This window comes from Oncorhynchus clarkii, chromosome 6, assembly GCF_045791955.1.
Source record: "Oncorhynchus clarkii lewisi isolate Uvic-CL-2024 chromosome 6, UVic_Ocla_1.0, whole genome shotgun sequence".
Taxonomy (NCBI): domain Eukaryota; kingdom Metazoa; phylum Chordata; class Actinopteri; order Salmoniformes; family Salmonidae; genus Oncorhynchus; species Oncorhynchus clarkii.
Window position 1 is genome coordinate 29187209 of NC_092152.1, and position 65056 is coordinate 29252264.

The following is a 65056-nucleotide window of genomic DNA, read 5'->3' on the forward strand; positions in this document are numbered from 1 at the left end:
TTATATTTTGTACCATTTGCCAACCAATAGGCTCATTAGGGAACGCATATCATAGCCTTTTCATGGTTTTAATATAGAGAGTGGAAAACATACCACATATGTATGCCTAATAGATCCATCCTTGTGACTTTCTCGAGGGTACTGTGATTCTTGAGATTTTTGTCTCCATAGGACTAGTTCCTCAAGGGGTGAATAATAGCAAGTATTTAACTTTTATCAAAAAGGCACAGTGCCACCTAGCGCTAGATATCAGAACATGGTAGGGAGACAGCGTCAAGAGCGTATGAGGTGAAGGCAGGAAATAATAGCCCTAGCCGAGAAATTAGGTATAGCCTAAGATAATGTTGTTAGTGCTTGGCCTATATCAAATAATCTTTTAAATAATTTTGATATCAGGCTTCGCGTGGTATCTACACAAAATCTATTTTACATCAGTATTAGGATATTAAGGGGTAAATTATAGGCTATAAACTTGTATAGATCTCATAAAGACTAACACACTTCATCTTATCAAACTTGGCTCTGTTTTCAGCATGTGTGTGTGAGAGAGAGAGAGAGAGAGAGAGAGAGAGAGAGAGAGAGAGAGAGAGAGAGAGAGAGAGAGAGAGAGGAGAGAGTGAAGACAGGAGCGAGAGCGAGAGAAGACAGGAGAGAGAGAGAGAGAGAGAGAGAGAGAGAGAGAGAGAGAGAGAGAGAGAGAGAGAGGGAGAAGCAAGCCGGGGAGTCAGTGCTATCAGATTTCCTGCTCATTTTGAACATGCCACTCCCCCCAAACAAAGAGAGCATTTGTCAGGGGGTGAACGCACAGATAAATTTCATACAAAGACTTGTAATTTACCTTGCTAAATGATTCAGATATTATATCATTAACTCATTTTGAAGTGTTTTCACAAAAGCAGACTTTTTTTCTAGGGAAAGCTCCCACGTCATTTTATTCACAAGAGGATTTGCATCATCATGAGAAAGTCTTAATCCTCTCCCACAAACTTGACCCCCAACCCAAAACTTAAGTCAAAGCAAATGTTTGCTTGTGTCTGAAATGAAAGTGATTTACAAAAGGTATATCAACACACTGAAAGCTAGGATGTTGACTTACTTCCTGCACCGTCATCACCATTTTCTCTCCCCTCTGAACCCCCTAGTTCAGAGATCATCAACTAGATTCAGGCACAGGCCAATTTCTCTTGAGCGGATGGTCAGTGGTCCGGAACATAATTACAAATAATTTGTAGACTACAGAAGAAGCCCAAACAAATATAATATTTGACTAAAACAAAATGTCAAACCTTGCTTACATTTGTACACAATCACATCTCTTTATTATGCATGGGAATACTTTGGCTTTCTCAAATAAAAATCACATGGAGCTGATTTGCTCATGTTTTTACAATATTTTAAGTCCAACAATAAAACAAAATAATATCTATCTATATATATATACATAGTACCAGTCAAAAGTTTGGACACACCTTCTCATTCAAAGGTTTTTCTTTTTTTTTGTTGCTATTTTCTACATTGTAGAATAATAAGTGAAGACATCAAAACTAGGAAATAACACATATGGAATCATGTAATAACCAAAAAAGTGTTAAACAAATATAAATATATAAAAAATCTGAGATTCTTTAAAGTACCCACCCTTTGCCTTGATGACAGCTTTGCACACTCTTGACATTCTCTCAACCAGCTTCATGAGAAAGTCACCTGGAATGCATTTCAATTAACATGTGTGCCTTGTTAAAAGTTCATTTCCTTCTTAATACATTTGAGCCAATCAGTTGTGTTTTGACAAGGTTGGGGTGGTATACAGAAGATAACCCTATTTGGTAAAATACCAAGTCCATGTTATGGCAAGATCAGCTCAAATAAGAAAAGAGAAACGACAGTCCATCATTACTTTAAGACATGAAGGTCAGCCAATCTGGAACATTTCAAGAACTTTGAAAGTCTCTTCAAGTACAGTCTCAAAAACCATCAAGCACTATGATGAAACTGGTTCTCATGAGGACCGCCACATGAATGGAAGACCCAGAGTTACCTCTGCTGCAGAGCATAAGTTCATTAGAGTTACCAGCCTCAGAAATTGCAGGCCAAATAAATGCTTCACAAAGTTGAAAGAAACAGACACATCTCAACATCAACTGTTCTGAGGCGACTGCGTGAATCAGGAATTCATGGTCAAATTGCTGCAAAGAAACCACTACTTAAGGAGAACCAATAAGAAGAAGAGACTTGCAAGCAATGGACATTACACCGGTGGAAATCTTTCCTCTGGTCTGATGAGTCCACAGTTGAGATTTTGGGCAAACCTGGTTGAGAGAATGCCAAGAGTATGCAAAGCTGTCATCAAGGCAAAGGGTGGCTACTTTGAAGAATCTAAAAGATCAAAAATATTTTGATTTGTTTAACACTTTTTTTGGTTACTACATGATTCCATATGTGTTCTTTCATAGTTACGGTGTATTCATTACTATTCTACAATATAGAAAATAGTAAAAATAAAGAAAACTCCTTGAATGAGTAGGTAGGTGTGTCCAAACTTTTGACTGGTACTGTAAATTGTCAGCGCCAAATAAAATCACCTGCGGGCATAGGCAGGCCCTCCATCAGACCCTGCCTTCCGCCCAGGGCAGAGGGCTGGGTGCCAGGGCAGGGGTTACAGGCAGAGTGGTGGACAGGCCAGGGGGGCGTCGGGTAGGGGATGGGGCAGGCAGGCTCTGGGGTGCTTGGGGAAAATGCCAATGCAGCTGACAGGATGTTATGTGAAGGAGAGGAGCACAGCGCTCGGAGAGAGAAATAGACAGGGAGCAAGAGAACTAGAAAGAGAGAGGTGTGAGTGTAAGAGGGAAAGTGCAGCTGTATACTAGAGGCAGATCTGAAGGACTGCTTGTCAGGGAGTTTGGAGTATGGTTAATGATGAATACACTACAGAGTGAAGATGTGTTTCCTGAGATGTTGTTCTCTCTTATAGTATCACCTTTCTGCAGGATCCTCTCACTCATTACCATATCTGAGGGTTGGCGGGATGCATTCTTATTACTGGATTTTATCACAGAAAACACTATACATGGCTCACTGCACGCATTGTAATTAAAGTGAGCTTAGAGAACCTTGGAAATATTGTTCTATAAAAATGGTTGATTCACAATTAGTTATTCTCAAATTCCATAAACTTGGATTTATTAACATTTTCATTTGTATTTATTTCTAACATGCTTTACAACTGCTCAAAATAATTGTAACTGTGACCAAACCAAACAAAAACAAAAAGTGCCATGAGTAGTCAAACAAACTAAACTCCCCTTTCCCCTCAGAGGTCACTGTGATGATGAATACTGCTCAGAGCCCCTGCTGAGGTCAGATCATGAAAATGGACAGTCCTGAGGCTGGTCACCACTGTCACACTATTCAACTCCTTTTTTATTGTGATTTAATAGTCAATTTGTCTCAATATTTTCCTCAATAAGACAAGATAGTTGAAGTAAATGTCTCCCCCCCCTCCCCCTAATCCATGGTGTTAACACAGCTCTTCCTTAGATAGGCATATATCACCAAGGGGCGACACCTAAAAGACAGTTCCTTCCTTTTTAGGGCCAGCGTCCTGTGCAGTGGGGATCTGTGTAGTAGAGTCTCTCTATGTCCTCGGCTGTTCTGTCAGTCAGCGCGGCCATCTCAGAACACAGGGTCATGAGGGTTAAGCAGCATCTGTCATCCAGAGGAACGCCATTGTGTTGGTGGGAGGAGGTCAGAGAGATCTTCGTCTGTCTGAAGGTCCCCACCTCTTCCACCACTCTCTGCACAACAGGAGGGACTCAGAAAAATCTCTGGGGCTAGGCTCAGTTCAGCTCGGAAGATGAGAAAACAGTGACATCATTGCCATCTAATACAGGCCAAAAATAACTTCTCAAGACCTGTGGCCCCTGCACAAATCCGGTCCCAGAGGGGTCACACGAACAGTGCATGATGCAGGGACTGAGCCAGCAGTTAAAAGGCTCACCCACCCTGCTTCTTTCTCCTAAACACACCCACTCACCCTTCATGGAGAGCATTGGAGGCTGCTGAGAGGAAGACGGCTCATAATAATGGCTGGAACAGAGCAAATGGAATGGTATCAAACGCATAGAAACCATGCGTTTGATACCATTCCACCTATTGATACTTATCATCCTTGCCATAATTCCGCACCAGCCATTACCATGAGCCCATCCTCCCCAAATAAGGTGACACCAACCTCCTGTGATGGAGAGTCTTGTGGAGGCATTAACCATGTGATGCAACTCACAGCAAGCTTCTTAATCTCGCTTTAGAATGTATTAATAATATCTAAACGACCTGTGTAAGCATACATACAAACCTACATATATTGTATACATACATACCTACACGTACTGTACACACACACACACACACACACACACACACACACACACACACACACACATACATTTGGGGTAAAAAAAAAGCACATGTTTTGTCCATTAAAATAACATAAATTTATCAGAAATACAGTATAGACATTGTTAATGTTGTAAATGACTATTATAGCTGGAAACGGCAGATAATGGAATATCTACATAGTCGTACAGAGGCCCATTATCAGCAACCATCACTCCTGTGTTCCAATGGCACGTTGTGTTAGCTAATCCAATTGATCATTAGAAAACCCTTTTGCAATTATGTTAGCACAGCTGAAAACTGTTGTCCCGATTAAAGAAGCAATAAAACTGGCCTTCTTTAGACCAGCTGGGTATCTGGAGCATCAGCCTTTGTGGGTTCGATTACAGGCTCAAAATGTCCAGAAACAAAGACCTTTCTTCTGAAACTCGTCAATTTATTCTTGTTCTGCGAAATTAAGGCGTTCCATGCGAGAAATTGCCAATAAACTGAACATCTCGTACAACACTGTACTACTCCCTTCACAAAACAGAGCAAACTGTCTCTAACCAGAATAGAAAAAGGAGTGGGAGGCCCCGGTGCACAACTGAGCAAGAGGACATTAGTCTCTAGTTTGAGAAACAGACGCCGCACAAGTCCTCAACTGGCAGCTTCATTAAATAGTACCCGCAAAACACCAGTCTCAACGTCAACAGTGAAGAGGCGACTCCGGGATGCTGGCCTTCTAGGCAGAGTTGCAAAGAAAAAGCAATTTCTCAGACTGGCCAATAAAAATAAGAGATTAAGATAGGCAAAAGAACAGATACTGGACAGAGGAACTCTACCTTGAAGGCCAGCATCCCGGAGTCGCCTCTTTACTGTTGACGTTGAGACTGGTGTTTTGCGGGCACTATTTATTGGGTACTGTTGATTGTGTATGTGTGTAAATATAAATATATATATATATATATTTATATATACACACACACACAGAAGTTTGGACACACCTACTCATTCAAGTGTTTTCTTTATTTTTACTATTTTCTACATTGTAGAATAATAGTGAAGACATCAAAACTATGAAATAACAGATATGGAATCATGTAGTAACCAAAAAACGGTTAAAACAAATATTTTATATTCTTCAAAGTAGCCACCCTTTGCCTTGATGAAAGATTTGCACACTCTGCAGTCCAACTCATCCCAAACCATCTCAATTGGGTTGGGGTCAGGTGATTGGGGAGGGGAGGCCAAGTCATCTGATGCAGCACTCCATCACTCTCCTTCTTGGTCAAATAGCCCTTTAAAAATATATATATACAGTGCCTTGCGAAAGTATTCGGCCCCCTTGAACTTTGCAACCTTTTGCCACATTTCAGGCTTCAAACATAAAGATATAAAACTGTATTTTTTTGTGAAGAATCAACATCAAGTGGGACACAATCATGAAGTGGAACAACATTTATTGTATATTTCAAACTTTTTTAACACATCAAAAACTGAACAATTGGGCGTGCAAAATTATTCAGCCCCCTTAAGTTAATACTTTGTAGCGCCACCTTTTGCTGCGATTACAGCTGTAAGTCGCTTGGGGTATGTCTCTATCAGTTTTGCACATCGAGAGACTGAATTTTTTTCCCATTCCTCCTTGTAAAACAGCTCGAGCTCAGTGAGGTTGGACAGAGAGCATTTGTGAACAGCAGTTTTCAGTTCTTTCCACAGATTCTCGATTGGATTCAGGTCTGGACTTTGACTTGGCCATTCTAACACCTGGATATGTTTATTTTTGAACCATTCCATTGTAGATTTTGCTTTATGTTTTGGATCATTGTCTTGTTGGAAGGCAAATCTCCGTCCCAGTCTCAGGTCTTTTGCAGACTCCATCAGGTTTTCTTCCAGAATGGTCCTGTATTTGGCTCCATCCATCTTCCCATCAATTTTAACCATCTTCCCTGTCCCTGCTGAAGAAAAGCAGGCCCAAACCATGATGCTGCCACCACCATGTTTGACAGTGGGGATGGTGTGTTCAGCTGTGTTGCTTTTACGCCAAACATAACGTTTTGCATTGTTGCCAAAAAGTTCAATTTTGGTTTCATCTGACCAGAGCACCTTCTTCCACATGTTTGGTGTGTCTCCCAGGTGGCTTGTGGCAAACTTTAAACAACACTTTTCATGGATATCTTTAAGAAATGGCTTTCTTCTTGCCACTCTTCCATAAAGGCCAGATTTGTGCAATATACGACTGATTGTTGTCCTATGGACAGAGTCTCCCACCTCAGCTGTAGATCTCTGCAGTTCATCCAGAGTGATCATGGGCCTCTTGGCTGCATCTCTGATCAGTCTTCTCCTTGTATGAGCTGAAAGTTTAGAGGGACGGCCAGGTCTTGGTAGATTTGCAGTGGTCTGATACTCCTTCCATTTCAATATTATCGCTTGCACAGTGCTCCTTGGGATGTTTAAAGCTTGGGAAATCTTTTTGTATCCAAATCCGGCTTTAAACTTCTTCACAACAGTATCTCGGACCTGCCTGGTGTGTTCCTTGTTCTTCATGATGCTCTCTGCACTTTTGACGGACCTCTGAGACTATCACAGTGCAGGTGCATTTATACGGAGACTTGATTACACACAGGTGGATTGTATTTATCATCATTAGTCATTTAGGTCAACATTGGATCATTCAGAGATCCTCACTGAACTTCTGGAGAGAGTTTGCTGCACTGAAAGTAAAGGGGCTGAATAATTTTGCACGCCCAATTTTTCAGTTTTTGATTTGTTAAAAAAGTTTGAAATATCCAATAAATGTCGTTCCACTTCATGATTGTGTCCCACTTGTTGTTGATTCTTCACAAAAAAATACAGTTTTATATCTTTATGTTTGAAGCCTGAAATGTGGCAAAAGGTCGCAAAGTTCAAGAGGGCCAAATACTTTCGCAAGGCACTGTATATATTTCACCTTTATTTAACCAGGTAGGCAAGTTGAGAACAAGTTCTCATTTACAATTGCGACCTGGCCAAGATAAAGCAAAGCAGTTCGACACATACAACAACACAGAGTTACACATGGAGTAAAACAAACACACAGTCAATAATACAGTTGAAAAATAAGTCTATATACAATGTGAGCAAGTGAGGTGAGATAAGGGAGGTAAAGGCAAAAAAAGGCAATGGTGGTGAAGTAAATACAATATAGCAACCCTTACTCAGCCTGGAGGTATGTAGGGTCATTGTCCTTTTGAGAAACAAATTATACTCCCACTAAGCCCAAACCAGATGGGATGGCGTATCGCTGCAGGATGCTGTGGTAGCCATGCTGGTTAAGTGTGCCTTGAATTCTAAATAAATCACTGAGTGTCACCAGAAAAGCACCCCCACCCATCACAACTCCTCCTCCATGCTTCACGGTGGGAACCACACATGGAGATCATCCGTTAACCTACTCTGCTTCTCACAAAGACACAGCAGTTGGAACCAAAAATCTCAAATTTGGACTCATCAGACCAAAGGACAGATTTCCACTGGTCTAATATCCATTGCTCGTGTTTCTTGGCCCAAGCAAGTCTCTTCTTCTTATTGGTGTCCTTTAGTAGTGGTTTCTTTGCAGCAATTAAACCATAAAGACCTGATTCACACAGTCTCCTCTGAACAGTTGATGTTGAGATGTGTCTGTTACTTGAACTCTGTGAAGCATTTATTTGCGCTGCAATTTCTGAGGCTGGTAACTCTAATGAACTTATCCTCTGCAGCAGAGGTAACTCTGGGTCTTCCTTTCCTGTTGCGGTCCTCATGAGAGCCAGTTTCATCATAGCACTTGATGGTTTTTGTGACTGCACTTGAAGAAACTTTAAACGTTTTTGACATTTTTGAATGGACTGACTTTCATGTCTTAAAGTAATGATGGACTGTAGTTTCTCATTGCTTATTTGAGCTGATCTTGCCATAATATGGACTTGGTCTTTTACCAAATAGGGCTATCTTCTGTATACCAACCCAACCTTGTCACAACACAACTAATTGGCTCAAACGCATTAACGAAAGAAATTCAGCAAATTAACTTTTAACAAGGCACACATGTTAATTGAAATGGATTCCAGGTGACCTCATGAGGCTGGTTGAGAGAATGCTAAGAGTATGCAAAGCTCTCAAGGCAAAGGATGGTTACTTTGAAGAATCTCAAGTATAAAATATATTTAGTTAGGTTATTACATGATTCCATGTGTTATTTCATAGTTTTGATGTCTTCACTATTATTCTACAATGTAGAAAATAGTCAAACTAAAGAAAAACAGAGGAATGAATAGGTGTGTCAAAACTTTTGATTGTTTAAATATATATGAGATTAGAGGCGAGGGTTCAGCCCATTACATTTGTGCCAGACACATATATTCTGGACTGGGCAATCTAAATGACGGGTAGGCCATCACTGTAAATAAGAATTGGTTCTTAACGGACTTCCCTAGTTAAATAAAGGTTATATAAAAACAAAAATAGGGGCTATGGCCTGGCCACCAACAGGCATCAATCTCTGGTCCATTCTTGTTCGCCCGTGCATTTGGGTGTGAGCTGTCTTACAGAGTGTGGTTGACTCTGCCCATGTCCCCTTTTAGAAACAGTATTATTTGCCTGTTCTGGTGCAGATATGACTTGTTTCCGTGCACCGTGCACATGTGACCATTCTTCACAAACAAGAATTAAAGAGCGGATATCTCAGCCCGCAGACTTACTGCTTTTCCTGCACCGACTCGGTTGTTGTTGTGTGACTCTACTGACCTCTAGGAGACGGATGGGGAGTCCTTCTGGAGTCACAAATACACTTTCTAACACTCAAGGTCTGAGTGAAGATGTGACTGCCAAGGTGTTTGAGCTAACTTTTTGTTTGTGAGTTGAGAGAAGGAATAATTTAGGTGTACTGCTGTAAATGAGAGGGCATGACTAGATTAGACTCAGAAGAGTGACCATTTCCATTGCAATCTTTGAACACAATCAGAACTTTCTTTTCTCCAGTTGAAACTAGATTACACCGGAAAGTGATTGTCAATTTACTCCATCTACAATATTGGAAAATATGAAAAAAGGTTGTAGAACTACTCTTTTTCTAACCTGAACCATCTCATTCATGGGACCAACAGAACCTTCACATGTACCACAGGCAGCTCTTATTCTCCGCTGGTCTTGTGAGATGGAGTGACTTAAAAGAGGAGAAAGACGGAATGAAAAAATAAAAAGACCCAAATAAAAGAAAAACAGACTTCAAACAATAAACACTGTAGTCCCACTATTTGGATAGTGCCATATAGATGATATACAGATGGTCATAATATTAACAAACGATGTTGCTTGCCAAGGTTACGGTTAGAATAAGGGTTAGGTTTAAGTTTAGGATGGTTAGGGTTAGTAGATATTTTAAATGTTGAGTTATTGAACATCTACTTGGGACTATCCAAATAAAGTATGACCAACACTGCTACAGATGGCAATATCCTCTATAATTTCTTACCATGTACAGTGTGCATTAGGTTGCAGCAGCTGATTGGATTTGCATCTTGTTGTGGTCCTCTGTAGCTCAGTTGGTAGCGCACAACACTTGCAATCCCACAATTTCTGTGACCACCCATACGTAAAATATATGCATGCATGACTATGTCACTATGGTTAAAAGGCTGCGCTAAATGGCATGTTATATCCATGCAATCTGAACACACTAAGGAAAATTATTCAATACTGCACACCGTAGCAAAATGCTGTGCAATGAAAGCAAGTGTTTCTTGTTGGACAAGTTCAGGTAGTCCATCCCGGTTTGTCCGTTTGGCTTCTATCTAGTGTATATGACCCAGTTCTCTCATGTCAAAATTAATTTAATTTACATAGGCTTCAGATTCAGAAGAACGCTTCCAAGACAAAGAGACCAACAGAAACAAAACCTAGCCAATATCAGATCAGAATAAAGAAAGCAGAAGCAGTACATTGTTGACATTTAATTCGGTAATTAGATGCATTATGTAGACTTCCCGTGGCACAAAACTCTACAAATGGAAAAGGCACAATTAAATACATTCACTACCATGTCCCCTGAATTTCAGATGATCAGAAACATTTAAAAGCATTTTCTTCTAGAAACTTAACAGTACATTTCATAAATCATGACCACACTGTAGTTTCTTGTAAAGACTACTTCCCCGCTGTCCTTTGTCCACAGTGCAGATATCATAGAACAATGGTTCGCTACAAGAGTGGTGTTGCATTATGGAGTTTTAACAAGTTTTCTATTCAATATAAGGCAGAGGTTGTAGACATTGGTCATATTTAACACTCCTCTCATAAACTGTCATTGATGGGAAATGTGGACTTCATCAGTCCCATTATGGCCATGACTTTTCATGTCCTGTCAGTCCCTCACAACTGAAACGGACATGAGTACTAATGATATCTCTACTCAGTTATGGGGTTCAGGAGAGTTCAGTTGGCCAGCTATCTGCTGGTGAGTCAGTATTGCTGTATTGCCCCTGGGGAAGTGTGTGGATAGTAAACAACACATGTAAACAAATGATATCACCCAGAGCCATGCACACTCTTTGGGTGAGCACTAAACCAATCACTAAAGTTCTCACATCCCCCTGTAAGGCTTTCACAATAAAAATAGACCATCAAGGCTAAGCTCTTCATAAAAAAATATTCCTTCCATCTTAGCTGCAAGCATGTCTATATATAAAAATAGGCAGAATGGCTGAGGTTGAATGACAAGGTAAGATACACATGCATTCTTTACTGTCCCACAAGCACGCAGACATGCACACAATAACATGAAGGCACTTTGGTGCTTAAACAGGAAGTAGCATTCGGGCTCCAGCACGGAACTGTCCGACCGGCTTGCTGCTGGGGAGTGCTGTTGTCTACATCAGTACAGTATCACGGCAGGGAATAATCACCCCACCACAGTTCAATAGAACAAACATGCATTAGGACCTTGAGCACATTGTGTGGTTCAACTAAAACAGATATTATAGTCATTGCAAACCAATCAAGCCCTTCATCTGCCCCAGGGATGGGCAACTCCAGTCCTCAGGGGCCAGAGTAGTGTCACCCCCCATCCCTAGCAAGCACAGCGGATTAAACAAATTGCATTCTAATTCTTGCATGATTAGCTGTTTAGTGGAGTCAGGTGTGTTAGCTGGTGCAAGTGAGAGACCAACTCAGGCCCCCGAGGACCATCCCTGTTCTACCCTCTGTTGATAAGTGTCATCTGTAGTAAATCCTAAAAGACTACGGAGTGGTTCCTAACTGGTGCCCGTGTGGAGCCAGAAGGCATGGTGGTGCTCGTTAGCACCCAGAAGCAGACCCCCAGTCTGGCAAAGAGGTAAAGGGGTAGATGACAGAGTGGAGGTACAGTATGTCATGTGGGGGTACTGTATAGGTACAGTAAGGCAGTGTAGTGCTGAGTGAGTAGGTAGGGAGGCAGCTGCGACGGTAAACAGGCCCAGTCAGGTGTGGCCTGGTCTGGGCTAGGGTGGTGCTGGGTGTCTGTTGACCTGATGCCCCTGTTCAGCAGGATATGACCTGCAGCAGAACACGGTCCCAGAGATCCACAGGAATAAGGCAGACAGACAGGCAGGCTACTGGGGTGGTGGACTGCAGGGTGGGGTGAGCAGTGCGTGACAGAGACTGGAAGGGTGTAGCGCCATCTGTGACTGTTTTTCAGTGCGGTTTCGCTCTGGGGACATCCGCTGGGGAGGAGCGGATTGACTGAGTGTGAGCGTATGGAGAATGGGGAGTGTGGGAAAAACAGTGACAGCTCCAAACACTCCAACAGCCACTTCCCTTCAGTTGAAGGATCCTGCAGGGATCTGCCCAGCTTGAGCTTGGAAGAAATCAGCCACCACAAAGGCATTCACACCTGTGTGTGTGCGCGGGTCTACATGTGCATATGAGTGTGTGTTTGTGTTAATTTGCATGGGAGTGAGTGTGAAATACCTGTGTGGACAAGATCAGAGTGTTAATAAGATGCAGAGGGAGGGGGAAATATTAGGATGGGCACAGGTGCCAAGGGTGTCAGTAATCTCTTAATGAACGCCATGGCAGGAAGGGACACGTTTTTGGAGAACACACTGACAGGATCTCTTTCGCCAGCTAATGGAAATCCATAGAGTTATGAACAGCTAGGAGAGGACATGAAATGAATGATCTGGGGAAAATATCAACGAATACAAAGGAAAACAAAAAAAATGGGCAAGGCAACAGACCACAGAGGAACGATCCTACTCGACTGGAATAACAAAATACAGGTCCAACACCTGCCATAAGGGAATCATGCCAATTAAATGCTTTGAAAATATTAATCTCTCAACAACCAAGCAGCCCTCTAAGCGTCTATCAAGAGAAGATAGAGGGACTAGTCTATCAACAACATGGTGGTGGTAGCTGGCTTTACTGAGGTCATTGCTTCTTGATAATGTCTTTAGGAGATCAAAATTATAAGCTATGATCGTGTCACTTTCTACAAATCAATTATTCTGTGGATAGAATGTCTATAATTGGATGCAGGTAGGTCAGGGTGCTGGTCTATTGAGCGATTGGAGCAGAGCCCTCGTCCTCCTCATCCTGAATCAGTAAGGTAAAAAGGTGGCACGCAGGGAGCACACGTCGAAATTCTTCATCATCTTCACTCTTCATCTCTGTTTAAAACCCTCCATCTCATTCGGCATCGGCAGCACTGGTTCCCCGTACTTGACCTTGTTTGCGAAGCTGAGGTAGAGAAAAGGGGATAGGCAGCGAGAGAAAGAAATAAACAGACATTTACTACGTCTCTACAGAGACCAAACAAGTGGAGGCAGGTTCTGTGAGAGCATGCGTCAACAAGTGGAATTCTGCGAGAAGAAAGGCTGCTTGTTACTGTGAAAGAAACTGGGATGGATGTGGCTCAGAAATTCCAGCATTCTGTTCACCGAGAAGCAATCAACATTTAGAATCTTCAAACATTATTTTTTTAAGAATGTCTAAAAATGGTTCTTATTGAGCCCTTGTTTATCTTGTAGGTAGATAAAGGCATTGGTTTCAGGTCCTCACACCCTAAGGCTGATGACTTTAGAAAGTCAATTAATTTGGCTGAATTTGATAGCAGAATACCTTAACGGAAGAGTTCAACGGCACCATGCTGGCCCTAAACAGAGGACTAGTCCTCTGATATAATGACATGAGGATTCTACCTTCCACTTCTCCCTCCCTCCTCAATCTCAGCACAGGCTCCTTTTCAACTGCAGAATTCCATTTGTATGTTAATGAGGCAGAGGAAGCCATCTTGAAGGGTTTTTCTCCCCCACCACCACCCCACCCGTGTTAGCACACAAGCAGACAGGCCTATTGGTGCATCATCTCCAAAACATGGTATTTCTCACTCACACAGTGTAGTCCAACCACAACACTTTTGGTTTAAGATCCTGATACATAAATTACTACTCAACCTCATTTCACCTGAACTGAAGCACATGTTCAAAGTCTATACATAAGGTGATAAAGCTCTCTAGGACACTGAGCTTAACCATCTACAGGAGCTGGGGGTGTATGGGTGTTGAACTGGTAAAACAGCAGAAACTGTGCTTGTCGTTATAAATGGTATTAGACGCCAACCCATGGGTGCCGCCCTGTAGAGCCCTACAGTACTGGCACAGTGTAACCCTGGCGACCCCTCAGCTCAGAAGCCCAGGCCAAGCACTCCTCCATGCCGAGGGCCTCTTTGATGGCACTAGTCTGTTTACATAGTCCAGGGGAAAATGAGAAACACATGTAGGATTGGGCGAGATGTAGAGTGGGAAGAAGCAGAGCTCCAAATGATCAGCTTTGGTGCCAGGCCAGGAATGCTTGAGACCGCCCCACTTCGGCCAGTCCGGCCCAGATTCCTCCATGTACGGCCAAAAGCGCTCAGATTGATATTCAGAGTGGGGCCAACAGGGTGTGATTGGTAAGGCCTTACTGAGAATGTGATACAAACAGAAGTCTGCAGTGCCAGATGAGCGTTTTTGTTATCCATATTCTGTATGGCCTTTCTTTGGACTATAGATACAAGGCCAGAAACCTGTGCTGACTTTTTGTTAGTTGGGCTTTACCTGAATGCCATAGCCTTTTAAAAACCTGCTCTCTCGCCTTGGCTCTGAAAACAGGCTGAACAGATGTCTGCCCTCACATGGGGAGATTGAGCACACACACACACACACACACACACACACACACACACACACACACACACACACACACACACACACACACACACACACACACACACACACACACACACACACACACACACACACACACACACACACACACACACACACACACACACACACACACACACACACACACACACACACACACACACACACACACACACACACACACAGCTTTTCGCAATGTCAGCAATACACTTAACGATCTGGCAAATGCTTCATTTCTCTGAGATCTGGTGTTATTGATTAACTAATACAAGTCAGAGTTATGGAAGTTCACGTGACAAGAACACACACACAGACACCCACACAAACCAGACCATAAATCCTTGTTACGACACCACTGTATATGGAGTGAAAGCAGTGTAAACATGCAGCAATACCAAGAGAACCCAGTGGGAGAAGACAGACAAGGAATCCATGAGAGACAGTGGAGGAGGAATCAACATGTCTGCTATTGGCCCGACTCTAGTTGCACTTACACAGCCTTCCTCAGACCTACACCTGGAGCAGCTACTCGTCTGAAGCCTTCGTGCCTCGAACAGAGCCCTTCCTACGCATCTAGATGTAAAATGATAGAATCAGGAGGCCTGTAAGGGCAGAGGTAGAGATTGGGGGAAAGGGAGGGAGGGTTCCCACACAAGTTACCCATCTAAATGTCTGACTTTTTAATGACTTCAAGGATGAAGGTTTTGTATTATAATGAAAAATCACAATGGACCAAGACTAGGCTGTCTATTCCAAAACGTAGGCTCGACTGTGAAAGGAGTGACAGGCTATACAGTGCATTCGGAAAGTATTCTGACCCCTTGACTTTTCCGCATTGTTACTTTACAGCTTTATTCTAAAATGGAATACATTGTGTGTGTCCCCCCAATCTACACACAATACCCCATAATGACGAATAACATTTTAAAGAAAATGGAAACTGAAATATAACATTTACTTAATAATTCAGACCCTATACTCAGTACTTTGTTGAATCACCTATGGCAGCGATTACAGTCTTCTTGGGTATGACGCTACAAGCTTGGCACACCTGTATTTGGAGAGTTTCTCCCATTTCTCCCCAAAGCTCTGTCAGGTTGGATGGGGAGTGTCGCTACAGCTATTTTTCAGCGTCCCTGCCGCTGAAAAACATCCCCACAGCAAGATGCTGCCACCCCGCTTCACCATAAGGATGGTGCCAGGTGCCAACAACATTTAATTAATTCATTTTAGAGTAAGGCTGTAACGTAACAAAATGTAGAAAAATTCAAGGGGGTCTGAATACTTTCTGAATGCACTGTATGTGATTACAATTCTCTCACAGTTGAGATGGATTTCTTTGACTTTTCCAGAATAAACCATGTGTGGGAACCCTGGGAGGGGGAGACAGACAGGCTGGAGAAGGGGATTGGGGCAGGAATGTAGAATTCCACCCCCATATCCCTTTGGACAGCATTGTGAGTACACATGGTCGAATCAAACAAACACGCTAAAAAGAAAAGAAAAGTGAACCCTCTACTGATAAGAAGACTAGGAATGATGTTCCTTTCATTATTATTATTTAGCAAAATTATGACAAGCAGTAAATAAAGTCACATAAGATGGGAAAAATGACAGTCATAAAATCATACACGTTTTAGTTTGTCATAAAACACAAAAAGCTGATTTATTTACATTAAAGTATAAGAGGGGATCATTGATTTAAGATTGAAATAAATTAACAGGGTGTTTAGCTCAGATTTTCTATTAAAAATATCAAAATAATAATCAGAATTCTAGGAAAAGGATCTAGGGAGGGATACGAATTTAGAGTAAATGTTGTGTGTCTCAGCACCACTAATGAACAGACCAACCAGCATCCCTTCCAGAGATCCTGATGACTCTTCCAATGAGCTTCCTAACATTACCACTGTCTCTGAGGGATGACACCACAGACAGGATAAGACAGCCTGCTATCCAACCATGGCCAGGACCCACAAGGCAAACACCAGACCGACACTGCCAAGCACATAGGGCAGCACTGCAGTGATCTGCCGCCATGACAACGCTAAAGAGATGATGCCTAAAAACGGCACACTCGCTCTAATGGTTTTGGAGGTTTAGTGTAGTAAGCCTTGGTAAGTATTGAACCTTTCTCCCGTTTGTAATCCACTATGTTCCTTTACATACCTCCTCCAGCTCCTTCTGGGTCTCCGCCTCCATCCGCCTGATGTCCTCCATAGTCAGCTCCACCCACTTGTCAATCCAACAGAACAGCTGGCGATGGAAGTTAGTGAAGATGCGCTTCTCTTGCTGGAGGAGAGAACATGGATAGAGGCATACAGAGGTAAAGAAAAGGGTACCAGGAAGCATGTGTCAGATAGTGACAGAATAAAAAAGGAAGGTACACATTTTATTTTTTTTATTTTACCTTTATTTAACTAGGCAAGTCAGTTAAGAACAAATTCTTATTTTCAATGACGGCCTAGGAACAGTGGGTTAACTGCCTGTTCAGGGGCAGAACGACAGACCTCGGGGGTTTGAACTTGCAACCTTCCGGTTACTAGTCCAACGCTCTAACCACTAGGCTACCCTGCCGCCCCAGGTCAGATGCTATACAGTCTAGTCCTGGATATCAAAAGACTGAGCATAAACAATATAACCCAGGTGTTTGAGGTGTACCTACAGATTCATTTACAGTGCTGCTTGGATTATTATATTCACTCTTGATGACTCAGTGGGCAGGTTTCCTTTGACCCAGGTTTATTTTACAAAAGCAATGTCGCCACTACTGTCAACTTTAATGTCGACAGTAGTTCATGGAAACATAGCTAGTGTCTGTTAACCTGAAGAAAAAAAACATGTCCTAACCTTGTGAATAAAGCTCTCCACCTTGTTCTGCAGGCCCCACCACTTGAACTTGACAGTGACCAGTTTGTAGGCACACATCCTCGGGCAGTCAGCCTTACTAACCAGCTCCTTCTGTTAGTAGCAACACAACAGGAGAACAGACACTGAGAAAACAATGCAAGAAGACACACTAAATAATTTATGTTGACAAGATATTACAAAAAAACGGAATATGCAAATAAGCAAAGTTTATGCAAACTTCCCAATAATGGAACTCTCAAAGAGAAGAAAGCAGAGTGTGATTTGAGAACACAGAAAAATTAAACCGGTTTGGACAAATCTCTGCGGTATTCCAACCATTAAAATGTCATTAATACATCATGTTTTGGAAACGAAGCTTAGTAAAATAATTATCGATATGAGAATATGCAGTAGACAGATAAGTCTTCTAATCTACAAAACAGTTTTAAATCCATCTGCAGCTTGCACTTGGTCTCCCTGAGAGGAAGAGGAGAGAGAGCAAAGTGGATAAACTCCAGATGAAGGGACCATTTCTCTCGCTCCACCCTGACAGCGACACTGTTCCAGACAGGCATGCCTTTGTGGCCGGGGAAGGCAGATAAAACGCTGCTCGCATCACACAGCGATAACGGCATCTCAGCACAAAGCCGGTTCCATTATTAACACCCAAGACCTGCTTGCCCCCAGAACACACACGCGCACACCACTCCCAGAACACCAGTTTAATTAATCACTTCATTCTAGCGCTGCACACAGGGAGAAATGCCACAGACCTGCCGCAATCACACCCATCCCACCACCGTTTGATGCTCCCATCACAGAGGAGAGAGAGGGGGATGGTGGGAATGAAAAACATTCTAAATTTGCGTAGGGTTTAGCTAGAAAAGTTGTCACCGCTAAAGGAGAACTTCACATAAAACGGAAACCACATCAAAACATTTACGGTGACATTTCTTCTCTCCCGTCGCCCTGCTCAAAGGACCAGGAGTTTTCAGAAATACAAAGTGTGCCAATACGGAAGCATGTGTGCACGCAGAGATAGAAGAGTTCTACTGCTCTGAGAAGCTGGCACAAATAGTGTTCTCTGTTGTAACTTTAATTAAGATTCTCTCATTTTTTCCCTCTCCAAAAAGTGTTTCCATGTCCAAGGTGAGGGGGGGGGGGGATCTAAATGAAAAGTTGCTTTAGACTTTATAAAAGCTGTTTAGCAGTCTCATCTGTGCAAGTTGTCGCAGAGCAGAAAAACTTTTCCACGTTGAACTATACTGAACAAAAATATAAATACGCAACATCTAACAATTTCAACTATTTTACTGAGTTACAGTTCATTAGGAAATCTGTCAATTGAAATAAATTAATATGGATTTCAGATGACTGGGCAGGGGCTGGGCCTGGGAGGGCATAGGCCCACTCACTGGGGAGCCAGGCCCAGCCACTGGGGAGCCAGGCCCAGCCAGTCAGAATTAGTTTATCCCCCACAAAAAGGGCTTTAAAACAGAAAAGGATTCCTCAGTTTCATCAGCTGTCCGGGTGGCTGTCTCAGAAGATCCCACAGGTGAAGAAGCCGGATCTTTTTGGTCCTGGGTAGGCGTGGTTACAAGTGGTCTGCAGTTGTGAGGCTGGTAAGACATACAGTCAAATTCTCTAAAAGCAACGTTGGTGGCAGCTTATGGTAGAAAAATCAACATTAAATTATCTGTCAACAGCTCTGGTGGACATTCCTGCAGCCTGCATGCCGATTGCACACTCAAAACCTGAGACACTTGTGACATTGTGTTGTGTGACAAAACTGCACATTTTAGAGTGGGCCTTTGTCCCCAGCATAAGGTGCACCTTTGTAATGATCATGCCATTTGATCAGCTTCTTGATATGCCACACCTGTCAGGTGGATGGATTATGTTGGCAAATTTAAAAATGCTCACTAAAAGGGATGTAAACAGATTTGTGCACAAGATTTGAGAGAATTACCGTAATTTCTGGACTATTAAGCGCACCTGAATATAAACCGCACCCACTGAATTATTAAAAAAAATATGTATTTTGTACATAAATATGCCGCACATGTCTATAAGCCACAGGTGCCTACCAGTACATTGAAACAAATTCACTTTGGAAATTACGGTAGGCTTTTTATGCATATGGAACATGTCTGGGATCTTTTATTTCAGCTCATCAAACATGGGACCAACCCTTTACATGTTGCGTTTATATTTTGTTAAGTATATAAGGGATGTAAACCATTGCTGGGTGGAGATCTAACTAGTTTGACATCATGGGCCTGTTTGCAGGGCTGTAGATGAAGGGTTTGATGGGAAAACGGTATCTCTGGATGAGCTGTTTTCATCACCTCTCACTTTTTACAAACAAATATCTCGCAGACTCATTGTAAAAAACAGAGCTGTTCCTAGCTCAAACTAAGAGAGATGACACACACAGTACATTCCAGGGCAGACAGCCACGTACAAACACACACTCCTGGCTGGCTGAGAGCGTGTGAGCAGGGCTGAGACAGGAGGGGCTAATCTGACCTGATCACTTGGAATTTCTATTACGCCCAATTAGAGCAGAGAGAGGTGATTTGTCTTCATCAAACTGCAGTCTCCCTCCCTCCCTGGTGTTCCAGTGAGAGGTATACCTTCCAGTTGGGTCCCAGGGGTCCTCTACCAGTCTTAGCTGACTTGAACAGAGCAGGGTCCTCATCTGCCTTGTAGTCCTGGAGAGGGAAGAGAAGGATGACAATTAACACTTTAATAATCAAAACACAGAACAAATCATTTCAACACATATGTATTCCACGTTAGCAGACCTGCCAACCTTAAACCTTTTTAAAAGTACCACTTCAGCATGGTGGTGTCACCCCCGGCCCTGCGCAACACCCACACTGCTCAAATTATAAGGCAAATGCATATTTTCTAGCTTAATAATGTTGCCTCAGAAGGAATGGCAGGCTATGGACTTATGGGTACTTGGTACTTGGCTGCTCTTCAGTAGCTAACTAGAAATGCATTTAAATGTAAAACCAGGGCTCTCCCTAGGATTTTCTGACAAGGTGGTGCTGATGTAGGCCTAAGGTTGGGTGGGGGGGGTGGGGGTCAGTCAACTTCCCCCTATGGAAGCTGAAGTGTTTCGCCTTTTTGGAAAACCTGTAACGGCCATTTCCTGAAACATTGAGTTCAATTATATCAAACAACGTAGCGAACACAGAAGTCTTGTGTTTGATCCTAAATTAAATTGAGGCGGTCTCAATAAACACTGTTACATATAACACATACAATTCTTAATACATTTTGTTTTTTAAGTATTTGTGGATAGTAATAGTGAAAATTTAAACTGGCTTAATTCTGTTTGGGGAGAATATTCTGAATAATTCTATTACTGGATAAAATGCAAAAGTCTGGTTAACTGTAGGCTATTTGACATATGAAACAAATGAAATAGGCTAATATGAGCTTGTTTCAGATCTCCATCTCTGACCTAATCCATCAAGTTAGGTCTGACTACTAGACTACCAGTCATTCAACATAGGGCTGGGCGATAGATCAAATTCATTTGATTAATCCTAATGCATGTTTTGCGTGATATTCCAAATGCCTGTATCACAATAATCAACGTTTTAATGAGCATTTATGGCCACATGTTCTCAAGATGTATTTTTGGTCTCGTCTCTTTAGCTCCTCTGTGCACCTTCCCACTTACACCAGAGATCTGTATATAATGACAAGATGCTCATGTCTCTGCCCTAACAATCGGAGCCGTTGTCTCAAAGGCGTGAAGGCAGGCGACAAGCGTCGGGTCCAAAATAAGCCCATAGAAACACATTGGCCTTATTTTGGACAGATTTTAGCGAGTGAAACATCTCGCTTTGCCTATTCCTCTATGGTTTACACACACCAAGACCCTCTCCCTGCCTCTCACACCAACAAAGTTGAGAGATCACCTCTTCCTCTCTGACAAGCGGTTTCAACTCACTATTTTCGTTTGAGCTTTGGTCCACCAGAATCAGTCATATGGACACAAACACATTGAGACATTATTTTATTGTAATAGAGAACTTTTCTAACGATACCCTTTTTATGTCTCAACTACTCAAATTACGCGCAGAGCAGACAACTAAACCGAGTGTATCAACGAACATTGATTCTGTAAAATGAATGCTTAGGTTTGTCACACGCGACATTGGTACCGCTAGCAGCATTTTAGCCAAAGACTGTTATACTAGCTGTCTAGTTTGTGTTTTATAAAAAGTGCAATAAGCATAAAACACAATTATATAAAAGAATTGGCAACAAGTTCGCATTCTAAGAAATAAGGTAGGCCACTTGATTTCAACATCTGAACAGGCTAACATGCTTTTCAAACAGAAGGGTGTGTTCATAACAATTCAACTGTTCAATCTTGTTAGCTAGCAAATAAGATAGCTAAACTAGAACTATAAAGATGAACTAGCACGTGGGCTTGAGCGATCGTTGATGAGACCAGTGTTAATTTTCTATAGCCTAATGCCTGCTGTAAGAAGTTGGGCATCATTAGTGAATGTGCATTATGCATGGTTCTAGTTACATGTGTAACAAAAAAAGGGCCTTTTCATGGACTTGATAGCCAGATCAGTGATTGCATTTTTTTTTTATAAAGGGGTGGCCATTTGAATAATCTCAAATATATTTTGATTTGTTTAACACGTTTGGTTACTACATGATTCCATATCTGCATTTTCATAGTTTGTCTTCACAATTATTCTACAATATAGAAAATAGTGAAAATGAAAAACCCTGGAATGAGTAGGTGTCCAAACTTGTGACTGGTACTGTGTGTGTGTGTGTGTATGCATGTATGTATATTCTGATTAACAAATTTGATTATTTGTTGGTCGTATGAAAGGCTTATATTTAGCCTAGGTATAACTTCACAAGCCCGAAATTCATTAGATCATTGCTTACTGTTTGAAATGCAGTGTATTTTAACTTCAATTGTACAACATCGCTTATTTCGAGAACACGATGTATCTCGATAATCTTTGCCCACAGGATTTTTCGGTCATATCGCCCACCCTTAAACAAACATTGCTTGTTGTCATTGGTAAACTGAGTACTATTACATTATTAGAAGCCTACTATTGACATACAGGTAAAGTTCCCCCTTATCTCAGCTCGCTGGTCACCATAGCAGCACCCACCTGTAGCACGCGCTCCAGCAGTTACATCTCTCTGGTCAACCCCAAAACCAATTCCTCATTTGGCTGTCTCTCCTTCCAGTTCTCTGCTGCCAACTGACTGGAACAAACTACAAAAATCTCTGAAAATGGAGACACTTATCTCCCTCACTAGCTTTAAGCACCAGCTGTCAGAGCAGCTCACAGATTACTGCACATAGCCCATCTATAATTTAGCCCAAACAACTACCTCTTCCCCTACTGTATTTATTTAGCTCCTTTGCACCCCATTATTTATATTTCTACTTTGCACATTCTTCCACTGCAAATCTACCATTCCAGTGTTTCACTTTCTATATTGTATTTACTTCGCCACCATGGGCTTTTTTTGCCTTTACCTCCCTTATCTCACCTCATTTGCTCACATTGTATATAGACTTATTTTTCTACTGTATTATTGACTGTATGTTTGTTTTACTCCATGTGTAACTCTGTGTTGTTGTACGTGTCGAACTGCTTTGCTTTATTCTTGGCCAGGTCGCAATTGTAAAATGAAAACTTGTTCTCAACTTGCCTACCTGGTTAAATAAAAAATAAAATACAGCTATATCAAGGAGGAGAGATCAACAACTGACTAATTAACAGACTGTTAAAGATGAGTTGGTCTAACATAACTTTCTGTGAAGGACTGTATTAGCGGAACAGCTCTGTCATGTCTATTTCCATCCATGCAGTGGCGCACACTGAAATACCGCAACAACGCACGTTTCCTTGCTAGTCAATGTGCTCGCGCCTACTACGGTTGCGGAGATCAAAGCACGCGAGGCCAAGCAAGTGTTCTTGCTTAGTTGACTAAGTGTTATATATAATTACCTTCGTCGAAATGACGCCTTAGCCAACTACGAGATAGTGGATATATGCTTGACAAACATACATTTTTGGAAAATGCAGTTGGTTCTCCATTTGTACCCTAACCTTTTTCTTCACATCAGCAGTATCGACTCTGACCTCAAAATGCATGCATGGTACTCAAAATGCGTGCAGGACTGCATAAGTCATACCGGGCCCTCTAAAGCCCCTCTAGCCCATGTGTCTGAGAGTTGGCCCTGCACTAATGCTGCCCTCTGGGCAGAGGGGAAAGGGGGCTACCATGAGAGAGGCCAGGGTCTCCTAGGCTAGGTCTACCCTCCACAGCCCCTCTGCCCTGGCCCCAGGCTGCAGCACAAAAGCCCAGCCCTGTGCCCTCCACCATGCACCCTGTCTCGGCTGGACTGAGCTGGGTAGGCTGTCAGGTGGGAACTTGTTGATGCTTCCAGCAAATGGCTATGCTGACATTATAGATGGCAGAAGGGCGCAGGCTGGTGCCAGTGTGTGTAGAAGACTGTGTACGTGTGTCTGATGGTGTGCATAACTGCTCCCCCAGACACAGGGCCAGGCTGAGGAGAGACTGCTCCCCCAGACACAGGGCCAGGCTGAGGAGAGACTGCTCCCCCAGACACAGGGCCAGGCTGAGGAGAGACTGCTCCCCCAGACACAGGGCCAGGCTGAGGAGAGACTGCTCCCCCAGACACAGGGCCAGGCTGAGGAGAGACTGCTCCCCCAGACACAGGGCCAGGCTGAGGAGAGACTCCTCCCCCAGACACAAGGCCAGGCTGAGGAGAGACTCCTCCCCCAGACACAGGGCCAGGCTGAGGAGAGACTACTCCCCCAGACACAAGGCCAGGCTGAGGAGAGACTTCTCCCCCAGACACAGGGCCAGGCTGAGGAGAGACTGCTCCCCCAGACACAGGGCCAGGCTGAGGAGAGACTGCTCCCCCAGACACAGGGCCAGGCTGAGGAGAGACTGCTCCCCCATACACAAGGCCAGGCTGAGGAGAGACTGCTCCCCCAGACACAGGGCCAGGCTGAGGAGAGACTGCTCCCCCAGACACAGGGCCAGGCTGAGGAGAGACTGCTCCCCCAGACACAGGGCCAGGCTGAGGAGAGACACCTCCCCCAGACACAGGTCCAGGCTGAGGAGAGACACCTCCCCCAGACACAGGTCCAGGCTGAGGAGAGACTGCTCCCCCAGACACAGGTCCAGGCTGAGGAGAGACTGCTCCCCCAGACACAGGGCCAGGCTGAGGAGAGACTGCTCCCCCAGACACAGGTCCAGGCTGAGGAGAGACTCCTCCCCCAGACACAGGTCCAGGCTGAGGAGAGACTGCTCCCCCAGTCACAGGTCCAGGCTGAGGAGAGACTGCTCCCCCAGACACAGGTCCAGGCTGAGGAGAGACTGCTCCCCCAGACACAGGACCAGGCTGAGGAGAGACTGCTCCCCCAGACACAGGTCCAGGCTGAGGAGAGACTGCTCCCCCAGACACAGGGCCAGGCTGAGGAGAGACTGCTCCCCCAGACACAGGGCCAGGCTGAGGAGAGACTGCTCCCCCAGACACAGGGCCAGGCTGAGGAGAGACTCCTCCCCCAGACACAGGGCCAGGCTGAGGAGAGACTCCTCCCCCAGACACAGGGCCAGGCTGAGGAGAGACTCCTCCCCCAGACACAGGGCCAGGCTGAGGAGAGACTGCTCCCCCAGACACAGGGCCATCTTCCTCACGTCTTGTGACACACTGTGTATCACAATGCTGAGATCCCAGCTGCACTAATACACCAAAACACAGGCACTAAACCCATTCACAATCACAGTCAAACATACAGTTCGAACTAACTCACTAGTGCAGCAGGAGAGTAGACCCACACACTCTAGCAGCATAACACACAAGCACGATAAGGCTTTGCTGTACCGTTGTTCATTAAGGCTGTATCTCAAATCAGTGCTTGAGTTGGGCCAGAGCGCCATACCGGCACCTCCAACTTTCTGTGAACTGCGTCCTCTACAAAACAAAGTGGCCCATCACCGGCTCGGATTTGCACACAGTGTCAAAAAAAGGTTGATCAAAGCAGAATGAAGGCAGGATCTGCATTGAAAAGCAATGGAGAGTGGGCATTCATATCTGTAAATCCAGCGTATACGTGCCAGTAGACAATTCGTGAGGGAATGCGCCGATTGAGAATGTGCCAGCCTGAATGTTCAGAATACACTGTTCCAAAACATAACTAGCCTCACTACAAGCCATCTTGCTAGTAATTATAAGTATTATGTCGTTCGACAGGCACTGTTGAGAAAGACCTACGACACCATTATTGGAAAGCTGGTATTCCCCTCTTATTAAACAGTAGGCTAGCCATGTAACTCCGGCAACATTAAAAATATTCTAAAAAGTCGAATTGACAAATAACTTCCATGCCGTGCATAGATCTCCCCTGAAAGAATAATATTTTAGCCTTGAGGTTATAGATAAACATGTTTTTCGCTACCATGGTTTGAAGTAGCTTACAGTATCCATTTCATCCCTGATTAATTTAATGAGGGAATAATTATATTTAAACAAAAGTATTTTAGTTGTGTTGCAATATGTTATTTTAAGGGTGGCCAACCATCCTCCAGGAGAGCTACTGGGTGTGCAGGCTTTTGTTCGAGCCCTGCTCTAACACACCACATTGTAGCCGTAAAAATCAGCTGCTCACACAGAACCTTGATAAGCACATAAGCAAAAGCCTGCACAACCAGTAGCTCTCCAAATGGAGGGTTGACCGTGTGTTTTATACAGAAGCCTAAACAGCGCATTTCTTCTACTTTGTGAAGGGTTAAGTGGCATAAGGGCATAACAGCAGGAGATCATAGGCCTACATGGGATCAGAGACCAGCAGCCTTCTAGTGTCAATACCCAGGGATGCAAACTAGGTAACCTATGATTCATGTAGATCCGATCAGAAAAGTTATATTTGGGGGGGATATGAATCACTACTGGCTGTAAGCGAACGAGTGATGCGCATTTGGAGCAATACTGACTGTATCATCTAAGGCTCAGGCCTGGGATCAGCCAGTCCTTCACATAACAGGATGCAGCACGTGACTGAAGAGAGAAGCGACAACCAACTTGCTAGTTACAGAATCAGCCCGCGCTCTGAAAAGACAGCAGAGAGTGGACAGACAGTTTGCCAGTTACTGCAGCAGCGTGTCAAATCAAATGTTATTGGTCACACACACATGGTTAGCAGATGTTAATGCGAGTGCAGAAGAATGATTGTGCTTCTAGTTCAGACAGTGCAGTAATATCTAACAAGTAATCTAACAATTTCACAACAGCTACCTTATGTACACAAGTGTAAAGGGATTAATAAGAATATGTACATATAAATAGATGGATGAGTGATGGCCGTGCGGCATAGGCAAGATGCAGTAGATGGTACAGAGTACAGAGTACAGTATACAGTATATACATATGAGATGTAGGGTATGAAACATTATAAAAAGTGGAATTGTTTAAAGTGAATAGAGATACATTCATTACAGCCATTATTATTAATTATTAAAGTGGCTAGAGATTTGAGTCTGCGTGCCCTGAATGACCACTAGAGGTAGGTGAGAAGCCTGGAGACGAAGGTGGTAAGGTGATGAAGTGTACTTCATGAGCTGTAACTGAAAAACAACTGGCATTTGGACATTTTGAGGTGAGGGAGCAAGTGTGGTGGAATAAGAACTTAAGTATCTTACTACAATAGCTGAATTCTCCGTTAGCTAGTCAGAGAAATTTTCAGCAACATTAGCAAACTTAGCTGATCAAATAATTGAGTTTATGGTGTGAAAATTAGCTGCCTAACAAAGTCAGACAGCTAAATAGCTAACGTTACAACATCAGATGAGGTAGCGTTAGCTCGAGGAACCAATTAGCTATAGTACTAACTGAGAATTCGATCAAGCCTTGCCGTTCCTCAAGCTATAACGTTAGTTACTCACTGGACCCTGGCAATCTGTGTGAAATGTTAACTAGTTAGCTAAATGAACTTACTATCAACTACATGTTTTTCCTCTATGTGGTTCATTCTCAGAATGAGAGAATTAGGTGAAAATGAGGAGTTGCTTGTTAAACAAGTGGATTCAGGGATCAAGTGTAGCTGGAGCTGGGCCTGGCTTAAGCTGGATGCCACTATAGAGGTCAAAAGGAACACCACACACAAACACTTTCCCCCTTTCTCACTTGTTCAATAAGGTGGATAGAAAGAGGTATGCCAGGTGTACTCTGACTGAACGAGACAAAGGGTGTTGTGCTCTGCTGGCACATTAATGTAGAACAGATGTACAAAGGCAGATAAAAAAAAAAATGCTATGAGTTATGTTCACACGAACCACTTTATTTTACACAGACTGATCATATTCTTTGTTGTTTAAATAGTACACAGTTAAAACATTTAAACAAGGGACCCATCCTAAAAGTCACTAGAAGTTAGCATTTTAAAGCTGATAAAGTCACCTTTTTGGGCCCTTAACAGTTTGCATTTCTACAATACCACATTCATGCTAACTTTCCATGTAGGCTACATAGACACCACCAATTATTAGTCATGAAAATCTGGTTAAAAGTCATGCAAAAGTTATAAAATGCCATCTGTCAAAACGTGTATAAACCCTGAAGAGTGAATACTCAGAGGTCTCTCTAGCATAATGTCAGTTGGGAATTCCTGTGAACATAGTCTAATGGACCGACTCCAGCACCTCATTCATCCCAAAATCAACCACTCTTCTCAAATCAACCAATGGTACTAAATTTCATGTGGTACTCCTAACCTTTGAAAGATGGGAGCCCTGCACACACTCTTAACGGTCTCACAGTCCTCTTCTGGTTTCATTATTCATCGTAAAGAGCTCAGAGAGAAGTGCAAAGTCAACTAGGGCTGATCAATTGGACCTAAAAATCTTCAAGATATATACTGCATATACTGATTTTAATGTTCTCTAAATAAGCAGTGTTGTAGACTTAAAGTAAAATACACTGTATTTCGAACAGTCAACATTAATCTAATGAATTTATACCTAAATAGAGGCCTTCCACAACCATAAGTTTAACCTGCTTTGTTGTTGCAATAATCACTGATCTGGCTATCAAGTCCATGAAAAGGCCTTTTTTTGTTACACATGTAACTAGAACCATGCATAATGCACATTCACTAATAATGCCCAACTTCTTACAGCAGGCATTAGGCTATAGACAATTAACACTGGTATCATCAACGATCGCTCAAGCCCACATGCTAGTTCATCTTTAGCTATCTTATTTGCTAGCTAACCAGGTTGAACAGTTGAATTGTTATGAACACACCCTTATGTTTGTCTCTGAACAGCATGCTAGCCTGTACACTTTGTTCAGAATTTATAAAATGTGCTTATTGCACATTTATAAAACACAAACTAGACAGCTAGTATAAACAGTCTTAGCTAAAATGCTGCTAGCAGTACGTGGTACTCCAAAGCAGCATGCGACAAACTGCACATTCATTTTCCAGAATCAATCTTCATTGATACTCTCGTTTTAGTAGCGTCTGATCTGCGCGCAATTTGAATAGTTGAGACATAAGTGTATCATTAGAAAACTTCTCTGTTACAGTAAAATAATGTCTCTGACTGATTCTGGTGGACCAAAGCTCAAATGCAAATAGCGAGTTGAAACCGCTTGTCAGAGAGGAAGAGGTGATCTCTCAACTTTGTTGGCGTGAGAGGCAGGGCCTTCCCAGCTTTGGGAAACGGTCGGAGACATGCATCTTGCATACACTGCTCAAAAAATAAAGGGAACACATCCTAGATCTGAATGAATGAAATATTCTTATTAAATACTATTTCTTTATATAGTTGAATGTGCTGACAACAAAATCACACAAAAATTATCAATGGAAATCAAATTTATCAACCCATGGAGGTCTGGATTTGGAGTCACACTCAAAATTAAAGTGGAAAACCACACTACAGGCTGATCCAACTTTGATGTAATGTCCTTAAAACAAGTCAAAATGAGGCTCAGTAGTGTGTGTGGCCTCCACGTGCCTGTATGACTTCCCTACAACGCCTGGGCATGCTCCTGATGAGGTGGCGGATGGTCTCCTGAGGGATCTCCTCCCAGACCTGGACTAAAGCATCCGCCAACTCCTGGACAGTCTGTGGTGCGAGACATGATGTCCCAGATGTGCTCAATTGGATTCCAGTCTGTGGAACGGGCGGGCCAGTCTATAGCATCAATGCCTTCCAGCCGCATGAGGTCTAGCATTGTCTTGCATTAGGAGGAACCCAGGGCCAACTGCACCAGCATATGGTCTCACAAGGGGTCTGAGGATCTCATCTCGGTACCTAATGGCAATCAGGCTACCTCTGGCGTCTCCAGACTCTGTCACGTCTGTCACGTGCTCAGTGTGAACCTGCTCTCATCTGTGAAGAGCACAGGGCGCCAGTGACGAATTTGCCAATCTTGGTGTTCTCTGGCAAATGCCAAACGTCCTGCACGGTGTTGGGCTGTAAGCACAACTCCCACCTGTGGACATCGGGCCCTCATACCACCCTCATGGAGTCTGTTTCTGACCGTTTGAGCAGACATGTACATTTGTGGCCTGCTGGAGGTCATTTTGCAGGGCTCTGGCAGTGCTCCTCCTGCTCCTCCTTGCACAAAGGCAGAGGTAGCAGTCCTGCTGCTGGGTTGTTGCCCTCCTACGGCCTCCTCCACGTCTCCTGATGTACTGGCCTGTCTCCTGGTAGCGCCTCCATGCTCTGGACACTACGCTGACAGACACAGCAAACCTTCTTGCCACAGCTCGCATTGATGTGCCATCCTGGATGAGCTGCACTACCTGAGCCACTTGTGTGGGTTGTAGACCCCGTCTCATGCTACCACTAGAGTGAAAGCACCGCCAGCATTCAAAAGTGACCAAAACATCAGCCAGGAAGCATAGGAACTGAGAAGTGGTCACCACCTGCAGAACCACTCCTTTATTGGGGGTGTCTTGCTAATTGCCTATAATTTCCACCTGTTGTCTATTCCATTTGCACAACAGCATGTGAAATGTTGTGTCAATCAGTGTTGCTTCCTAAGTGGACAGTTTGATTTCACAGAAGTGTGATTGACTTGGAGTTACATTGTGTTGTTTAAGTGTTCCCTTTATTTTTTTGAGCAGTGTATAAAGATCTCTGGTGTAAATGGGAAGGTGCACACAACAGCACAGAAGGAGCGAAAGAGACGGGACCAAAAAGACAACAAGTGGACATAAAACGCAAAAAAATACGAGAAAAAAAAAGAACCTAGATTCTTGCAATACAGGATTTGGAATATCACGCAAAAACAGAAATTAGAATTAATTCGCTATATTGCCCAGCCCTAAAGTCAACTTAAAACAACTGTTGTGAAAAATAAAAATGAAACGCCTTTCAAATTACATACAGCTCAAGGGCCCAGCAATTTTAAATAAATCATGATGCGCCTGCAGCTAAAAGCTGCTTTTCAGGGCTATCGGCCAACAGGAGGGAGCCAAACGAGCAGAATGGAAGAAACACACACTAATTTGGCTGTTTTAATGCTGAAAGCTTCTTCACTATAACAATACACTGTGCTGCTCTAATGAGGTCTGTGAATCGATGTGCCTTACGCTGAGGAAGTGTGTGTGAGAGGGCCAGGCGTATGGAGCGCCATGAGCCTTAATTACACTAACAAACTCATCTGTGGTCCCTTGGCAGGCCAGGCCCTGCAGCCTTGCCTGAGGCACAAACCTGATAGGGCCCTCAGACAACTCCTCCAGCAAGGCAAACACGTCCGCCTTGTTAGACACCTACCGCAAGCACACACTGCTCGGGCAAATAACCACATGCACTCGCACAGCACAAAATGCGTGCAAACACAAACTCAGTGAAGTGAGGCAATGCCATGCCAAATAATAGCAATAAATTACCATGAGCATTGGTACTAGGAACCTTATGGATTTGAAAAGAAGATATACTGGGAAATTATACCAATATTAAGCTATAATTGCAGAGCTTCCAACACCACACTGATGAGGGGTTTCAGAACCTGCAGAGGAGAAACAATGCACCATAGTTCCGCCCGGCAGCTGAGAAGGAATACAACATTCTCAATAACCCTTTAAAAGGAACGTGGCAATTCGGTTTTTTGTCCCATCTGAATAGACCTAAAATTATATTTATCTTACATCTAATGGGGTCAGATATTATTATACTAAGTAGGAAGATTGCTGTGCAATGCACAGGTCTCTCCACATGATGGTGCCAAACAGGGTACTATCCAGGGCTTTATTGAGTGTGGGACTGTGGCATGACGGCAGTATCAGAAAGGAGTACTCACAGCAGGGGCCACTTGTTCCCCATCTGCGATGTCAATGGGAACCACCTCCACACTCTTCCATGTGGGCACGTCCAGCTTGTGCACCTGCCAATCAAAGCCAGGCATGAGCATGACAGCAAAGCTTCACCGGGGACACATTCAGTGACCTTTACAGTGAGATTTGTAAATTGTAAATCATCTTAACTAATTTTGAACGCCAGATAAAAAGGTACTCACGTTTTCTACTGTGCCTAGGTCAGGTTTGTGCCATGTCTCAATCTTAATGATGAAGTCGTCTTTCATATACTCATTCTGAAGGAAGGAGATTGACAATCTTTACTGAAACCACAAACCCTCTAAACGAGAGATATTCAACTCTTACCCTATGGGAGGTCAGGAGCCTGCTGGTTTTCTGTTTTACCTGATAATTAATTGCACCCACCTGGTTTCCCAGGTCTAAATCAGTCCCTGATTAGAAGGGAACTATGAAAAAAAGCAATGGAACTGGCTTTGAGGTTTTTGAGTTTGAGGGCTCTAAACCTAGTAGATTTACATAACTAGTAATGACCACAAGGAGGACCTCCAACCACTGAATTCAAAAACTACCCGATGAAGCAATATCATGGTAAATTCAAACCATACAATTTCCCCATAAATAAATAAAAACCTCAAACATTTTTGGCTTATTTGCCACATTCTTTAAAATTGTTGACATGTTCGCTTCACGAAAACTAAAGCATGCCACATTCACACAGACAAACAACTATACACACATGCACAAACAATTACCATCCAAACAGACAGTGAGATAATCTAACAGGGTCATTTGAGGCTACTCACCGTTACAACTGGGTCCAGGCGAAGCATAAGAAGACCAAAAAACAAATGTTAGATACAAATCCAAGACTAAAAATAGTAAGAAATTATCATACAATTAATGTAAATAGTATGTTGGTTCAAGCAACAATGAGTCAATTTAAAACATTTCTCTCTAAAAAAAAATGGCTTGGGTGGTCACAAGGTGCAGGCGGTACAGGTGAGGGGAGAAGAGGTAAGAGTTCAGGCAGAAGAAAAGGGGACTCACTGGTTCGGCAGTAAGGGTAAGCATTCCAGGCCTTTTCATGGAAGACCAGGGAGCCCTCAGGAGCTATCATCTTGACAAACGCTGGGACTTTACTGTGGAAGCGAGGGGATATAGATGGATACACACACACACACACACACTGAATAAAACACACTTCAGTCATACAACGAGATATCTTCATGTCAATGTCTTGAAGGCCTCTATAAAAAATTTAAAAAAAGGTACTACAAACCTACTGTAACACAGGAATGACTACACTTCCACCTGCTGGCAAGATAGTGATGGTGCACTAGGAACAGTGTGGGTGTGTGTTACCTCTTCAGATGGTAGATTTTGTGTGTGTACTGTCCTTTCTCGCCCTCCTTCTCATAGGGTTCATTCTTAAGGACCTCGATGCCCTCTCCTCCGCCCGTCTCATTCTTACTGGCCTCTGCTACGGAGTACAACTGCCCCACTTGATACTGAAACACAAAACACACACAGTTAACACAACATTATATAACAACAAATACTTGCTCTCATGAAGGTAATACAAACATGGATAGCAACTAAAAACTCAGGGAATCAACACATTTGGTTTGGACTATCATATGACAGAGGGTGGACCCTGGATTGCATGTTGAATAAGAGCTTGACTACAAGGAAGGCAGTGTCCATCCAGCATCATCCAGAACCAGGAGGGCATGCTGCAGAGCGATATGGGCAACAATTGTATTATCCTTTAAACTACTCCTACTAGTTTGATGGTTGTAGCCATCAAATTCTCCCAATAACAATCACCCATATTAGCAAACTAGTTTCATTTCAAACTTCACATTTCTCGCAGGCATTATATAAAAATGCCTGCGACAGTGACGGTTCTCTGCTACCGCACGTCAAGCAGTACCGGAGCGAAAAGTCTAGGTCCAAGAGGCTCCTAAATAGCTTCCACCCCCAAGCCACAAGACTCCTGAACAGCTAATCAAATGGCTACCCAGAATATTTGCATTTTCCACCCAGCTCTAGCATGCATGGTTATCAAAGTAGAGAGATATGCTACTAGCCACCCCACAATAGACCTACAGAGAGCCACTCTTTACTAATAGTTTCTAATAGGATTAAGGGGCAGTGAAAACAGCTACAGTGGGGGCCTACAGCACTGGAGGGTCCACATGGCTGACTGTGCTACTGTGTGTGTACAAAGAGACTGCAAGTGTCATCTACAGGGACTATAAAAACATGCATGTATCCAATGTATGTTGATGCAACATGAATATTGTACAATCAATAACTTTGTGTTATTGTATGCATTGTCTCTTTACCACAACGAGCAAGTGTAGGCTAAACAGGCTAATTGTCCAGAGAACAGAGCACTGATCAAACGAGTTCTACTGTCCGTGTCATTCATCTGTTCTGGGCCCTGGAGAGGACAAAACTTTGGTTCCTTTCACATCCAAAAGGCAATCTCTTACTTGCACGACCACACAGAACATGAACAAACAGAGCCCCAGGTTAAACGATGCATACAAAATTGTCCCGAATTAGACAAAGGAATTTAAACAAAGCACTCAACTAGTCAATCACTGTTCATAAACATTTGTGCAATTAATGCAACAAATCACTGATGAGAATGCTGCAGGGATGTTTGTGCTGTTCTTGTACTGTGGATACTAAGCCTGGATCAGATCAACTCTCCACTATGCCAAGTCAGACCTATTATTGAACTGAGAAGTACACAGAGGTCTTGGTTTGATTTAGGCCTGTCAGAGCAGGAAGTATTGTTTTTGTTTTGATTATATATATATGTTTCATCTACCTGTATTGTGATGGACCAGCCCAACCCCGGATCGCACACTTTCATCAGAATCACACATCATCCTATCAAGTGAACCACCCACACACACACACACACAGCTGGACCAAGAACCCAGCTCATCATTCCAGGAAGTTTTTGGCTTTACTATAATCTGGGCCTCTGTGCATACACGCACTTCATTGCCATATAAGGACACTGTGTGAGTCAAAGTTTCATAACAGTAACCACACACATACACGAGAGAGAACAGCACAGCCTTGCGTAACTCTCTCTGTAGTGAGGACAATATAGAAGTATGGCAATGGAAAACACAATCCATGGAGTTGTCTCATGATGGTGCCCATGGTGTGCATGTGTTATTCCTTGGGTCTGCTAAACACATCCAGACAACTGTTACCAAAGCAGACTGAGATATGGACCGCAGAGTGAAGGAAAAGCAGCGAACAAGTGCTCAGCATATATGGGAACTCCTTCAAGGCTGTTGGAAAAGCATTCCACGTGATGCTGGTTGAGAGAATTCCAAGAGTGTGCAAAGCTGCCATCAAGTCAAAGGGTGGCTATTTGAAGAATCTCAAATATAAAAATAGTGATTTGTTTAACACTTTTTTGGTTACTACATGATTACATGTGTTATTTCATAGTTGATAACCTTTTTCTACATTGTAGAATAACAAAAAAATTAAATAAAAACCGTTGAATGAGGTGGTGTTCTAAAACTTTTGACCGGTAGTGTATGTACATACGGTCACTGTTGGGACGATATCATCAGTGCACTTATTGATAAAGCCAGTTGCTGATGTGGTGTACTCCTCAATGCTTTGTACGCGTCTGTGTGTGTGGAGTAAAGGTGGTCTAGAGTTTTTTCCCCCCTCTGATTGCACATTTAACATGCTGGTAGAAATGAGGTAAAACGGATTTAAGTTTCCTGCATTAAAGTCCACGGCCACTAGGAGCACCACCTCTGGATAAGCATTTTCTTGTTTGCTTATCGCCGTATACAGCTCGTCGAGTGCCGTCTTAGTGCCAGCATCGGTTTGTGGTGGTAAATAGACCACCACAAAGTGCTACAGCTTATAATGAGAGGCGAGCAAAAGCTTGAGACTTCATTAATTAGATTTCGTGCACCAGTTGTTATTTACAAAGAGACAGAGCCGTCCCTTGTCTTAACGGAAGCAGCTGTTCCATCTTACCGATAGACCGAAAACCCTACCAGCTGTACAGTGGCTTGTGAAAGTATTCACCCCCTCATTTTTCCTATTTTGTTGCCTTACAACCTGGAATTAAAATGGATTTCTTGGGGGTTTGTATTAGAGGTTGACATATTATGATTTTTCAACAGCGATACCGATTGGAGGATCAAAAAAAGCAGATTCATAAAAATCTGCATGTATGTATGCATGCATGTATAAATGACAATTACAACAATACTGAATGAACACTTATTTTAACTTAATATAATACATAAATAAAATCAATTTAGTCTCAAATAAATAATGAAAGATGTTCAATTTGGTTTCAATAAATCAAAAACACAGTGATGGAGAAGAAAGTAAAAGTGCAATATGTGCCATGTAAAAAAAAAAAAGCTAACGTTTAAGTTCCTTGCTCAGTTCCTTTTAAAACATGAGTCTTCAATATTCCCAGTTAAGAAGTTTTAGGTTGTAGTTATAGGACTCTCTCTCTATATACCATTTGTATTTCATATACCTTTGACTATTGGATGTTCCTATAGGCACTTTAGTATTGCCAGCCTAATCTCGGGAGTTGATAGGCTTGAAGTCATAAACAGAGCTGTGCATACCAGCATTGCTAAGAGCAGCTGTTTGAATGAATGCTTACAAGCCTGCTGCTTCCTACCACTACTCAGACTGCTCTATCAAATCATATACACACAGAAATACGAGCCTTAGGTCGTACTGCAATAGCATCGAATAGTCCCCGCGATATGCAACTGTTCAGGGAAGTCAGGAACCAATACACGCACTCAGTCAGGAAAGCAAAGGCCAGCTTTTTCAAGCAGAAATGTGCATCCTGTAGCACAAACTCCAAAAAGTTCTGGGACACTAAAGTCCATGGAGAACAAGAGCACCTCCTCCCAGTGCCCACTGCACTGAGGCTAGGTAACACGGTCACCACCGATAAATCCATGATAATCGAAAACTTCAACAAGCATTTCTCAACGGCTGGCCATGCCTTCCTCCTGGCTACTCCAACCTCGGCCAACAGATCCCCAAGGACTGGAAAGCTGCCGCGGTCCACCCCCCTCTTCAAACGGGGAGACACCCTGGACCCAAACTGTTACAGACCTATATCCATCCTGCCCTGCCTATCTAAGGACTTCAAAAGCCAAGTCAACAAACAGATCACTGACCATCTCGAATCCCATCGTACCTTCTCCGCTGTGCAATCTGGTTTCCGAGCCGGTCACGGGTGCACCTCAGCCACGCTAAAGGTAACCGCCATTGATAAAAGACAGTAATGTGCAGCCGTCTTCATCGACCTGGCCAAGGCTTTCGACTCTGTCAATCACCATATTCTTATCGGCAGACTCGGTAGGCTCGGTTTTTCTAATGACTGCCTTGCCTGGTTCTCCAACTACTTTGCAGACAGAGTTCAATGTGTCATTATCAGAGGGCATGTTGTCCGGTCCTCTGGCAGTCTCTATGGGGTGCTACAGGGTTCAATTCTCGGGCCGATTCTTTTCTCTGTATATATCAATGATGTTGGTCTTGCTGCAGGCAATTCCCTGATCCACCTCTACGCATACGACACCATTCTGTATACTTCTGGCCCTTCCTTGGACACTGCTATCTAACCTCCAAACGAGCTTCAATGCCATACAACACTCCTTCCGTGGCCTCCAACTGCTCTTGAACACTAGTAAAACCAAATGCATGCTTTTCAACCGTCCGCTGCCTGCACCCGCACGCCCAACTAGCATCACCACCCTGGATGGTTCCGACCTAGAATATGTGGACATCTATAAGTACCTAGGTGTCTGGCTAGAATGTAAACTCTCCTTCCAGACTCATATCAAACATCTCCAATCCAAAATCAAATCTAGAATCGGCTTTCTATTTCGCAACAAAGCATCCTTCACTCACGCCGCCAAACTTAACCTAGTAAAACTGACTCTCCTACCGATCCTCGACTTCTGTGATGTCATCTACAAAATGGCTTCCAATACTCTACTCAGCAAACTGGATGCAGTTTATTACAGTGCCATCCGCTTTGTACTAAAGCACCTTATACCACCCACCACTGCGACCTGTATGCTCTAGTCAGCTGGCCCTCGCTACATATTCGTCGCAAGACCCACTGGCTCCAGGTCATCTACAAGTCCATGCTAGGTAAAGCTCCGCCTTATCTCAGTTCACTGAGTTCACGATGGCAACACCCACCCGTAGCACGCGCTCCAGCAGGTGTATCTCACTGATCATCCCTAAAGCCAACACCTCATTTGGCCGCCTTTCCTTCCAGTTCTCTGCTGCCTGTGACTGGAACGAATTGCAAGAATCGTTGAAGTTGGAGACTTCTCTCCCTCACCAACTTTAAACATCTGCTATCTGAGCAGCTAACCGATCGCTGCAGCTGTACATAGTCCATTGGTAAATAGCCCACCCAATTTACCTCCCTCATGCCCATACTGTTTTAATTTATTTACTTTTCTGCTCTTTTGCACATCAGTATCTCTACCTGCACATGAACATCTGATCATTTATCACTCGTGTTAATCTGCTAAATTGTAATTATTCGCCTACCTCCTCATGCCTTTTGCACACAATGTATATAGACTCTTTTTTTCTACTGTGTTATTGACTTGTTTATTGTTTACTCCATGTGTAACTATGTTGCTGTCTGTTCACACTGCTATGCTTTATCTTGGCCAGGTTGCAGTTGTAAATGAGAACATGTTCTCAACTAGCCTACCTGGTTAAATAAAGGTGAAATAAAAAAATAAATATGGTCAAATCCAGAAACTATCATTTCAAAAACAAAACGTTTATTCTTTCAGTGAAATACAGAACCATTTCATATTTTATCGAATGGGTGGCAACCCTAAGTCTAAATATTGCTGTTACATTGCACAACCTTCAATGTTGTGTCACAATTATGTAATATTCTGGCAAATTAGTTGGCAACGTGCCAGGCGGCCCAAACTTCTGCATATACCCCGACTCTGCTTGTAATGAACGCAAGAGAAGTGACACAATTTCACAAGTTAAAATAAATTCATGGCAATATTAACTACATATGCAGGTTTTAAAAAAATATACTTGTGTACTGATTTTAAGAAAGGAATTGATGTTTATGGTTACGTACATTATTGCAACAATTGTGCTTTTTTTCGCGAATGCGCTTTCGTTAAATCAACTTGAAGTAGGCTGTGATTCGATGATAAATGAACATTATTATTATACGCAACGCAGGACTAGCTAGTTAACCTAGTAGTATCATCAACCATGCGTAGTTAACTAGTGATTATGTGAAGATTGATTGTTTTTTACAAGATAAGTTTAATGCTAGCTAGCAACTTACCTTGGCTCCTTGCTGCACTCGCGTAACAGGTGGTCAGCCTGCCACGCAGTCTCCTCAAGGATTGCAATGTAATCGGCGTCCAATAAGTCAGATTGTTATGAAAACTTAAAATTCACCCTAATTAAAGAAATTAGGTCAACCTCTAATTTGTATTTTATTTACACAACATGCCTACCACTTTCAAGATGCTAAATATTTTATTGTGTACAAGAAATAAGACACAAAAAATAGAACAGTTATGCACGCTCAAGTTGTCAATGCAATTACAGCTGCAAGTCTCTTGGGGTACGTCTCTATAACCTTGGCACATCTAGCCACTAGGATTTTTGCAAACAGGTTTCCCTTCCTCAATTTCCCTGTATTTGGCGGAATCCATCATTCCTTCAATTCTGACCAGTTTCCCAGTCCCTGCTGAAAAACATCCCCACAGCATGATGCTGCCACCACCATGGTGTTCTCAGGTGATGAGAGGTGTTGGGTTTGCACCAGACATAGCATTTTCCTTGATGGCCAAAAAGCTCAATGTTAGTCTCATCTGACAAGAGCACCATCTTCCATGTGTTTGGGAACATGCCTTTTGGCAAACACCAAACGTGTTTGCTTATTCTTTTCTTTAAGCAATGGCTTTTTTCTGGCCACACTTCAGTAAAGCTCAGCTCTGTGGAGTGTACAGCTTAGGGTGGTCCTATGGACAGACACTTCAATCTCCGCTGTGGAGCTTTGCAGCTCCTTTATCTTTGGTCTCTTTGTTGCCTCTCTGATTAATGCCCTCCTTGCCTGGTCTGTGAGTTTTGGTGGTCGGCCCTCTTGGCAGGTTTGTTGTCGTGCCATATTCTTTCAATTTTTTAATAATGATTTAAATGGTGCTCCGTGGGATGTTCAAAGTTTGATATTTTTTTTATAACCCAACCCTGATCTGTACTTCTCCACAACTTTGTCCCTGACCTGTTTGGAGAGCTCCTTGGTCTTCATGGTGCCGCTTGCTTAGTGGTGTTGCAGACTCTGGGGTCTTTCAAAACAGGTGTAAATACACAGACACACACACACTTAAATAAAGTCCACCTGTGTGTAATGTAATTATGTGACTTCTGAAGGTAATTGTTTGCACCAGATCGTCATAGTTAAGGGGATGAATTTATATACAGGCACCACTTTTCAGTTTTAATTATTACTATTATTTTTTAAACAAGTTATTTTCATTTCACCAATTTGGACTATTTTGTGTATGTCCATTACATGAAATCCAAATAAAAATGACGCCAAGGGGGATGAATACTTTCACAAGGCACTGTATGTTATCCATGTCACCGTTCAGCCACGACTTGGTGAAACGTAAGATATTACAGTTCATGTCGGATGGTAGGATAGTCGTGATCGGAGCTCATCCATTTTATTATCCAATGATTGCACGTTGGCTAATAGGACTGATGGTAGAGGGGGATTACTCAGTCGCCGTTGGATCCTTACAAGGCACCCCAACCCTACATCCCCGATATCTCAGTCTCTTCTTCATGCGAATAACGGAGATTTGGGCCTTGTCGGATGTCTGAAGTAAATCCTCCACATCCGACTCATTAAAAAAAAAAATAATCTAAGCAAGTTATCGCTGTCCTGATATCCAGAAGCGCTTTTCAGTCATAAGAGACAGTGGCAGAAACATTATGTACAAAGTAAGTTACAAATAATGCGAAACACACAATAGCACAATTGATTAGGAGCCGGTAAAACAGCAGCCATCTCTTCCGGCACAATAACTCCCATCCTCCTGATTCAAGCAAAAACTCAAACAGGTGACACGCTTAATACAGAAGTGGTTTGATGAAGCGGATGCTAAGCTACAAGACTGCTTCTCTAGCGCAGACTGGAATATGTTCCGCGATTCAGCCAATGGCATCGAGGAGTATACCACATCAGTCACTGGCTTCATTAATAAGTGCATTGACGACAACGTCTCCACAATGACGTATGTACATATTCCAACCAGAAGCCATGGATTACAGGCAACATCCGCACTGAGGTAAAAGGCTAGAGCTCCCACTTTCAAGGAGTAGGACATTAATATAGATAAGAAATTCCTCTACTCACTCTGACGAATCATCAAACAAGTAAAGTGTTAACATAAAACTTCAATAATATTCCAACCGGAGAATTCCGTGGTCTTCAGAAAAGCAAAGGAGCGCGAGCTACCTCTCATATGAAATGTGCATGACCAGCGCGCGACTGCTGGCAGACTGACTCATTCCACTCTCATTGACATCCAGTGGAGGCCTGAGGGAGTGCAACATAACCAATATCCCACTGTGTATTCAATAGGGGCTGGGTTGAAAATCAACCAACCTCAGATTTCCCACTTCCTGTTTGGATTTCTTCTCAGGTTTTTGCCTGCCATATGAGTTCTGTTATACTCGCAGACATCATTCAAACAGTTTTAGAAACGTCAGGGTGTCTTCTATCCAATACTAATAGGATGTGGGAGGGCTTGCAAACCATCACGGATTACAAAGGGAAACTTAGCTGCAAGCCTAACAGACTAGCTAAATGTCTTCTATGCTTGCTTCGAGGCAAGCAACACTGAACCATGCATGAAAGCACCAGCCGTTCCGGACGACTGTGTGATCACACTCTCCGTAGCAGATGTGAATGTTAACTCGTAAAAAAAAAAAGGTCTTACTCATGAGGCCACAGGGCCAGATTACCAGGACACGTACAGGACGCATACACAGAGCATGCGCTGACCAGCAGGCAAGTGTCTTCTCTGACATGTTCAGCCTCGCCCTGATCCAGTCTGTAATACCTACATGTTTCAAGCAGACCACCATAGTCCCTGTGCCCAAGAACGCCAAGGTAACCTGCCTAAATGACTTCCGCCCCGTAGCACTCACATTTGTAGCCATGAAATGCTTTGAAAAGCTGGGCAGGGCTCACGCCATGTCTGGGACCAAAAGGCTCCTTAACAGCTTCTACCCCCAATCCATATGACTGCTGAACAGTTCATCAAATGACTCCCTAAACTATTTGCACTGATCCCATTATTATTATTCTTATTATATATATATATATATATATATATATATATATATATATATATATATATATATATATATATACACACACACACACACACACATTTTGTTGATGCACTGACTCTTTTGCACAGGCTAAATGTACACTCACTGGACTTGAACCACACACACACACACACACACGCTGCTACTGCTCTATTTATCTATGCATAGTCACTTTATTCGCACATACAGTTGAAAACAGAAGTTTACATAAACATTGGCCAAATACAGTTAGTTTCACAATTCCTGACATTTAATCCTAGTAAACAATTCCCTGTCTTAGGTCAGTTAGGATTACCACTTTATTTTAAGAAGGTGAAATGTCAGAATAATAGTAGAGATATTGATTTATTTCAGCTTTAATTTCTTTCATCACATTCCCAGTGGGTCAAAAGTTTACATACACTCAATTAGCATTTGGTAGCATTGCCTTTAAATTGTTTAACTTGGGTCAAACGCTTCAGGTAGCCTTCCACAAGCTTCCTACAGAAGGTTGGGTGGATTTTGGCACATTCCTCCTGACAGAGCTGGTGTAACTGAGTCAGGTTTGTAAGGCCTCCTTGCTCACACACGCCTTTTCAGTTCTGCCCACATATTTTCTATTGGATTGAGGTCTGGGCTTTGTGATTGCCACTCCAATACCCTGACTTTGTTGTCCTTAAGCCATTTTGCCACAACTTTGGAAGTATCCTTGGGGTCATTGTCCATTTGGAAGACTCATTTACGACCAAGCTTTAATTTGTCACAAATCCAAGATGGCATAGCAGTCAAACGTCTTTGTCCCGTTGTGTCCCTTGTATAGATATTTTTCTTCGCATATCTTTTAAAAATATTTTCCTAAACCTCAACTTCTAAATACTCTCCTGCAACCAGCCTCACCCAATGTGGCGTGGATCTGATTTCTATTTACTTTGGATCTGGAATCCCCCAACTGAAGCTAGACAGCGAACTACCTACCAGCTATCAGTCAGCAAACCACTGCTAGCAGTCACCAGCTAACCTTTAGCTCGGAAAGCTCTCGCCAGTTCGTACAACGTAACTCAAATCAGAGCATATTGGACCTATATTTCTCTCTCCATATCCACGGATTCCTACCGCAAACTCTGAACGTTTTCATCTGGATCTTCACAACTAGCTAACCGCAATCCCGGGTAACTACTCCTGGCTAGCGTTTCCATCCCAGAGCATGCACCAATTAGCCTGAAGCTAGCCTGGCTAGGGCTCCTGGACTACCACCGAAGCCCACTAGCCCCGCTTGCCCCGGTCCGCAAACCGCTTGCCCCGGTCCGCAAACCGCTTGCCCGCTAGCCCCGGTCCGCAAACCGCTAGCCCCGGTCCGCAAACCGCTAGCCCCGGTCCGCAAACCCCTAGTCTGCTAGCCCCGGTCCGCAAACCCCTAGCACCGGTCCGCAAACCGCTTGCCCGCTAGCCCCGGTCCGCAAACCGCTTGCCCCGGTCCTCAAACCGCTAGCCCCAGTCCGCAAACCCCTAGCCCGCTAGCCCCGGTCCGCAAACCCCTAGCCCCTAGCGTCCGCAAGCCGCTTGCCCCGGTCCGCAAGCCGCTTGCCCCGGTCCGCAAACCGCTTGACCGCTAGCCCCGGTCCGCAAGCCACTTGCCCGCTTGCCCCGGTCCGCAAGCCGCTTGCCCCGGTCCGCAAGCCGCTTGCCCGCTTGCCCCGGTCCGCAAACTGCTAGCTTGCCCCGGTCCGCAAACTGCTAGCTTGCCCGCTTGCCCCGGTCCGCAAACTGCTAGCTTGCCCGCTTGCCCCGGTCCGCAAACTGCCCGCTTGCCCCGGTCCGCAAACTGCCCGCTTGCCCCGGTCCGCAAACTGCCCGCTTGCCCCGATCCGCAAACTGCCCGCTTGCCCCGATCCGCAAACTGCCCGCTTGCCCCGGTCCGCAAACTGCCCGCTTGCCCCGGTCCGCAAACTGCCCGCTTGCCCCGGTCCGCAAACTGCTAGCTTGCCCGCTTGCCCCGGTCCGCAAACTGCTAGCTTGCCCGCTTGCCCCGGTCCGCAAACTGCCCGCTTGCCCCGGTCCGCAAACTGCCCGCTTGCCCCGGTCCGCAAACTGCCAGCTTGCCCCGGTCCGCAAACTGCCAGCTTGCCCCGGTCCGCAAACTGCCAGCTTGCCCCGGTCCGCAAACTGCCAGCTTGCCCCGGTCCGCAAACTGCCCGCTTGCCCCGGTCCGCAAACTGCTAGCTTGCCCGCTTGCCCCGGTCCGCAAACTGCTAGCTTGCCCGCTTGCCCCGGTCCGCAAACTGCTAGCTTGCCCGCTTGCCCCGGTCCGCAAACTGCTAGCTTGCCCCGGTCCGCAAACTGCTAAATTGCCCGCTTGCCCCGGTCCGCAAACTGCTAGCTTGCCCGCTTGCCCCGGTCCGCAAACTGCTAGCTTGCCCGCTTGCCCCGGTCCGCAAACTGCTAGCTTGCCCGCTTGCCCCGGTCCGCAAACCGCTAGCTTGCCCGCTTGCCCCGGTCCGCAAATCGCTAGCTTGCCCGCTTGCCCCGGTCCGCAAACCGCTAGCTTGCCCGCTTGCCCCGGTCCGCAAACCGCTTGCCCCGGTCCGCAAACCGCTAGCCCCGGTCCGCAAACCGCTAGCCCCGGTCCGCAAACCGCTAGCCCCGGTCCGCAAACCGCTAGCTTGCCCGCTTGCCCCGGTCCGCAAACTGCTAGCTTGCCCGCTTGCCCCGGTCCGCAAACTGCCCGCTTGCCCGCTTGCCCCGGTCCGCAAACTGCTAGCTTGCCCGCTTGCCCCGGTCCGCAAACTGCCCGCTTGCCCCGGTCCGCAAACTGCCAGCTTGCCCCGGTCCGCAAACTGCCCGCTTGCCCCGGTCCGCAAACTGCCCGCTTGCCCCGGTCCGCAAACTGCTAGCTTGCCCGCTTGCCCCGGTCCGCAAACTGCTAGCTTGCCCGCTTGCCCCGGTCCGCAAACTGCCCGCTTGCCCCGGTCCGCAAACTGCCAGCTTGCCCCGGTCCGCAAACTGCCAGCTTGCCCCGGTCCGCAAACTGCCAGCTTGCCCCGGTCCGCAAACTGCCAGCTTGCCCCGGTCCGCAAACTGCCAGCTTGCCCCGGTCCGCAAACTGCCAGCTTGCCCCGGTCCGCAAACTGCCCGCTTGCCCCGGTCCGCAAACTGCTAGCTTGTCCGCTTGCCCCGGTCCGCAAACTGCTAGCTTGCCCGCTTGCCCCGGTCCGCAAACTGCTAGCTTGCCCCGGTCCGCAAACTGCTAGCTTGCCCGCTTGCCCCGGTCCGCAAACTGCTAGCTTGCCCGCTTGCCCCGGTCCGCAAACTGCCCGCTTGCCCCGGTCCGCAAACTGCCAGCTTGCCCCGGTCCGCAAACTGCCAGCTTGCCCCGGTCCGCAAACTGCCAGCTTGCCCCGGTCCGCAAACTGCCAGCTTGCCCCGGTCCGCAAACTGCCAGCTTGCCCCGGTCCGCAAACTGCCAGCTTGCCCCGGTCCGCAAACTGCCAGCTTGCCCCGGTCCGCAAACTGCCAGCTTGCCCCGGTCCGCAAACTGCCCGCTTGCCCCGGTCCGCAAACTGCTAGCTTGCCCGCTTGCCCCGGTCCGCAAACTGCTAGCTTGCCCGCTTGCCCCGGTCCGCAAACTGCTAGCTTGCCCCGGTCCGCAAACTGCTAGCTTGCCCCGGTCCGCAAACTGCTAGCTTGCCCCGGTCCGCAAACTGCTAGCTTGCCCCGGTCCGCAAACTGCTAGCTTGCCCCGGTCCGCAAACTGCTAGCTTGCCCCGGTCCGCAAACTGCTAGCTTGCCCCGGTCCGCAAACTGCTAGCTTGCCCCGGTCCGCAAACTGCTAGCTTGCCCCGGTCCGCAAACTGCTAGCTTGCCCCGGTCCGCAAACTGCTAGCTTGCCCGCTTGCCCCGGTCCGCAAACTGCTAGCTTGCCCGCTTGCCCCGGTCCGCAAACTGCTAGCTTGCCCGCTTGCCCCGGTCCGCAAACTGCTAGCTTGCCCGCTTGCCCCGGTCCGCAAACTGCTAGCTTGCCCGCTTGCCCCGGTCCGCAAACTGCTAGCTTGCCCGCTTGCCCCGGTCCGCAAACTGCTAGCTTGCCCGCTTGCCCCGGTCCGCAAACTGCTAGCTTGCCCGCTTGCCCCGGTCCGCAAACTGCTAGCTTGCCCGCTTGCCCCGGTCCGCAAACTGCTAGCTTGCCCGCTTGCCCCGGTCCGCAAACTGCTAGCTTGCCCGCTTGCCCCGGTCCGCAAACTGCTAGCTTGCCCGCTTGCCCCGGTCCGCAAACTGCTAGCTTGCCCGCTTGCCCCGGTCCGCAAACTGCTAGCTTGCCCGCTTGCCCCGGTCCGCAAACTGCTAGCTTGCCCGCTTGCCCCGGTCCGCAAACTGCTAGCTTGCCCGCTTGCCCCGGTCCGCAAACTGCTAGCTTGCCCGCTTGCCCCGGTCCGCAAACTGCTAGCTTGCCCGCTTGCCCCGGTCCGCAAACTGCTAGCTTGCCCGCTTGCCCCGGTCCGCAAACTGCTAGCTTGCCCGCTTGCCCCGGTCCGCAAACTGCTAGCTTGCCCGCTTGCCCCGGTCCGCAAACTGCTAGCTTGCCCGCTTGCCCCGGTCCGCAAACTGCTAGCTTGCCCGCTTGCCCCGGTCCGCAAACTGCTAGCTTGCCCGCTTGCCCCGGTCCGCAAACTGCTAGCTTGCCCGCTTGCCCCGGTCCGCAAACTGCTAGCTTGCCCGCTTGCCCCGGTCCGCAAACTGCTAGCCCGCTTGCCCGCTTGCCCCGGTCCGCAAACTGCTAGCCCGCTTGCCCCGGTCCGCAAACTGCTAGCTTGCTTGCCCCGGTCCGCAAACTGCTAGCTTGCTTGCCCCGGTCCGCAAACTGCTAGCTTGCTTGCCCCGGTCCGCAAACTGCTAGCTTGCTTGCCCCGGTCCGCAAACTGCTAGCTTGCTTGCCCCGGTCCGCAAACTGCTAGCTTGCTTGCCCCGGTCCGCAAACTGCTAGCTTGCTTGCCCCGGTCCGCAAACTGCTAGCTTGCTTGCCCCGGTCCGCAAACTGCTAGCTTGCTTGCCCCGGTCCGCAAACTGCTAGCTTGCTTGCCCCGGTCCGCAAACTGCTAGCTTGCTTGCCCCGGTCCGCAAACTGCTAGCTTGCTTGCCCCGGTCCGCAACGGTAAAAAAATAATACTTATTATTAAATCGTTTACCTTTGATGAGCTTCGGATGTTTTCGCTCACGAGACTCCCAGTTAGACAGCAAATGTTCCATAAAGATTTGTTCCATAAAGATTATTTTTATAGTCGAAATACCTCCGTTTCTTGTCCTCGTTTTGTTGAGAAATCCATCGGAAATTGCGGTCACGACAACGCCGAAAACTCCAAATTAGATCCATATCGACATAAACATGGCAAACGTTTTTTATAATCAATCCTCAATGTGTTTTTCAAATATCGGGGGCCTTATCTCAGCTCACTGATCACCATAGCAGCACCCACTCGTAGCACGCGCTCTAGCAGGTATATCTCACTGGTCACCCCCAAAGCCAATTCCTCATTTGGTCGCCTTTCCATCCAGTTCTCTGCTGCCAATGACTGGAACGAACTGCAAAAATCACTGAAGCTGGAGACTCATATCTTCCTCACTAGCATTAAGCACCAGCTGTCAGAGTAGCTCACAGATCACTGCACATAGCCCATCTGTAAACAGCCCATCTGTAAACAGCCCATCTATCTACCTCATCCCCTTACTGTATTTATTTATTTATTTATTTATTTATCTTGCTCCTTTGCACCCCAGTATCTCTACTTGCACATTCATCGTCTGCACATCTACCACTCCAGTGTTTAATTGCTATTTTGTAATTACGTCACCACCATGGCCTATTTACTGCCTCATCTCCCATATCTTACCTCATTTGCACTCACTGTATATAGACTTTTGTTTTCTACTGTATGTCTTGTTTATTCCATGTGTAACTCTGTGTTGTTGTATGTGTCGAATTGCTATGCTTTATCTTGGCCAGGTCGCAGTTGCAAATGAGAACTTGTTCTCAACTAGCCTACCTGGTTAAATAAAGGTGAAATTAAAAAATAAAAATAAAACCTGACTGATGTCTTGAGATGCTGCTTCAATATATCCACATAATTTTCTTTCCTCATGATGCCATCTATTTTGTGAAGTGCACCAGTCCCTTCTGCAGCAAAGCACCCCCACAACATGATGCTGCCACCCTGTGCTTCACGGTTGGGATGGTGTTCTTCGGCTTGCAAGCCTCCCAGAGGCCATTTCTCCAAAAAGTACAATATTTGTCCCCAGGTGCAGTTGCAAACCGTAGTCTGGCTTTTTTTAATGGTGGTTTTGGAGCAGTTTCTTCTTCCTTGCTGAGCGGCCTTTCAGGTTATGTCGATATAGGACTAGTTAATGTGAATATAGATACTTTTGTACCGGTTTCCTCCAGCATCTTCACAAGGCCCTTTGCTGTTGTTCTGGGATTGATTTTCACTTTTCTCACCAAAGTACATTCATCTCTAGGAGACAGAACGAGTCTCCTTCCTGAGTGGTATGACGGCTGCATGGTCCCATAGTGTTTATACTTGCATACTATTGTTTGTACAGATGAATGTGGTACGTTCAGGTGTTTGGAAATTGCTCCCAAGGATGAACCAGACTTGGGGAGGTCAGCAATTTTTTTAATGAAGTCTTGGCTGATTTCTTTTGATTTTCCCATGATGTCAAGCAAAGAGGCACTGAGTTTGAAGGTAGGCCTTGATATACATCCACAGATACACCTCCAATTCACTCAAATGATGTCAATCAGAAGCTTCTAAAGCCATGACATTTTCTGGAATTTTCCAAGCCGTTTAAAGGCACAGTCAACTTAGTGTATGTAAAATTCTGACCCACTGGAATTGTGATACAGTGAATTTATACGTGAAATAATCTGTCTGTAAGCAATTGTTGGAAAAAGGACTTGTGTCATGCACAAAGTAGATGTCCTAACCGACTTCCAAAAACGATAGTTTGTTCACAAGAAATTTGTAGAGTGGTTGAAAAACGAGTTTTAATGACTCCAACCTAAGTGTATGTAAACTTCCGACTTACAGCTGTACATATTACCTCAACTAACCCATTCCCCTGCACATTGACTCGGTACCAACTTTATATAGCTTTGTTATTGTTTTAATATTTAATACTTTATTTAGCACATTTTTAAAACTCTGCATTGTTGGTTAAGGACTCGTAAGTAAGATCTACATCGGTTGTATTCGGTGCATGTGACAAATCAAATTTGATTAAAAAAAAAATACAAGCAAAGAGAGGTCTGAATAGTAGGCTAATTCCATAGAAGGATTAGTATGACAGAATGCTAAATAATAACAGTGAACGTACTCACCTCCTCCACTGTACAGGGTAAGACCACACGGCTGAGAGAGAGAGAGAGACAGAGAGAGAGAGAGAGAGATGGTTTAATGACTGACACTGGCCATCAATCACATCAGGCCCAACAAACAGAATAGTTCCAACGGGTTTACAAGGCACATGTGTTCTCTAGCCTAGTGGAATTCAGAATTGTTTGCCGATCTGAGAAACAGATTTGACTAGAGGCATCCTTTTCCCCCCCTTCACATGGCAGAGACGTGTTACCCTTGCTTTCCAGACTAAATCAATTTGTTCACAGCCGCTATAATCATTCTCACTTTATGCAAGGCCATTGCCTCATGACTTCCTGACTGCAGAAGCCCCCGTCAGCCTGTTTGATGGTGGCAGCAGGGGGCTCAGCTTCATGATGAGATTCTCATAGGGCACATGAGCAGTTTCCTCAGTGCACAGGAACAGAAAATGAGTCCAGGTCACACGTGGAGTCACATTATGGAAGAGGTCAGAGAGTGAGAAAGGCTGGGGGATAAGACAATGAATGAGAGCCAAAAGAGAAGAGGCCAAATAGTGACAGCCTGAGGATAGAAAAAGCCTGAACAGTGAAGGAGAGACCAGTGGGGACAGACCAGTGTCACTAAAATGAACAATGTAGGGTCCAACAATAGGAACCAGAGAGACTGCCCAACAACTAGTGGAGCCACTGAGGATGTAGTGTGCTCACACAAAGATGACACCATAGCAGCGGTGCGCCAGCCAATGACCACTAATTCTGTGGGAAACACTTAAGTTACTTGTAAACTGGGAGCATCAAGCTGTGTGCGATCAAGTGCTTTGAAATCATTGAGAACCCTGATAGGCTAATGGCAAGCAAAGCAGTGTCAACCATAAACTAAAAGTATAGTCATCTTGCTCGCAAACAAAGTGTTAAAAAAGCATTATAGATTGTTTTTATAATTAATGTTTTGTTGTTGCATTCAACTGCAGAAAATGCTGTTTGAGGCAATTTCCTTAGTATGTGACATCAGAGTGCAGCATATGGGAGAAATCAAAGCTCAGCGATGATAAACGAGTTTCCCCACTTACAAGTTGGAGGGGCGTTAAAGTACATTTTTCCCAGTCGTATGCTGGTATTTACACATTTACAAGATGTTATGAACGCAGCATAAAACCACATAGGGGAATAGCATATTGGGAAGGGAATGCAGAAACAGTTCTGTAGGCAACTAACTTATTTCCTCCTCTCTTTTCCACCCACTATAAATAAGTCCCACCCACTTTAAGGGGATGGGTGGTGCATAAATTGGGGAAGTAAGTATATTCCATCCACATGTAGGCCTACTGTAATCAGGAAGCCCTTTCTGTTGATCCATGGTTAATCTTCAACATAAAACCACCAAAGAGTTATGATCATTTACCAAATAGGGCTGTGTTACACACTGTATAATAATACAATTGACTGTAGCCTTGAACGCAGTACGCTAACAATTAAAGCATAGCATAAGAACCAGTGGCCCCATTACAACAGAGACCGTTTAACCATAGACCCAGGCAAGGATGCTTTTCAGTAAGGAAAGAGGACTGCTGTAAGTGCCATAATGTCACATCCTTAAACCTGGTAAGCTGACAGATCTTACAAGTTGTGTGTGAGGCTGAGCAACAGGCTAGCCTGAGACTTCCAGCCCCGTGTCACACACTAAGTCATGTTGGGAATGTATTTGGTCTTTGTGTTTCTAACTTTCTCACTCATTATTCACAATTTATTCAAGACTATCTGTAATCATGGTGTATCCAAATTAAATGTAGTGTTTAGAAACATTCCATTTCCTTTACAATCAAAGTGACACAATACATCATTTACCATTCATTTATATCTAAACACAACCAAAACAAACCTGATGTAATCATTGCGTGCTAGGAATCTGGGATAAAATACTACACTTTTGAATACTTTAATACACATACACTGCTCTTTCCATATCATAGACTGACCAGGTGAAAGCTATTATCCCTTATTGATGTCACTTGTTAAATGCATTTCCAATGAGTGTAGACAAAGGGGAGGATAAAGGTTAAAGAAGAATTTTAAGCCTTGAGACATGGATTGTGTATGTGCCATTCAGAGGATTAATAGGAAAGACTAAATATTCAAGTGCCGTTGAATGGGGTATGGTAGTAGGTACCAGGCACACCAGTTGTGTCAAGAACTGCAACGCTGCTGAGTTTCACACGCAGCAGTTTCCTGTGTGTATAAAGAATGGTCCACCACCCAAAGGACATCCAGTCAACTTGACAACTGTGGGAAGCATTTGGAGTCAACATTGGCCAGGATCCCTGTGGAATACTTTTGACACCTTGTAGAGTCCATGCCATGACAATTGAGGCTGTTCTGAGGGCAACTCAATATTACAGGCAACTCTCGGGTCGACCAAGATGTTGTTTTTTTAAGTCGGGGACATTCCTAAACCATTGATTACAAAAAAGCCTAGATATAAGCCTAGTTTTTATGTTCAAGTCATAGTGATAGCCTAAGCAGCCTAGTACTAGTTTATTAGGCCTCCATAAGAGGCAGGGCATAGCTGCAATGGATCCCTTTAAGTTAAATAATCATCTTGCTGAATCAGACTGGGTTAGACCTACTGATTGTTGAGACTGGGAACCATCAACACCCTACTTGACAGTGCAGAGTGTCTGATGCACTCGTCATTTCTCTGACATGCAGATTCTTCCTTGGTCAGCAGTATGGTCAAAGTTCATGAATCACCAGCCTGCCAGGAAGACTTCATCAGGTGTCATCTCAAAGTTTACAAAGTTGGCCAGCCTGTCTAAACACAAACACCTGGGAATTAGTGTTTAACAAGATAGTAGAGTTTTACAGAGAGTGGAGTGGACGTTATGTACTGCCTAGAAAGGGTGCCTCGTCTATGCGGGACACATTTAATGTGGCTACCATCCACTTGCACTGCAGGAAGGAGAGGACCATCCTAATTAAAAAGTTTAATTATTTTTAAGTTAGCCTTTTTAGATAAAACTAAATATATTCACAGGTCACCAAATACCTGATTAAAACAGACTGTTTTCCAATGAAGGTCTACAGTAGCCTCAACAGCACCCTCTGGGGTAGCACCATGGCGTAGCCGGAGGACTGCTACTTTCCATCCTCCTCTGGATACATCGACTTCAATACAAAACCTAGGAGGTTCAGGGTTCTCACCCTCTTTCATACTTAAACAGTAATTTTGACCACGTCTTCCAACCCAGAGCTCCTGCAGCATGAACTGACATGTTGTCCACCCAAAGGAGAGAATGAATCTAGTACTGCAAGCATAAGCTACAGCTAGATAGCACTGCATAAAATGTGGTGAATAGTTGACTCAAAAGAGAAAGACAATAGTTGAACAGTTTTGAACAAATTAATTTCTTAAGCAGCAGAGAGCTATATTATAGATGTTTTTTGTTTTTACTTTCACTTAGCTAACTAATGCAGCTAGCTAATTTAACCCACTCAAACACCCAGCTCAAACAGAGGAATGCTATTTATGTTCGCTAGCTGGCTAAGGCTATGCAACACTGGAATTCTTCCAAGTCAAGGTAAGCTTTTGGTTTCATTAATTTATTGCCACTGGGACCCGTCAGCATAACTACTAAACTTCTTGTTGTACACCACGAGTCAAACTCGTTGCACGGAGGGCTGAGTGTCTGCAGGTTTCCGTCCCTCCACTGTACTCGATTGATAAAATAAGGTCACTAATTAGTAAGGAACTCCCCTCACCTGGTTGTCCAGGTCTTAATTGAAAGGAAAAATCCAAAACACTAGGCCCTCCATAGAATGAGTTTAACACTCCCTGCTGTACAGCGTGATAGTAACAGGTTTACTAACGCGTTAGTTCTAGTAGCTATGTCGTTAGCTAATATGGTGACAACGATGTAGGCTGTGTGTAGCGGTTATAGTATAAAGGTTTGGCTTTGAATGTTTTTTTTCACCTGCTCACAGACAGCTGTTGTGTTGTGCACTGAAGTCCACAATCGAGGGGAAAAATTGAGAGCGCATAGATACGAGAAGGAATTTATACAATGAGCAAAGGGATGAAGCGGTTTGTATGTGGCCACTATGAAAGTGAACTCTGTGTGCGTAGGTGATCAGAGATGTGTTCATTCCAATGATTTTGTTAACTTCTTAAACTGAAGCAAACAGAACAGTGATAAACTTACCTGAATTTGTCCAATAGAAACTATTTGTAACTGTTTGGACTAATGATTACACCCTAGATCAACTAGATGCAGGTAAGTGTGTAGGGCAGTATTGAATGTGTTACTGTGGTTCCCCTTGATTACTCCAACTTGCCTCTCGACCTGTGCAACTACGTTATACAATTTCCTTCGTAGGTTAAGTTGTAACAACCTCATGTGATGGATATAGGGAAAATTTGAGTATCGTGTAGTAGGTTAAATCTGTCGAAGGTTACATTGAGCTGGGTAAATGGAATATGATTGACAGTTATCCATTATGCTGCAATAGAAATAAGGCCATACTCCCTAATCTTAAACAGCACCGACAGTCACTGGTGCACTGCCTCTTGGGTAGGCAGTAGCCCTCCCTTCCGCTAACTAACGTTAGCTAGCTAGCTACCTACCTACCTACCAAGTTATCGACAGCAAGTTACAAAAACCGTTCAAACTACATATCTTACATTGTTCGCCAAAAAGTTTACCCTCTCGATACTACATAATGGATATCTATGTTCCATATTGTGGTAGTTTGCTCTCCAGATACGTCGGCTAGCATCTGCTGACTCGCTGTCATCCCACTCACCGGTAGGCCAAACCTGAAACAAGTCGGAACAATTCCCACCTAACAAACACATGCGTTCTGAAACATATCTGCAAAGTTTTAATTTGGCTAAAAAAGCAACTGAAAAATCGCAGTACTCGAAAATATGGTATATTATCGCACACATTAAAGTAATATCAATAAAATATGGAAAGATATGACTTACTATTCCTTGATGAGAACCATCGTAGTTTTTTAGCTGTGGCTACGTATTACCGCTGATGTCATGTGCCTTTATGAACAACTCTCTTATTCCGCCCCTTACCGTCTGTGATTGGTGAGTGGCGATGTTTCTTTAAGTGGGTCTCACAGGGGGGTGAACTTCTGTCATTACAAAAATGTAGGTCAATATTTACTAGTGAAAAGTATCTTTCATATGTGCAGGATTTTTGCAAGATTCCCCCTGTCTGTTTTTCATTGATAACACGAACTATTCAACCACACCCATAAAATTAACCCAGGTTTAGACAACAAATCAATGTCTTCTTCTTCTTTCTATTTAGAGAGCACACACGTCTTTTAGATTAAAGAGTTAGTTTGACCACACAAACTTATTGTATCTCTGTATGTAAATTATCACCTGTGTTTGACTTGTTCATCCCTATGGTAATCTTGTTATCTTTATTTGTGGTAGGCATGTAGACAGGTAAAATTAGTTCTAGATGAACTGTGTGATTACACAGTGTGTCCCATAAATCCGATTTAAAAGAGAACAGGACCGTCTCAGAGTAGCAGTGCCAATTTAGGATCAGTTTTGGTTTTAGATCTTATTGAATAAGATTACATGGAGAGGGAAGACCTGATGCTAGATCAACACACCTACTCTGAAACACATTGTGAATATGGGGCAAGGCCCAGGTGTCATTGCACGGACTACAGTGAACAGTGTATAATTGTGGCCACAAGATTTTCCCACCCTCATTCATTAATGCAGGGATACAGCATTTTCATCAGCATTCTAAATCTTTAAGGCAATAAAATGAGGCAAAAATACAAGAAAGCAAACATGATTTTTATTGAAACAGTTATACTGATAAATGACAGAGATGGTTGTCATGAAGTTTCCATGTTTAATAAAAAAAAAAATCATGGGCTAAAAAGTCATACATGGTACTTAACATTGAATAGTAAGAGAATCCATGCTTCAGAGCAGACACTCAATTCACAAAGAAATCAGGCAAAAAGCCAGTTTCCATTTCAATAAAAAATATTACAGCTTTTTTTTTTTTTTTTACTTTATCCATCTTTACATGGAACAGTTTTGTTCACTTTTTTAATAATATAAAAACGCTTAGTACTGATTGTGAAACACTGGATTTAATTTACAAAATAATAATAATAATATTAATAATAATAATAACAAATAATAATAACAATAATCATTCGATTTAAACAAAAATAGAATGGAGGAGACCAGTTGGAGCGGTTTCATCCTGGCCCACACAAATACACATTTTTGGGGAGGAAATACCGATTGGCATTGAAGTCTACCTGACACACACATACACACAAACACAGTATCAGGTCTTTGAGTCTTTCTCATTGCCATTTACAGTGTTATGGGCACAACGACAAGACACTCTCTTAGCATTCATGAGCCTCTGAGGGATCACTCTCATTGGCTGATCAAAAACTTTTCATTGTCAATCAAGTTCGATGGGCTAATAGTGGCCCTCCGGAAAATGCCCTACTCCCCCAGTACACAGGATAGCAAAATACAGGCAATAAGACCATTTTAAAGTGTCTCAGCATTTGGAGGAGGGGAAAAACCTGCCAGGGGAGAGGAACTTGTATCCATTGCCAGCAGGTAGTCTGATTGAGCGAGCACCAGGGCTGCTGCTAGTGGAAATAGTGGGCGAGGGGGCCATCTTTCTGGGGTTGTGTCCGTTGGAGGGGTTCTTGCTGCCCCTGTCCAGCGAGTGCAGCCCCAGCTCCCGCAGCTCCAGGCTGTCTTGGGCGTCGCTGGGGGAGCAGTGTCGTGGGGAGAGGTTCAGAAGGCTCAGCACATCTCTCTTGGCAGAGACCAGGGATCCTGGGGCGCCACGGAGAGCACGGACTGGACCCAGATGTTGCTGTTGTTGCTGGGCTGCTGCATTGGCCCAGAATGTCTTCAGGTTGTGGATGGCCACAACCTTCTCATCAATTACTCCCCGTCTGAGGCGGTCCAGGTCTGGGGCATCGGCAGGGCTGGAGCAGGCAGAGCCCGTGGAGGAGTAGGAAAGCGCTGGAGATGGGGCACTGCCAGCTGGGGACTGGTGGCCAGAGCTGGGGGACACGTTACTGGGAGAGCGGGAGATGTGCCCACTATAGGGGGAGCTAGGGTATTTTAGCTTGAACTGGGCATGGCTGTCCAGGGTGGGGGAGGGGTGACTGCTATCCTTTAGGGAGGTCTCCGAGGCTGCAGGGCTGTTGTAACCAGAGCTGATCTTCTGCAGAGAGGAAGAGCGGGATGGAGGTTTGGGTCGTGGAGAGGACTGGGCGCGGACACTGGCGCTGCTACTGGGACGGCTGAAGGCGCTGGTCTCTGAGGAGCGGAAGGCAGAGCTCCGGGCTGTGGCCCCAGCTGCAGCCCCCTCAACCCCAGCCCGCTGTAGACTCCCCACTGCCCGCAGGTGGCTTTGGGTCTCCTCCAGGATCTTCTGGGCCAGCTCTTGGGGATCCAGAGGGACAGTCTTCTCTTCCTGGGATTTGACGGTGCTGTCTGTCTCAGTGCTGGACTGGTCCGACTCACCTGTGTCTGAGCTGCTCACCTTGCCTGGCACCTTCTGGAAGGGAGAGTTGGAGCTAGGAACCAGGCTGGTCTTGACAGGGGAGGTGGGGGTGCTGACACTGCCTCGTGACGACACAGACACCTGGTAACCCCGCCCAGTGCCTGAGCTGGACCCCCCAACAACACCCCTGCCCCCGCGGTGGAGGTGGCGCTGACCATGACCCAGAGGTAGAGGCAGAGAGTCACAGTGGCTTCCCAGAGGCTCACTGCTGATGATGGAGAAGCCTTCATACTCCTCGTCATCTCCCCGGCCCCCTCCTACTGCTGCAGCCGCCCCGTGAGGAGAGGAGCGACTGCGGGGAACGTGTGGGTGTTTGTGGGCAGAGAAGTGTGCTGTGGCCCCACCACGCTGTCGATGGCCCAAGAAGTCACACTCTGACTTGGACGCAAAGCTCATGGTGGAGGCCACGGAGCTCAGGCTGTAGACGGAGATGGCATCTGAGGCCAGATTGTCCAGGCAGGGTGGGGAGAAGGGTGGGTTGGGGTAGCCCAGCGGTAGGGGGTTGGAGACAGACTGGGCCGAGGCCAAGGACTCCAGGGAGGACGAGCTGTCCAGGCTGAGACGCTTTGGCAGCTCTGTGGAGTCTGGGATAGAGAGGAGGGGAAAGAGCGGGACAAAATTGTAAGGGTATACATGAACCTATCATGTATCAATCAACTTTAATCACTGCGTATCTATAAATACGATACTTACCAAATAGTGCCAGTAGGGACTGGAGGGCAAAGTGCATGGTGCGGCGGTTGGCTTGCTTGCCCGTCTTCAGTACCACCTCCTCCTGCCCCACCTCACACAGGTCGAACCCTGTACACACACAGGACAGTTACTCTACCAACCTAGCACACATACAGCTGTCTTGTTGTGTTTCACTCTACTCCTACTACTGACAAATTAGGAAGTTATATTCGGTTGGATTATATTGCTTTTATTGATATCAATATCTCACCTAGTGCAGCCAGGAATTCATGGCACCCTGGCAGTCTCCAGAGCTGCACACTGATGGACACCTGGATGGGCAGCAGAGAGAAGTCCTGCTCCTTCTCGCCTGTCTGCAGCTGGACCAGCACCTGGTGGAGCTGGAGGGACAGAGGAGGATGGAAATACAGGAAGTCAGACAGGAATAAAGGAAGCTTTAACCTTTAACTGGTTCATACCACTTTTTAAGGACCTGAGTTGTGGATATACTTTTTTAAAGCAATGAAGTAGAACAAAACTGACAAATGTGTGATGGTTGTGCTCAAGTCAACTGTTTTCCTCCATACACCAGTGTCCTAAAATGACTTCCACCACGCCCATTTGTTGTGGCAGGGGAAATGTAGTTTCTGGCAGGCTTAGTAACTCTGCATCTGCCCTTTGACCCTGTGTGGAGTTGATCCTTGTTCCCAGAGGATTGGCTCTTTAGCCTAGCAGGACTACAGTGCCTTTACTGTGGGGCATGGATCAGTGGCTCAGGGTGGTTTAGATTAGGAGGGAACCACCTGTGCCCTCCAGGCCACACACATCCTCACTGTTTAGGGATTATTCATCCTGGAACAGAGACACCTTTGTTCATTAACACGCCTTCTTAACCTTTTCTATTCATGGTCTGTTTGTTTTTTTGCATCCCTCTGACTACCGGCCCATAAACATCAGTGTGACCTTGACTGACCCAGGGTTGCAAACCCAAGAACATTCATAATACTGCAGAGTCCAGCAGTGGATTGTTGTCCCTGCTGCAGCACGCGTTAAACTGGGGTCTCCTACAGGTTGTACCTCAGTAACTGGACCAGCATGAGATATGAGAATGTGCTAAAAGAACAGAGTGCTTCAACTTCACATGCAGCTGACCTACTGCTCAATGAAACAGCTGATGCAAGAGGGGGGTGTTATGTGGTTTAAAGCAGCGGTGAAAAGGAGAGGGGATGTCACAGCACACTTACCATTCCCACCATATTTTTAACAGCCTTCAGACCGCAGGTTTAGAGACAGGGGCAGGAGAGAGAGAATATGCTTTTAGTTGCATGCATACAGGCCATTAACAAAGAGCAGAGGAGACCAGGTCCAATGGGGACACCAAGGGCACACAGGGAAACAGAAAAACACCACTGTTGGGTAGTGTGTCATTACACACATACTACACAAAACCATTGAATCACCATACATAGTTGCCTATGCAGTGTGATGTCAGGAATACCTCATGTATCATACATGCTTGGAGTGTTTCAAATGTTATGGTCACCACCAATGTGGAAACAAAACCTGAAATCCCTTTCTGGCTACCGTATTATTCATGTAGACATGGGTAACCCTCAGTGGGAGTGACAGGGTTAACTCTCTGGCATCGTGAGGAAGACAACTCAGACTCAGAGGTGGCAGTGGTTGAGATCCTACTGGGGCTGCTGGGTTGCAGCATGCAGATTAAAGAGCGGGATTTGCAGGCGGCCGGTGCGTCACGGTCTAACTAACCCATGTAACAGGGTTAACTGATTATATAATGATGCTTTGTTCTGCCTTCAGCCTTCATGGTCCAAGTGGTTAAGTAAGTCCCCAGTGGTTCTGATGATTTCCTCCATAATACACAATGTCTATCTACCTCTTTGGAGTTAAATACTCCACTCCACTGGTGAGCAGTAGCGCTGTGGTGCTGTGATGCTGTGGTGCTGTGATGCTGTGGTGCTGTGGTGCTGTGATGCTGTGGTGCTGTAATGCTGTGGTGCTGTGATGTTGTGGTGCTGTGATGTTGTGGTGCTGTGGTGCTGTGATGTTGTGGTGCTGTGATGCTGTGATGTTGTGGTGCTGTGATGCTGTGGTGCTGTGATGTTGTAGTGCTGTGATGCTGTGATGCTGTGATGCTGTGGTGCTGTGATTCTGTGGTGCTGTGATGTTGTGGTGCTGTGATGCTGTGATGCTGTGGTGCTGTGATGTTGTGGTGCTGTGATGTTGTGGTGCTGTGGTGCTGTGGTGCTGTGATGCTGTGGTGCTGTGATGTTGTGGTGCTGTGATGTTGTGGTGCTGTGGTGCTGTGGTGCTGTGGTGCTGTGATGCTGTGGTGCTGTGATGTTGTGGTGCTGTGATGTTGTGGTGCTGTGATGCTGTGATGCTGTGGTGCTGTGATGTTGTGGTGCTGTGATGTTGTGGTGCTGTGGTGCTGTGATGCTGTGGTGCTGTGATGTTGTGGTGCTGTGATGCTGTGGTGTTGTGGTGCTGTGATGCTGTGATGCTGTGGTGCTGTGATTCTGTGGTGCTGTGATGTTGTGGTGCTGTGGTGCTGTGATGCTGTGGTGCTGTGATGTTGTGGTGCTGTGATGTTGTGGTGCTGTGGTGCTGTGGTGCTGTGATGCTGTGGTGCTGTGATGCTGGGGCCTACCCGGTTGATGAGCTGCTCGCCTGCCTCAGAGGCGGTGATGAGTTTACACAGGGCTTGGAGAGCTGGGGGCGGTAGACCTGGAAGACACGATCAAAGCAGATGGTTCCTTATTCGCACAAGCTGCATTTAATATACCCTACGTTCAGTAGAAGAGGATAATTATCTGTGTGTTGGTAAAGAACTGCTTGATAAGCAGTATTGTAACGTTTGATATTCAATAGTAGGCCTACACTGAACCAGTATCTCTGCATTAGAGACTTCTCTAACATCCAGAAAGCTTACATTAAACTCCCATTCCCATTCATGCAAAATACATTCGTTTATCATCAAATATGGAGTTTTGTTGAGCAACTATCTTTATTTACTCCCGTTACGGCCGGTATGTACTTCAAAAAAGGTCTGTGAGTTTGTTTCAGTTGCTTGTACATTTTTATTTAGATATTTTTTGGAAGTACAAACTGGCTGTAAATGAAGATAGTTGCTCAACAAAACTCCATATTTGGTGATAAACTCAGGTATTTTGACATAACGCTTGCAGAGCTGGTGAATGGGAGTTTGAATCTGAGCTTTGTGGTATAGAGAGGTCTTTAACACACAGATACTGGTTCAGCATACACATATAACATTCTGAGAGATGTAGGCTTGGTTCTTTTCATGGAGCTGTTCTCCATCTTATTGTACTACCTAAAGTTCCATGTCCTCCTACCAAGGCCCAGTGCCTACCAAGTATTGACTGCAGGGTGGTGCTACACTGCTGCAGCCTGTCTCCAGGGTCTGCTGTGGGGAAGAAGACAGCAGCAGGGATGCCGGTGCCAGCCGAGTCCAGGCGGAAGCCCACAGCGGTCAGCAGGGCATGCCAGCCTGGGACGCCCCCCACCTTGTTCTCCACACTCTGCTGGGACGTGTACATGGAGTTACGCTGGCCGTTCTGAATCCTCTGGAGAGACTTCTCCACCTGGTGGGGACAGGGGATTTAGAGTAGAGTGGTGTGTGTGTGTGTGTGTGTGTGTGTGTGTGTGTGTGTGTGTGTGTGTGTGTGTGTGTGTGTGTGTGTGTGTGTGTGTGTGCATGTGCATGTGCATGTATGTATGTGTTTGACCCTCACCAGGTGCAGTAAGACTCGCAGAGCATCCCGTGCTCTCTCTGGATACTGTAGGATCTCTGCTAGAGCCTGGCCAATCAGGGACGAGGGGCTGTTAAGCTTGACATCATTACCAATCAGCATGTAACCTGGACAAACACACCCACAAGATCAATAGGAAGGAGAGGAAGAGAGAGATACAGACGGTGAGAGTCCAAAGTACTTCTGACACACTTGGGAGTATGGGTGAACTGGGATCTACTCAGTTGGAGGTGACAAACCAAACCAATCTGAGTTTCTGGAAGTAGAATGTCTCTAACCTGCCCAATTGGAGGGGTGGGAGTACTGAGTGTGTGGAAGTAGAATGTCTCTAACCTGCCCAGTTGGAGGGGTGGGAGTACTGAGTGTGTGGAAGTAGAATGTCTCTAACCTGCCCAGTTGGAGGGGTGGGAGTACTGAGTGTGTGGAAGTAGAATGTCTCTAACCTGCCCAGTTGGAGGGGTGGGAGTACTGCTTGCTGCTCTGGACAGTCTTCATGGCGTCTGCGAGGGCAGCGCTGGCCTTGGTCCCGTTGAGCAGAGCGGTGTAAAAGGCATGGACGAACACTTTGGAGGCTGACACAGGAACAGGCCACAGAGACACCAGGACACACTGGGCCCCAGCAGCCAGGAAGGCCCTGGTCAGACCTACCACACCGTCTGCTGTCACCTTACTGCTGGACTCCTGGTATGACCTGTAGATAAGATATACACACATACACCACCAACACATGGTTATGTAAACCTCTATCACAAATACTAGACTACTGCTCTGTCGACCACAGCATAACTAAGTAACTATCAGTGGATAACAGACAGTGGACATTTTGCAATAGAACCAGGTTTCCCCCCTCTCCAGCCTCACTTGAACTAATATGTTTCCCATATTAGGCAAGCAGCCCATCTCCTGGCCCACTCACCCCAGCACCACCAGTTTGACAGGAAGCCTCAGGTCCAGTATATCAGCAGCGGTAAGTAGGAACTCCTGCAGGGGAGGGCTGTCACAGATACTCTCTGCGTCGCTCCCATCATCCTGCAGGTGCAGGCTCTCTGGGATGGTGTAGCTGCTCCCAAACGAGCCCTTCTTGCCCCTGCCTCCGCTGCCTCTCCTCCCTCCCCCTGCCCCTCTCCCTCCAGTCCCCGCCCCGCCGGGTACACTCTCTGGGTTGGGTGTGAGCACCAAGGCGGCCAGCTTCCATGAGATGTGGGTAGCGAAGTGGGCACACTCGGCCTGGGTGAGGGCACTCATCACCCTCTCCTTGGTGGCAGAGGATCCAGCCAGGGGCTGGCAGCCCAGCAGCTCAGACACCATGAGGGCCTCCTCCTCGGCAGAGGGCATGGGCCCCCACAGCCAGCGGTCCATCACAGACGACGGCAGACGAGGGTTCCCCACCACCGCCGCCATGGATACGCCCCCGCAGGAAGCTGGCCCCGCCCGCCGAGAATGACTCTGAGGACACATTGAGAGAGGCCGATGATGTCAATGATAGAATGACTCTGAGGACACATTGAGAGAGGCCGATGATGTCAATGATAGAATGACTCTGAGGACACATTGAGAGAGGCCGATGATGTCAATGATAGAATGTAACAGGAGCCTGAGAGTGTTACTAACAGCAACTAAAGAAGGTATGTCATTCAAATAAAAGCCATTGTGTCATTTGACGAGGATGTTGACCTTGGAGATGGTCCCCATGCCCCGGATGGAGGGCACAGCGATGAGGCTGAAGCGTTCATACAGGTACTCATTAGAGGAGCTGCCTTTCAGCAGGGCGAAGGGGATGAGGTACAACTCCCCCTCCAACACCAACACCAGCTGTCTGTGTCTGCCCACGGGACCACTGGAATGCATCAGGCCCTGGACAGGGAGAGATTAGTATTGATATTATAATTACTATAGTATAAACACTACCTCTCTCTCTTTCTCTGTCCCCCCTCTCCTTTAAAATACACACACGCCACGCACAAACTGGTCATGGGGACATATGCTCACCCCTTCCATGGGTGCGATGAGCAGGTCGTAGAGGGCACGAAGAGGAGGTTTGCTGAGGCTGCTTGGTCGGCGGGGCAGAGAGGAGCAGCCATCTTTGGCTGGGGACATTGTGTTACTGAACAGGCTGGTCATACTCTGGCAGCTCCTGCAAAACACACAAACACAGTGCTCATTTCATAAAGAGCAGCACTCTAAACTGTTTGAATAGAGAATTGGTCATTACGGCTATTCACACTGGCACATACGGCATAGCGGTGTTAGGCAGCTGACCAGGCACACACGCACGCACACACACAGTACTGGTAATGGTCTTTCCAGTTGAGGAACTGTGCCTAGAGCCAGCCAGCCTGCCGCAGAGTGCTGCATCAGAAGTCCCCCCTGGTGAGATGCAGCAGAGTCAGCCACAGCAGAAGTTCCTGTGGGCAATGTATTAATGGCACAACACTGTACTGCAGCATGGCACGGAGGGAGTGATACTGCCCAGCACATTGACTCCTGATGTCCTGTCTCTCTTCCTGTTTCTGCCCTTCATAATGCTCTCTCAGACCTGGACTAGAGAGTCCACTTCAGATCCCCTTCACATTCTAAGTCTCAATGGAAGAATGCACAGTTATATTTTCTGTTCTGAGACAACAATAATAATAATTTGTGCTTTTGAGACAATATACATGTCCACTAGATGGCGATGTGGGTCTGTAGCACTGTGGAGGGGAGACTCACTGCAGGAGAGGGAGGGAAAGTGACACCTCCCTGCTCAGGTGAGGTGAGCTGTGTGATGAAGAGAGAGTGATGGCTCCCTGCTCAGGCAAGGTGAGCTGTGTGTTGAAGAGAGAGTGATGGCTCCCTGCTCAGGCGGGGTGAGCTGTGTGATGAAGAGAGAGTGATGGCTCCCTGCTCAGGCGAGGTGAGCTGTGTGATGAAGAGAGAGTGATGGCTCCCTGCTCAGGTGAGGTGAGCTGTGTGATGAAGAGAGAGTGATGGCTCCCTGCTCAGGTGAGGTGAGCTGTGTGATGAAGAGAGAGTGATGGCTCCCTGCTCAGGCGAGGTGAGCTGTGTGCCACAGCCACGCTGAGCTGAGAGCTGTGGTAATGGCCGCCGTGGACCTGTAAGCCTTACACTCTGTGGAAGGCCCAAGCTCAACAACGCACACTGCTACTGCTATCCATCTGCTGTAACAGCCAGTCCCCCCCCCCCCCCGCGACCCCCTCCATCCTGCCCTCCTGGTGGCCCCAAGCAACTGGCTCTCATCCAGCCCCCTAGCACGCTCCAGTCTCTCTTTCCCAGGCCCTGGAACAGGCCACCGAGGGAAAGCCAACAGACTGTTTGCCTAACAGGAGGAGTGTGAGAGGACATGGGGGTCAAGTGAAGAAAGGTGCAGAGGGATAAAAAAGAGAGAAGGTTTGACCAAGAGGAAGGG

The 65056-nt window shown here is 45.4% G+C and overlaps 2 protein-coding genes across 2 annotated transcripts in view; both read right to left on the reverse strand.

Annotated features, from left to right (window-relative positions):
- Positions 1–10331: 10331 nt before the first annotated feature.
- On the reverse strand, positions 10332–50424 carry LOC139410926 (phosphatidylinositol transfer protein beta isoform). Its single transcript, XM_071156593.1, has 11 exons — positions 49906–50424; positions 49602–49632; positions 33170–33315; positions 32855–32946; positions 32611–32618; positions 32008–32082; positions 31792–31875; positions 20063–20140; positions 17427–17537; positions 16746–16868; positions 10332–13110 (listed from the first exon to the last, which is right to left on the reverse strand). The coding sequence occupies exons 1-11, from the start codon at positions 49926–49928 to the stop codon at positions 13060–13062; spliced, it is 822 nt and encodes a 273-aa protein (XP_071012694.1). The 5' UTR covers positions 49929–50424; the 3' UTR covers positions 10332–13059.
- A 5088-nt stretch (positions 50425–55512) lies between these two features.
- The window catches only part of LOC139410927 (tetratricopeptide repeat protein 28-like), a 344871-nt gene continuing 335327 nt past the window's right edge, over positions 55513–65056 (reverse strand). The window contains exons 15-25 of the mRNA XM_071156594.1: positions 63640–63784; positions 63325–63504; positions 62567–63096; positions 62094–62341; positions 61633–61757; positions 61251–61482; positions 60528–60604; positions 59101–59124; positions 58128–58257; positions 57878–57985; positions 55513–57768 (exon numbers count right to left, since the gene is read on the reverse strand). Of these exons, the coding sequence (XP_071012695.1) occupies positions 56159–57768; positions 57878–57985; positions 58128–58257; positions 59101–59124; positions 60528–60604; positions 61251–61482; positions 61633–61757; positions 62094–62341; positions 62567–63096; positions 63325–63504; positions 63640–63784 (3409 nt within the window). The 3' untranslated portion in view covers positions 55513–56158. The remainder of the gene's footprint in view (positions 57769–57877; positions 57986–58127; positions 58258–59100; positions 59125–60527; positions 60605–61250; positions 61483–61632; positions 61758–62093; positions 62342–62566; positions 63097–63324; positions 63505–63639; positions 63785–65056) is intronic.

Bases quoted from the DNA above. Each gene is read 5' to 3' on its own strand.
- LOC139410926 (XM_071156593.1), bottom strand. From the start codon at position 49,928: ATGAGGCAATGGCCTTGCATAAA. The intron at 32,947-33,169 runs GTAACACACACC...TCGCTTCCACAG, and splicing joins AAAATCTACCATCTGAAGAG to TAAAGTCCCAGCGTTTGTCA. The intron at 16,869-17,426 runs GTTAGGACATGT...TCTCTCCTCCAG, and splicing joins TGGAGAGCTTTATTCACAAG to CAAGAGAAGCGCATCTTCAC.